This window comes from Patagioenas fasciata, chromosome 6, assembly GCF_037038585.1.
Source record: "Patagioenas fasciata isolate bPatFas1 chromosome 6, bPatFas1.hap1, whole genome shotgun sequence".
In the NCBI taxonomy this organism is placed as follows: Eukaryota; Metazoa; Chordata; class Aves; order Columbiformes; family Columbidae; genus Patagioenas; species Patagioenas fasciata.
Window position 1 is genome coordinate 16,806,823 of NC_092525.1, and position 62,521 is coordinate 16,869,343.

The 62,521-nt window shown below is 44.7% G+C and overlaps 2 protein-coding genes across 2 annotated transcripts; both read left to right on the forward strand.

Annotated features, from left to right (window-relative positions):
- Nucleotides 1-15,038: 15,038 nt before the first annotated feature.
- Nucleotides 15,039-26,003, forward strand: ZRANB2 (zinc finger RANBP2-type containing 2). Its single transcript, XM_065841914.2, has 10 exons — nt 15,039-15,171; nt 15,493-15,545; nt 15,647-15,755; nt 16,615-16,697; nt 17,945-18,021; nt 18,556-18,693; nt 19,520-19,692; nt 21,820-21,906; nt 23,563-23,727; nt 24,272-26,003. Exons 1-10 carry the CDS (start codon nt 15,116-15,118, stop codon nt 24,333-24,335), a joined length of 1,005 nt encoding a protein of 334 aa, XP_065697986.1. The 5' UTR covers nt 15,039-15,115; the 3' UTR covers nt 24,336-26,003.
- A 1,753-nt stretch (nt 26,004-27,756) lies between these two features.
- On the forward strand, nt 27,757-35,410 carry PTGER3 (prostaglandin E receptor 3). The gene is made up of 2 exons (XM_065842343.2): nt 27,757-28,810; nt 32,614-35,410. The coding sequence occupies exons 1-2, from the start codon at nt 27,992-27,994 to the stop codon at nt 32,899-32,901; spliced, it is 1,107 nt and encodes a 368-aa protein (XP_065698415.1). The 5' UTR covers nt 27,757-27,991; the 3' UTR covers nt 32,902-35,410.
- Nucleotides 35,411-62,521: the final 27,111 nt, after the last annotated feature.

The following is a 62,521-nucleotide window of genomic DNA, read 5'->3' on the forward strand; positions in this document are numbered from 1 at the left end:
GAAATATCAGAGGTCACCGAGAAAACGCAGAGAAATAGATGTGCTTTTAAATCAAGGCTTTGACTGTGATCTCATTTGAAAGAGTCATTAATTATTAGTATGTATTAGTACACATAATACCAGTTAATTATGGTGTGGATATCTGTAGAACTTCTGTTATACCCAGACAGTTCCCTTTAAGCACACAGCACTTTGCTATTGCAATCAAATGATCTTTACGGACAATTGTAGATAATACCTTGGTTCATATTTATTATTTTCGCAACAGCTACTGTATCATTTTCTGTATTTTCTCCTTAGTAAGACAAATATTTCTAGCAGTTCTGCTCTAGCCATACGAGAATTATTTCTGAGATCCGCTCCATTTGCATGATGTCTTGCGTCTGACAGCCCGCAATGAATAACAGAAATTTCTTCTGCATAAACACCAGCGAGCCTGCGGCAATTATTGCTGTCGTTATTGATGCACACCAGATCCGCTCCTCAAACATGCCAGAAAATACAAAGCTTTTTGTGGGGGATACGAGGGACATATTTTCATTATTGATGTAAAGCGACTGTAAAACAATAGGAATGTAAGTCAGCCTACAAAAAAGTACCTAAATAATAGGTAGGTTTGTCCATAAATTATGACTGTGCTCTTTGCACACATGACTATACTGACCCACTATCCCCCAGGCTTACCCCATAAAAACCTATGAGGGATAAAATAAGTTTACACAGCAAAATATAAAAAATGTATTAAAAAAAAGGTACACAGCAAAACGGTTGAGCATGTAGTGTATTCCTAGCTGAAATGACTTTACTTAGACTGGAATTATTTTGAAAAAGCTTTTGAAGCTTATCTTTCAACGGCATTGACGTCCTTTGTGTATAAAGTTTACAGAAAACTCTGTGACAATTTGACTTTTAAAGTGCCAGTTATCGTTGTTTGAGATAAGTATATGGGATTTGATCTTAAGAAGCAAATGGGTTGGGGAAATACAACAACTTTTATCAAAGACAGGTCAGGGGCAGGTTTAAACCTCCTCCCAAATGTGGATAGTCACAGTATTTCCCTGTGGTTCCCTGGTCTTTGCCTCATTCCAGCAGATCTACTGTCTGCCTCCGGTCACTTCAGACCTTCCCAGTGAATCTCCACCCCGTTTTGCAATCAGCTTCTGTTAACTTGACGGAGAATGAGGTTTAATCAGCTGTACCACTGCTCTGGGTGTGGCTGATTGACAGATTCACCCTGTTCTTTACTCATTTGACAAATGAAAAGGGGAGAACCGCCACAAGGAGAGAGGGAGGGAGGCAGGGAGGAAGGATGGATGGATGGATAGATTATGGGGTAAATCCATCTTTGCCTCCCAGTGACTTCCACTTGAATACTCTAGCTTTGAACAGGGACTGCTGCATTTCAAAAAGTAGCCAGTTAAATTACCTTTATGAAGTAGCTTTTGATCAAAATAGATTTGTTTATGAAATTTCAGCCATTAAAAGAGAAAAGGAATATCTGGTCAGCGTGAAGGCTTCTGGCAGAAGTCAAGATGTCCATTGATTTCCTTGGTAACCAAATCAGGTCTGTAAAGCATAAATTGATCTAAGTATTGTGATTTTACTGTATAAATGTCAAGATTCCTACAAATGGTAGTAACAAAAGGTAAGAGGAACACTGGGGGGTGATGTGAAAGCATTATGGGAAGCAAATAGAAATACTTGGCCTGGCTTTCCAGTAACCAACACCGATGGAAGCTGCTGAGGTACTTGGAGACGTGGCAGCATTTCCTCTTAAACCAAAGAGCTGCTCTTGAAGGATAAGAAGCTATAGGAGCTGGGGGAAACAGAAATAAAGGACGAATAGACCAAAAGAAAAAGCGTAATTGCTAGCAAGAATTTTGCCATAGGGAATGGAACATGAAGAACTGTACAGGACAAGTTTTTTTCTTCTGAATGTACTCAGATGAAACCTCAAATTACTCAAATATTTACATTTTTATCAATGGCTTTAATCTGTTTTGCCATTTAATTGCACAAAGCCATCTTCCACAACAAGACTATCTGTACATTTTAAAATAAATTGTGGTTTTAAATTAAAAAAAAACAAACCCCCAACATCTTGTAAAAAGCTACAGATGGGGTTTTTATATACAGTTTTTTGCTCACTAGATATTGAATCCTTTGCCCATTAAACGTATCCTCACCACAGATTTGCCGCACCTGCTATTTTACATCTCAGTGTATCCGGTACTGAATATTTATGGTCTGTCCCCAAGGAAGGGGAGGCAGGGCTGGAGGGAACTGTCACAGCACAGCGATGGCACCTCCTGGAGGTGTCACCAGTTCTCACTTTAACCACATCACGCCAGCAGCAACAACTGCATCCCACCCGCACATCATGGGGATAACAGACATAGCAAAGAAATTGTTGCCCCTGAGGGTGGTGAGAGCCTGTCCCAGGTTGCCCAGAAAAGTGGTGGATGAACCATCCCTGGAGACATCCCAGGCCAGGCTGGATGGGGCTCTGAGCAACCTGAGCTGGTGAAGATGTCCCTGCTCATGGCAGGGGTGGCACTGGGGGAGCTGGGACAGTCCCTTCCCACACAAACCATGTTGTGATTCTACACCATACAGCAAGACATACTGCAGGTACTTGTAACCATTTCTCACTCTTTATTCACACCCCAAGTTATCAAAGACACATTGATGTTGCACCAATGAGACACACAAGATCCTCCCATGGAACCACTCAAACACTGGTGTTCATCGCATCTTCCCAGGCTGGAGGACAGCAACGCAAACCCACCACGTCCAGGAGCTTGGACAGTTTCAAGTCTCTTGTTCCCAAGAGACCTGCACCCACACTTCACCTTGTCCCTCCCCGTGGTGAGATTGAGACCTGACCCTGGCTTCCACCATCCCCCTCACTACGAGCCACCGCGTTGTCTCGCTGGAGGAGCAAACTGCAAAAGGACAATATTGGCATTTTCATCGTTGTTTTCCCAAAGACAGCTCCAAGCAGCAAGCAAAGCTGACTCACAGCTGACGCCTGGTGCTGAGCGGTGGCACCAGGGTCCTGCAGTGACACATGTGGCTCCCGTTCACCTGAGGGGCAGCTTGTCATGTTTTCCTCATGCAGAACCAACTGCAAAGATTTGGAAGAACAGCTTGAAAAAGGGAATTGTGGCAGTTGGTCAAAGCTGAGAATGAACTGGTCAGGTGCAGAGGCAGCAGGAGTGGGAATCCTGTACACTGAAATCCTTGAAAAATTCAAAACTTGGTAACTTCTTCCAGTGTCAGTGGACTTACTCATTTTACTCAGGAGACTTTAACCTTAAACAAAGAAAAAAAAAACTATTTTACCTCAGAAATAAATCAGATTTTCCAAGCCATATGGATGTTTTATTTTTGTCTCGAGCATGTTGCCACGCAACTTGGAGAGGCATCATCTCCCTCACAATGATTGCCACGAAACTTCCATCCAATTCACTTCATTGTGTTACTTGATATGAGTTTTGAATGACCTCATATCTATCTGCCTATATTCTATTTACTTCTCTACTTTTAAACAAGCAAAGCACAACATCTTGACCTTTCTTTTATAGTCACTTCTCAGCAGTGTTATTGAAGACAGTGGAGTTAGACTGGTCCTTACGGTGGCTATTAAATCTCAAGAGTACTCTTGATTCTTATTTTATTGGCATTACAGCACCCTGCCACATAAACCAAAGAGACCCACAGCCTCTTTGGGTATAAAAATTGGTTTTCTGAGATATTTGGATCCAATGAGCAAAGAATAAAGGCCCAATAACTAAAAGATACATAGGACAATGTGCACTTCTTAAAAAAAGATAAGCATTGAAACAGATTAGCAGGAGATTTCTTTTCACAACAAACTGCACTCTGAAGAAAGTGTTTAGATCACATGCAGAAATCTGTGGACATTTGTTTGGTCTCTGGGGATCTGGAGTAAGGCTGGAGAACAGTGCTGGAGCAAGAGGGGTGGAAAGTCATTACTAAAATCAAATTAAACACAGCATCCAGGCAAAGACAGACTATTAAAGTTTGCAAGCAAAAAATCTTCGCAGGGAAAAATCTCCTTAAAAGTTAAAAATACAGGAGAACAGGGAAGCTGATTTTCTGGTGAACCCTTTCTGCAGCGGCCTGCATGAATGAACAATTCTGCAGCGACCTGCATGATTTAACAGTTCTCCATACCTTGCATCCCAGTCCCACTGAATGGCTAGGAGACACCGGTGTCCAAACAGAGGCATGGTCTGGAAGATGCAGAGGTATGTGCAATAAGGCCATTAGCCTATATATTGGCCCCAGACACCTTTGTCCACCATGTGGTAAGCACAGATTCCTAGACAGTTTTACACCCATGGTTACCTCAATGTGCATTGTCGAAAATTATCTTATGGGTTTAGAACAAGGTTGTTTCCTGGTGTCTGGAAAACAGTGTTATTCCACAAACCTGCGCTTATTCCCAGCTAATATTCCCTTGCTTAACTCTAAAATAAAAAGATGTAACATTGGTTACTGGATTACAAGCTTTTCCAGATTCCTAATGGGAATAAAAGGAATTTTCTGTTCTCTGTCTTTCAATCAAAAGATATTGAGGTAAAGGCCAAGCTGGGGCACATTGAGCCCATCTGCTCCTGCCCTTATGCTCCTGAACAGGACCTGGACCACATCATCCAGCAGCTGTGAAGAGAAAGAGATCAGCAGCTCCCAATGTGTTAATTGGGGCTTTAAATGGATGGGTTCAAGCACAGTAGGTTTTGTTTCACCGAGGAGTCACTGGAGACCTGCTACAACAATTTCTGGTTTGTGGTCCCATGCAGGATGCTAATTCTGTGGCAGAAAACCAACCTGTGTAAATAGGTACAACCAAAACTTGGGTTTTGCCCCACAGTTTAGGGCAGAAAGCTGGAATTGTAGGTCTGCCAGGGCAGAGAGCAGCTCCACAGCGTCCCAACCAAACCCCCCACCAGTGCTTGAGCAACTGCTGTAATTGGGCAGAACCTTTGAATTTGGGGGGAAGAAAGCTCACAAAAGAAGGTGCAGGACAGAAAAGGAATCTTTGCCTTACAGCAGAGAGATTTACCAAAATTAATAGCATTTTTTTTTTCTCACATATCTGATGTCCTGCCTCTCTTACCGTAGGGGCATGGCATGAGGTGCAGAATAAACTGTTCCACAGTACAAACCAAGGGTGGCTTGGGACATCACTGCCACGACAGTGCTGAACTGATGGCACTGGGGACAAACGTGCACCGAGGGAGTTGAAGGGCCTTCCCATGTCCCAGGCTGAAAGAGGAAAGACCAACAGAGTTGAGCGGCACCACCATGCAAACCAGCCTGACACTGGAAATCCGCACCGCCACAGTTTGTTGGTGCAGCTTTGGGGAGGGATTTGGACCTGGAAGCTTCCACTAGCTATAAGGGAGATCCCCCTTCTCCAGGTGACTTTTGGGGGACATATGAGGTACAAGGCAAGGCAACAAACACTCTGTGCATCAGCTCCTGGCTCTGCCGCTGCTTGTGCTTTGTTACTCATGTTTGTCTGAGGACTTTCCCAATAAACCTGGGAGAGCGTTGCGAGGGTCTCTGCTTCAGCTGCACCTCAGTGTTATAATCAAACACTCCCAAGTTATTAAAAACATGTTGTGAATACACAGAGTGTGTAGTTTGTATGAGCGTTGGTTGGTGAGGATGCTCAGCTGCTTTCTCAGTGGAGTCCCAGGTCATGCTGCTGACACTATTGCTTGTGGCTTTTCCTAGGGAAGAAGCACATGAATGCCACCTCCTGGAGCCTTCACCTTTTCTTCCTTTATTTCAGTATGTTTTTAATGTAAGATAAAAGTCAGACCTAACCGTCTCTCTAAAATGTCTGTATGGAAGCAGCATCACAGAGTGGTTCAGGGCTGGTGGGCAGCCAAGTGAAGCCTGTGTATGAGAGCGGTGCCTCTGCAGAAAGGACACGCGTACAAGAGAATAAATCTCCGGCTTGTCATTTATTATCAATTCTAATGAAAATATAGAGAGGAATTTTTTATTTCTTCCTTCTAAGCATATGTAGAATTTTAACATGAGTGTTTTATTAAAAAGCAGCCTGAGTCATGAATCATTCATAGCAAGTGACTGACTCCCACTCGTTGGCAGAATGACCCGTGGTTTAGCATAGTCCCTGGCAACAAATAAAATGGTTCTTAATGAACCCGGAGAGGTTATTCTGAAGGCACCCAAGATGCAAAATCGGGTGCATTTTTAGGATTAAAATATATATATTTTGTCAGGATCTCACTGTTTTGTTTTGTTTCTTTTTTGAATAATGAATGAAGTTGTTTTAACGTAGTGTTAAAGCTGGGAGTGCTGGGTGAAGAAATGCAATTGAGAACCTGTCACAGGGCTCTCTTCTCTCCTTGACAAGACTTGTCATGTTCCCGTGACACCTGATGTGCAGAGCACCAACTGATAAACAGCTCAAAGATGAAGTTGTCAGTCTCCATTACCTCGCATCAGTGGTTACCCGAGGCCAGGGGTGCCGAGCTGGGGACCCTCAAGTCCTCCAGATACAGAGGGATGGTTTGCAACCCAAACTATTCTGTGATTCTATTATTATGAACATGCAGGGTAAAAACCGGTGAAGAGGGGAGATTAGGGAATACATGGATAGGCTTAGTTTTGGGGGGGAACTGCACATGCCTCTAGAAATTCCTCCCAGATTTTAAGTTGGATACCTCCTGGGACGTAATTTAAATGGAAAAGTTTCCAGCTGTAAATATTTTTTATATCGCTTAGAAGTAAGATGATGGCATTAACCCAGTTTGCCACCTTCATTCCTCGCTGACAGGAGGGGAAATATCCGACCAGCCTGTGCTGCTGGGAATGATTTTCGCAGCGTCCCTCGGGTTTTTCTCATTTCTGGCTGCTCAGGGAGGCTCTGGGAACGGCCGCACTGTAACCATAGCTACACGAAGACTTTGGATGGCACTGAAAATGTCTGTTCTTAACAAAAAAGCACTCTTGCTAACAGAATAAGGACCAAAGCCATTTCTACTTGCATTAAATGGAGCCAGGGACATTGAAGCAGCAGCACTTTGCTAGTTCTGGTTCTTCTGGGGCAACCGGAGTGTCCTGGGCTCTGCTAGGGGGAGATAAAACCTCCTTCTATTTGTAATTGCAACTTAAGGAAAAAGAATGTTTCCTCAAGAGCTTTTTTCTACAATGAAGAGGAGGGGAAGGAAGAATTCTCATTTGTGGCCACTCATTTGTCTGTAAATAGGACACTGGTAGAAATGACTTTGTGTGTCTGATGTTACTGTAATTGAATGTTCCGGAAAAAGAGAGACTGTCTTCACTGAAATGTGCAAATTTGCAGCAGAATTGGCTGTAAAAAGGAGGACATAAAATTGCTTTTGTGTTCCGTCTGGTAAGCAGCAAAGCATGTGAATTCACAAATTCTCTGAACCCTCATGGTTCTCCTTGGACACTCTGAGAATCAGGTCAGACCAATGTGCCTCGAAGACAAGACACAGCAAACCCCAGAGGACCCTCCTGACTATTCAGTTCCTTATCCTTTTTTTATTTTGTTTTGTCAAAACAGAAATTGCAGAAAGAGCAAACTATTTCTTTTCAGTGAGATGCAAAAGTCAACCATGAGCTAGAGGGGCAGGGACAGCGCTCAGAACCTGGAGGAGGGGTCAGCAACCTGATCCTGACTTCAGAATCCCAAACCAGTGCAACTCAGCAGCCAGCAACAAAAACAGAGCTCAAAATAGTCATACTGTAGATAAAAACAGTGTTGTACAAAGACTTGTAGTATGGTTTCTTTTGGAATTCGTGCTTACCCTTTAAATATACTGCTGGCACATCTCCCTCGGCTGGGACACGTGTGAATGGACTGTGTCAGTGGTTCGGAGAGATAGAATGCCAAAGTGAGTGATACCTTTGCCAAATACATTCGATTTACATCTACACAGTAGAAAATAATGCTTAAAATTGACTGGTTATGAAGGGTTAATTATTTCTGTGACCAAGTCACACTTTTGTCTGCTTAGCACCAAGCTTCTAGGGGAAAATGCTGAACTGCAAAACAGGCAACATTGTGGATTTGAACAATCTGTGAAAAGACAAATTAAAGGTTTTGACGAAGCAAAGAAACGTGCGCTCGTAGAACTGGGAACTGCCGAGGTGCTGCTGGTACAGCTGAGGAAAACACCCCGCAAGGGCACCAGCTCAGCCACGCGCTAATTAGTGGTCATACCACGCGGCGTTAAGAAGAGCAGGGGAGGACGAGGACAGGAAAGGTTAATCACATCTTGTTTTGCCTGACAATGGCTCCTTAAATGATGAACCTTGTCCAACCTGGCTTTTAAAAAATATATATTTGATCTTCTTTTTACGTTCCTCACCTTTATTTCTGCTGCACCTGCCCATTAAACGCTTTTGCTCAAACAAATTTGTATTCGATATAAGCTTTTTTGAACCACGGTAATTATAACTGTCACTTGGGGCATTATTTATTCTGCATCTCACCCACATAGTGTTCAAATATAACTTTTGTAAATTATAAATATTGGCTTATTTATGTATATTTTTCTTAAACACATTGCCTACCTATAGGCAGCAGGTTTAGAGAGAATGTCTTCTGCTTTTCCTGCTGGAAGCCTCTGTAATCCCTTCTGTTGCACAGGAGCATCATCCTCCTCAAACCCTGCACATGGGACATCACCCTGTCCCCATCACAACCAGTGCCCCACTCACCGACAGCGCCAGGTTTGGGGACTGGAAATGCCTTTTGTGTGTTCCAGAGGCACCAAGATACCGGAGCTGCCAGTGTCCTCACATAACAACCTGCAGAGATCATGGTGCACCCGTAACATGCCAAAAAAAGGAATAAATGACAAGTTTTGGGTTTTTTTTCTTGTCTGAGAGACTCCTCTGGTTCCAGAGAGGAACCTCCAGTCCTTTCCTGAAACGTGTCAAAGTGGGTCAGAAGAAGAGGAGGGGAACAGAAAGGAAAATGAGAGAAATCCAGCAATCTCAGAGCAGTTTCTTGGGGGGGCCCTGGGGTCCCCCCTCACAAGGGGCTGTTGCTGTCACACCGCACGTCTCCTGTTGCAAACCGAGGGAAGTGCCATAGGACGAATTCCATGCTGGACTTTTAGGGACATTGACTAAAGATTTCCTAATGACTCTATAAATTCGTCGGCAAGCATGCAAAATACGTTCTGTGAAATGTAAAGTTATGGAAGTTGTGAGGACTTTTGCAATTGATCCAAACTCCAGAGCTCATCAGCACCAGCTGGCTCATCAGAGAAGGGAGAGAAGCAGCCTTGACGCCTCCTGCCAAGGAGGACAATTCTGCTCCAGGATCTGCAGAAGTGACTGACAGGAACCCCAAGCATTGTGCTGGTGCAGCCCCTGATAAAGCAAATAACCCCAAATAACCCTCTCCCTGAGCTTACCAAGCTCCAGCTTAACTCATTCAGTCTCCTTCTTCCCTGACTTTACTTAGAAAACCATGACAGATTTTCATTCTTGGATGGCTAGATGCTGTTTTCTAATTTCTATCTAAACATATTTGTGACCAATTCATAACTACTTGATTCTGTCATTAATCCTCCAAGTCAGAGGTTCCTCATCCATCATCATCACTCACCATCTCGTGTATCAACAAGGAATCACCATCGCTGTCCTCAGCCTCACTTGGCCGGGGCACAGCAGCCACTGTTTTTCCAAACTGGCTCAAAACAAAATCTTGCAAAAAATATAGTAATTTTAAATTTAAAGACCATTTACCTTAGTTGTGATTAGAAAAATCTCCAATATCCCTAGACTATGTCAGCTAGGACATCTACTTGTCAGATCTAGCTAGCCACAGAGTGTTTAGCTGTTGCATTAAAAAGCAATTTTTCCAATGTTTTGGAGATACAGGGTCAGTTCTTGGACTGTGTCACTTTTAACTGCACCCTGTCGTGTACCCAGAAACACAGCTTTGCTGGACAGGTTACTTCTAAATAATGAGGAAAACATTACTTTATTTTACATCTGCCTTGGAGGTTAAGTTTAAAAATCTAAACCAGGTCTCCTGTGACTGTAAAAGCAAATCCTAACCTGCATTGCAAATATCAACTAAATTGTGGACAAATACATGTTTGGATTTTCCTGTCAAAAGAGTGAAGTATATCATGAGCCCTTATTTATTTCTGAGAAGGAGCACTAGAACTAAAACAACTGTCTGACAGGTAAAATTTCCTGGAGAAAATAACACATATATCTCATGACTCTGATTGCAGGAAAGGCTGTTGTCAGCAGCGCCGAGCGCTCAGGGAGAGAACAGATTGTTATTGTTTTGGAGGAAAAATGTAATGATGAAATACGATGCATTTTCATCGTCCCTGCACATTTGACTGTTGAAACTCCACGTTATCTCTAAATTACTGCTGGTGGATGTGAAGGGCCATGAGCAAAGCACATGAGGAAGGTGTCAAGGCAACGGAAAAACTTTCCTCTCCCTTGAAAGCTGAGGTGGTTTCACACACTCTTTAACCAAAGGATTTCCCACTACTGGCTTATCAATGCCATGGAAAAATAGTTAATATGTGGCAGAACAGCAAATAACAGACCAAGTTCCAAAAAATCTACAAGGTTTATGTGAAAACAAAACTTGCACATGTCATGTGAAAGCTCCTTTCACTGCATCCAGCGTCTCCAAGCTGGAGGGGAACATCCAGGTATCGACCTTCAGGTGAGAAAAGCCTGTGACCAGGGCTGGGGACACGCGGATGCACAGGCCAAGGAGATGCGGTCCAGACTGAATCAACAAGAAAATGAAAAGTCACCTGAAAGACCTGTTAAGTATTCCGAATTACCTTGGTATTTAGAGAATTGAGCTGAAATGATTAAAAAATAAACTCAACTAAGACCACGTGCAAGGTATCAGAATTTGAAGGGGGAAATCAAATATGAAAGTCTTAAATAGTGAACAAGCGGAACAGTACGCAAAAAAACAGTGACCTCTGGTGACTCATAAACTGAGTATGTATTCATGATGTGATGATCCTAGGGAAAAAATTAATTATCATTCTAATATGCACAAATAGGACCATTGCACACTAAATTATTCAATGACAAGCAATGTCCAACATCCTGTAAAGGTCACACGTTGAAGTAAATCTTTCCTCCGAAAGCATGGCAGCCTGAGCGATGTGTCCGGACTCATCAGGTCTTGAAAAACTCGACTGCCAAACATCTGTCACATGGGGAAATGGACACAGACTTTGGAAAAGGAACTCTGCACATGCCATGGCACATCCTAGAACTGCTGCCCAGTACAGCAGCCCTGGCGTTTCAGAGTAAATCACGAACCGGTGAGTGTCTTGAATGGTTTACAGCATTTCCACGTTTTAACACAGGCACCGCATTTTCACTGTTTCTTGTTTAAACAAGTATCTGTCAAGTTGTGTCGCGCTTTGAAAAACAGTCAAACACTGTTTCTCAGTCTAATTTAGTGTGTGTTCAATTGCATCAACACAAATAGGTTTTCATAATAGTTAGATTTCACCTGATGGAAGCACACTGCACTCTTAACTCACAGATCTGAAGCTATTATTATTATTATCATTATTATATCTTGGAAAGGATCAACAATGTATGAAGTGCTTTAAAGTGATGCTTAAAAACCTCGGTGCCTCAAGTCGTTTAATCAAGATCATGCCACATGGGTGTCACACTAGCAGGGAGGTGAGAACCCAAGCGAAGGAGGAGGAAGCAGAGACAACCTCCATTTAATTACCTGACCTGTATCTGCTGCCCTTCGTCCCGCTTCGTTTTTCCCCAGGAAAACTGATTTGCAGGGCTTGTTGGTAGGAATTCGCTGTCTAGAGACAGGCCAATTAAATCGTTTTTTGTGAATTTTTTTCATCCTCAACTGTTCAGTTTCATTATGTTGAAATGATGGGTGATGTATTTCTCATTTACTTGGTTATCATAAATTCCTTACCCACATTTGAAGCCAAAATGTATTGTGATAGAAATGGGAATCCAATAATATTGTTCATAAGCTACTGTGAAATGGGGAGTAGATACTTAAACAAAGCTTTGTGTAAGAAACACAGGAAAGAAGATCAGGATGTTAAAAACTTTTAAGCATAACTATTAAATAAAGGGAATATCCTATAGAGTCACTGAGCTGAACAGCAGATTGTGTCTGGTCACAGTGTACCTCCAGACTGTAGAAGATCTTGTCCACTTGGGCTTTGCTTTTATTCACAAATGAAAGGATAAACTTTTTTTTTCCCGGCCCCCGGTTGGCTTTTCAGCTTTTAATATGTCCATTTTTGAAGTAAATTGAACAAAGGGGACTTGCAGCAGCAATCGCTCTGCCCAGACAGGGAAAGGTCGTGTTTTCAAAACACGGTTCATCACCTCAAACTTCTGGGTGCAGCTGCTGCCCTGAGACTCCACCAGGACATTTCCTTCAGCAGGAAACAAGCACCACTTAAATATTCTTCTCATTATATTTTTACATTTTAGTAACTTTTAAAATATTTAAGCCTGAAATTATTAACAGGTGAACTGCAGTTTTGCCTCTATTTTTAAAGCAGCACGTATTCTCTTCCATTTTGTAACGTAAAAAGTAAGTTTGGCATGTCTTCATTTCCCTGAAGTGAAAACCAGGGATTATAAACAAATCTTGGTCCTTGAAGTCATCAATAAGTGTTGTTTTTTGTCTTTTTTTCTGGGCTGGACAGCAGGAGGATTTTATTGTTCAAGACAAAGAGAGGTATCCTCTGAGCTCATTTTCAGTTTTGTTCTGTTGAAGTTGACCCTTGTATCTGGACAGAAGCCACGTGGAGATCATGAAATCTGCACAGGCTCTGCCCCTTCTTTGGTGTTTCTGCAGCCACCAACAGGAGAGAGACTCGAATTCTGGAAGCATGCTCAAGAATTCACAATTATTCCAGTAAGAACCTGGGATTTCAGGGCAATGCTTCTCCTAAACACACTGAAGTTCAACCAAGTTCTTACAAAAGTCAACAGATATCGATTTTCTTCTAACATATGAGCTTTGAACAATATTTTCTAATAAGCAGAAGGCTATTACAGATGCAGAAAACCTTCCAGCATGAATTAATTTATTCTTTAGGTCTGGATGTTTTTTGTCTCTCTGATAATACACTTCAGGACTGATAGCCCTATTAATTATGAAAGGGTTTTCCCTGACACCACACAAGAATGAGTGAACCTCCAGGGGCCAAGTTCTGGTTTTGGTTACAGTGGCACATGTTGTGCAGGAAAAGGCAGGTGACCGCAGACAAGTCCTGCTTGGGGGAGGTCTGAACACTGAGATATACGACATGATCCTGATGTACCTTGTTCCATACCATGTGCAACTTAAAATCATCTTGCGTTCGATTTCCAGTGCAAATCGTGCACACTGACAGTGATGGTTCGTTGTTTTTTTTCTAATAGAGTTATCAATAGGTTGATATTTTAAATGTCCCCCCTGAATTCCATTTAAAAAGCAGGCTTTTAATCTGCTCCAACAACAGTGCCTGGAGAAATGTATGTTCCTGAAGTGCCACCTGCTGTACTGGATTAAACCTTATTGGTGCCAGGAGCAAATCCTCCTGGGCTGCAACAGGATTCTACAGCTTTTTTCAAGCTCTTTTTTATTTACTTCATTTTAAAGATCAGTGCTGACAAAGTGATGGAAGATTCATTGCCATCTACTACAGCGCTAAGACTCTGATAACTCATTTAAGTTTAGGCTGATTATTTAGTGCCATAAAGGAATGTCGTTTGGAGAAAAAATTGCTAATTGAGGTTTTAAATTTGGCAGCTGTCCACCCATGAGGCAGTGAATGTTCTGACTCTGGGGCAGAGAAATCAGGATTTTTCACCGCCCTTGTTCAGAATTCCAGCACAGCCCTTCACCTGGGACCTCCTCTGGCTGCTGGAAAATGCAGGTTTAGTCCTTTCTGATTATTATGGACATTTCATAACCGTGAATTTCTACACAATCCTCTGCAGCAGATGCCCTAACACATTTTTCCAGTGCACTCACACTGGTTTGTATTTTTTTATAAATAAATAGCCGTAACACTGTCATCTCATGACCTGGAGAGGAGACGTGACAAAAACCAGCCCTGCAACCAGATTCCAGGTGATTTTTCCACAGGATGTGGGAGGGAAGGTGCCTAAAAACTGCCAGGAAAGTAAGGTTTGCTATAAATAAGCAGTGCTGAGGTGTTGCTGGCCAGGCTGGGAGCAGCAGGGCCTGCACATCGCGGCCAGTCCAAGAGAACAAGGCAAAGGGGTCAAACCCACCCACCAACAAACCACCCAGGGGCTTTTAAATCGTAAGAGGGTGTTTGATTTTTAAACAACAGATTTACTTGAACTCTCTAACATTTATACTGAAGCTCTGTCTTTTTTATATTAAAAACCCTCTGCATGTTTTCATGGGGATTTTGTTCGGGCATCATCACAGAGAAGCCAGCCTGAGCTTTGAGCGCGCTATGAAAATGAGGCCTTTTTTTTTTTTTTTTTTTTTATTATATATCAGCAGTTGATGGGTTTCTCTGTCTGTTTTGCTCATGAAGGTGTACAGATACGGATTCACACATGGATTTCCCCGAGGAGCCTGGGAAGTTCTGTCTCCAGGGGCTTCTGGGTGACAGAGCCACACAGCAACAGTTGGAAGAAAATGAACATGAACAAATGAGCTCGTACACGAGGGACTTTCACCCCGCCAAGGCTGGAGGACAGAGGGTCTCCCCAACAGCCAGAAAGGTTCCCCATCAGACACAAGGGCTCCCCCACAGGCTCAGGGGCTCCCCGGCAGCCCCTCTCCTCAGGTCCCAGCCCGCCCACGATCGCCCCCGCAAGCCGCATTGCGCATGCGCATCCCGCCGGCCCGCTAGGGGGCGCGCCTTCCTTCGCCTCCTCTTCCCACTGCTGAGCTGAGGCGTCCGAGCCGCTGCCTGACCAAAATCCACCCCCGGCGGCTGCCCCCCTCGCTGCAGCAGCAGGGCGCAGGCGGGGCCTGGGCAGCCTGACCGGCGCAGGACCCCGGTCCTCTTGCGCGGCGGCGGCGCTGGGCTCGGCGGAGTCCAAGATGTCGACCAAGAATTTCCGCGTGAGCGACGGGGACTGGATCTGTCCCGACAAGAAGTGAGTGGGGCCGACGGGGCGGCCGAGCTGCGGGGCGGGACCGGTCCGGGGCAGCGCCAGGCAACGGGGATCCGCGGCTCCCCCCTCGCTGGGCCCGGCCGGGCGGGTCCCGCTAGCGGGCTGGGCCGGGGGAGCTGCCCTGGAGGTTCCGCAGCTCCGGGCTCCTCAGTCCGTCCCGGAGTCGGACACGGCCTGAGAAACGTCGTGTTTTAATCGGGTGCAAATTCAGTTTTAAGTATAAAGGCGTTTTTATTAAGTCTCGTGTGTGGGCATTTTCCAGCGTTCAGTTACCCACCGCCCTCCTTCTCTTTTTATTTTTAGGTGTGGGAATGTTAACTTTGCTAGAAGAACCAGCTGTAACAGATGCGGAAGAGGTGAGTGTCTGAGATTAAATGTCTTTTTCTCCTCTATTTCTATGGGGTTTTTTTAACAAGATGGTTAACTGCTTGGTTTTTGTTTCTGTTTACTTTTCCAGAGAAAACGACGGAAGCCAAAATGATGAAAGCGGGAGGGACTGAAATAGGAAAGACGCTTGCTGAGAAGAGCCGGGGCCTCTTCAGCGCGAACGACTGGCAGTGTAAAACGTACGGGCTGCTGAGAACCGCAGAGCATCCTCTCGGAGCCGCACAGCATGTCTGCAGTGGGATACTCAGTGTTCTCAGTGTAGATTTAGTTGTACTGGTGAGAGAGGAGTGATGAAAACTCACAGCTGTTCTACTGATGCTGTTTCGCTGTGAGGATTTTTTCCATTTTAGTTTGCTGGATGGCAGTTACTAAATTAACATGGCTGGAGAAAGATTTTGGAAAATCAAGACTAAAGAGATAAAAGTTTGTTTTTCTTTGATGAGCTGAGACACTTTTCAAGTTCAGAAGAAATGGGTAAATGGAAGTAACGACTTCATTGCTGGATGATACTTTACTGTTAACATTCACTAAATGTTTAGTAGCAAAAGTTTAGCACATAGTTAAATTCTTAGATGTTTCTCCAGGCCATCAGTGGAGAATACTGAAATCTAAATTAGGAAAAGATTAAATAATAAAATCCTTTGATTTTTTTGAAAGGTGCTTTTCAGATTTTCTCGAGTGCTTTAAAGAATTCAGGTTTTTGATGATTGAGTAAGATGACTGACTAGGGAAACCTGGATTTTTAATTTTTTTTTCCGCAAACTTGGCTGTGTTTTGGTTCGCTCTGTTCTGCAGCAGGAGAGGGGCCAGTGTCCAAGGAGTCCCTTCAATTCAGAGTTGTGGTGTCTTTCCAAGCTCAGAGCGTCACACGACTGTTGGCCCTGGGGTTAATTGTGTTGTGCTGGTGGCTGCAGATCACCACCACAACTGGCAAATACATTTTATGATTTCTTTTTAGAAGTGTTGCCTCAACATTTAAAGTTTTTGGTGTGTAATAAATTGTTTCTTATTTCTGTTTTGTTATTTTTGCCTTTGAAGATGTGGTAATGTGAACTGGGCCAGAAGATCAGAATGTAACATGTGTAATACCCCAAAGTACGCTAAACTGGAGGAGAGGACAGGTGAGATGTAAATGGTTTTAAAATACTCAAATTACTATAAGAGAAGCTCTTTTTTATAAGTTGATCTAATGTAATTAAAGGGATTGTTTTCCAGCAGAACTAGCAGAGTTGATGGATCTTTCATGTGCAGATAAATGCGTAGGTGCTTGAGCATGATGACTTTTAGCAGCGTGTAAAGTGTGCGATGGTTTCGTTGGGAAAGCCAGCGAACATTCAGCTTAAACTGCCTTGATATTTGGTTTCGATACTAAGACGTTTGGGAGGAGTAACACAATGTTTCATTAAATTTGAAGAGGTCGTGTGTGCGTAGTGCCTGTCCGCAGAGGACTCAGCAGCCACACAAATGGTGCGTGGAGCCTGTGTACTTAGGCTCTGATCTCTTAATGAGGCTGGAGGTTTGGTCAAACTGTGACGCATTTTAATCTCCTGCATTAACAATGAACCCAGCGGTAACCAGGACAGCGATATCATCCTTACAGCGCGGCCAGAGCATCTGTACTGTTACCGCTGCAAACCGGGTCAGGCAGAGAAATTAACGCACAGAGTGTAACTTTAATGCAGATATATAAAAGCAGAGTGGGAAAGAGCACAGAGCTTATTATTTGAAAGGAAAAACAATATTTTTAATATTGCTATTTAGTACTGTAAGAATATTAAAGAATAATACCTAATTCTATTCCATATAATTAATTTCTTAAACTATTATTTTTTCAAGTTCTGGTGTACTTCAGAGTAGCTTTGCAGTTGTGTGCAGGGCACCCAGCGTGTTGCACGCATTTGCAGTAAATTACGAAGTTACTTGAAATTAAAGCAAGCCATTTGAGTTTGCCACTTGGGATAAAAAGGAATAGAAAAAATCTTAAGGCAAATTTTGACTGTTGTACAATTCTGTGCAACTGCAGGATGCTTTTATTGCTCCCTGATAACAGATGTACAGCTGTGTGTGTTGCTCAGCACAGCTAAAATCCTCATTTTGATATTTTTCATTCTTTTAAACACCATTGCTTCTGTGTTGTTTATGTGTCTTAATCCATTTTCTCCATTAGGTTTCTGAGGAACTATATTTAATTAACGTGTGTGGGGACAACTTTTATTCCTCTTGAAATCATGTTGTATTCTTATGGCTTATGTTCATAAATCCACGGAAACTTCCAGCACCTCTGTGAAAGTTTATTCTAAACTTTGTGCTTACTGTACCTGAATTGGGTGCAGCTCAAGCAATTGTCTTGTTTTACCACTTTTTAAAGGATATGGAGGAGGATTTAACGAACGAGAGAACGTTGAATATATAGAACGGGAAGAGTCAGACGGGGAGTATGATGAGGTAAGACCAGGCCCAGGTTTTACTCTGGAGACACGTGCTGTGCGATGCATTTAGGGGACACACGTTTGTGCTGGTCAGAAACACGTTGTGGTGTGTCTCTCTGTTAAATGCTCAAGCATAAAATTTTGGAACTGAAAGTGAATGCGCCTGTTGTGTCTTTTGGGGGCTAGAACTAAGAATGAGTTCAAATTAAACTGCTACAGGCTGAGTTTGTTAAACTTCTGAGGGAGCTGCCTTCAGGGATACGCGTATTCTTTTCAGCCAGATGTTCAACACTGTTACATAAAGATAAACCTGTAGACACAAACATGAAATACTGGTTTGTTCAGATTTCCATGAATTTTTTTGAAACCAATTGTATCTCAGCCAAGCTTCTGTGTTGCTAATTGATGTTTCGTGGCGCTTCCCTTTCCCTTAGAGCAAAATCTTATTTGAAACTGATGTGCACTTATTTTCTTATCAAAGTTTTATCAAAATGTACAGTTGGAAATTACTTTTGTTTAAATCATGTACTAATGGAATAAAATTTCTTAGTTTGGACGCAAAAAGAAAAAGTATAGAGGAAAGGCTGTTGGTCCTGCGTCTATCCTGAAGGAAGTGGAAGATAAGGAATCTGAAGGGGAAGATGAGGAGGATGAGGATGAAGATCTCTCCAAATATAAATTGGATGAGGTAGCATGGTTTATTTGTTATTTTTCTAGCGGTTATTTTTTAATCATTACTACAGTACTGTTTACTGGCAGTAGGTAAGGTTTGGTCTGTATTTTTCGCTGCCTTTGGAGCACCATCAAGGAGTAGCTTTCAGAATAACGGTGCCTGCAGCGTCTGTAAAGGGTGGGCACAAGCTCTCTTTGGTTCCAAATACCTCCATTCAAAGATGTCTCACTTTTTGAAACCATCAAGAATTATAAGCTTATCTGAGATAAGGATCAAAAATTCTGAGATCTTTACTTGGAATCTTTTTTGTGTAGTTACCATTTAAAGGTAATGCTCTTGAGTTTTACTCTCCGTCTTTTAAAACCACATCAGATTTATTTTTTTATAAAATTATTGAGACCTCTTTTTCATCTTTCCTGGAATACGTGACCTTCTCTGGGTAGCAGTCCCGCAGAGACATGCGTATGTGCTGATTTTCACACAGCAGTCACCGCATTCTGTGTATGAAACATGGCTGCAGAATTGTGCTCAGGTTTTAGCTTTTGGGTCTCAAAAGTCTTCGAGACACTCATTTAAAGTAATTGGTAAAAATTATTGTTCTCATTAACTTCAGGAAATAACAGAAAATGGGACTTCAGATGAAGTTATTACAGACTTTTTATTAGTTTGCTTTGAACCACAAATTTTTACTCACTCTTCACTCTTAAAATTTGTGGATCTCATTGATGCACTAACAATAATATTTTCAAAGCTTAAAAAATAAAGCACAAAATCAACCATAGAATAAGTACAAAACACTAACTGAAGATAAAGTATTTTTTGTATATCTGTGTGTTTTCAGGATGAGGACGAAGATGATGCTGACCTTTCAAAATATAATCTTGATGCCAGTGAAGAAGAGGACACTAATAAGAAAAAGAAATCCAATAGACGCAGTCGCTCTAAGTCTCGATCTTCCCACTCCCGATCTTCATCGCGCTCATCCTCTCACTCAAGCTCAAGGTCTAGGTCCAGGTAAACGGGTACAGGTCAAGGGTAACGCCAGGCAAAATGTCAGTATCTAACTTCTTTATTTACTTTTTTTTCTTGATTGCCTTACAGTTTTAGTTTAATAATGTTAACAATGTTATGTACAGAATTTCTACAGGTAGTTAATGTTCTGTTCTGCCCTCTGTGAATCCTTGGCAGGAAGGCTTCATATGTCTTGTTGCTTGTTTTAGTGAATTTAAGTTGATATTTCAGTTGAATCCTTCAAATACCTTTTAAAATGTAAGTTAATTTTTATTTTTAGGCTTGTTGGCCAAGAAGTGATTAAAAGAATGAACTGTTTTTAGCAATGTTGAGCAGAGAAGCAGAAGTGGGGGGATTGTTAAAGTAGGAGGAGATGGCATAAAAGGGCTATGATGCTGCAGTCCAGACAGGCTCAGGGAAAGGACAGAGTGGAAAATATCCCAGAAATAGAGAGAAGAAACTTGACCTTAGAGCTTTGTCACTTGCCATCAAACTAAGTACAGTGGCAATGTTGTCAGGATTACAATGAAGGTTTATATTGATCGTGGGGCCACAAAAAAGGTCTACTGGGTAGATGTAAGATCTCACATTATTATTATATTTAGTAATATATGAACAATTCAAGAAATGTTTTGTAATCATATGATGTAAATCATGTTGTAGCTTTTTAGCTGCCGTACAACTAAGACGAGGATGATACTGATAGGTTTGAGACCTCAGATTTGGTACTAGCTCATAGGTTTATACACAAAGTTCATATATGTAAAGTCCAAGTTTCTTCCAATGTTCCAAGCCTTGTCGCTGCACCTCTCTGCTCTCAGCGCTGTGATCGCTGCCCGAATCCTGCAAACCCTTGTACTAACCACACGTCAGCCAACAGCTGTTTTGTCTTTCTCCCCATTGCTATCGTGCTGTTTTTCATGCTGCCTCTTCTCTGGAAAATTAATCTTCCCAACCCCTGTTGGCAGCGTCACCCCTCTGTCAGTTCTGCCTTGAGACGAGGATTTGCTGCCTGGTTCCAGGGAGGACAGTGTGAAATAGGGACTGAGCTGGCCATGGAATAGGGGCTGAGCTGGCCGCTGGTAGCCGTTGCTGTAACGAAGGGAGGGGTGAAGGTGGCTGTGCCGCCTCATGGGAGGATATATTTGAGTGCAGTTCTCAGGTTTAGGGCTGGGAAGGTCAAAGAGGAGAGAAAAACTTCATCCGACCATAGCTTTGTTCACTAATGCACGATTGTTAACAGTGAAGTATGAAGTAGCTTGTCCTAACTGAAATTTGCTGGGGTTCTTTCAACTTTCTGTTGAACTTTTTGCTTCTAGCTACAGATAATTAATGGGTAATATCATGTGCCATTTGTGGATACTTTGTGTTTTTTAAAAAGTTAAATGGATTTTCTAGTTAATGTGTGTTCATACTGCTTTTGTTTTGCACAGTAAAATGAAAAAGACATGGTAACAATATAAACTGGGAGGTTGACAGCATGTATAATATATTTTTCCTGAAAATGCTTTTAGAATTTGTTTGCAATGCCTTCTATCTACAATGGTTACTGGAAGTCTGCTACCATTTTTACATTTCTTGTGGTTTGTGCCTTAAAGAAAATCCATTGACATGAAAAATTTGAAAATAGTTTTGACTAGTTACAAATAGTGTTGGGTATGTCTGAATTTTGTCAAGAATTAATTACTACTTAACTTGAAACTGCTTCCAAAATGCTTGTGAGAACTTACTTGGGGAGAGTTGGAGTTCGCTGGTCTTAATGCTCTTAACTACTCTGCTTTGAAAATAAACTGATGGTTTTCAAGTTAAGGCACAAATTAAAAGATGAGGCATTGATTTCATGAAATACTTAATAGACACGCAGTTGTTTCATTTTGCCAAATAACTGCAATCCTGTTTAACTTCTGTGCTATAGGAAAAGTAATGCAAAGCTGACTTTTATAAATGTTTAATGCATCATCTTACATGTTTACACTTCTGTTTTAAAATGTACTATGGTGATACTGGGGGTAGGAGGACATTGTCACTTGTTTAGTGGTACTGATGCCTTGTTGTCTTTGCTGCTAACAGTGCAGTTATTCTGCTAAATACGAGGCAGACACTGGAAAGAATATCTTCGTGTTGTTTCAGGTCCCACTCAAGAAGTTCTTCCAGTTCCAGATCAAGATCTCGTTCCAGTTCCAGAGAACAGTCTAGATCTCGTGGGTCGAAATCAAGGTGAATGAGGTAGCACTCTCTGCTTGCAGAGAGAAAAAAGAGCAGAAGAACCAACCGCTTGTTGATTCCATTGTAAAATTGTGCCGGTCAAAAAACATTAACTCATTTTTATCTCGGAAGTCAGAATTCCTGGGATCTCTGCACGAGGTAGTTACCACCACAGATGTATTTCTTGACAGTGCGAGGTTGCGGTTGAAGAGTTAAGTCTGATCTAAATTAGATGAGTGGATGCCACAGACCATCTCTTGGAAAGAAGAAGAATTTGAATGCGTGTTTGCTCACTCCAGTCACTTGTGCTGTGTTTGCTGTTTCCGCTTTGGCTACTTGATGTGGAAGAACGTTAGAAAATACGCAATAGTTGTGGGTTTGTGCTTAATGATAACTTATCTACCGTAGCTAACTTCCGCTAGATAGTGCGGCCGCTGTCTTTAGAATGCGGGGGGATGGATAAACACATTGATAGTAAACCCTGTGAGAATCTGACAGGAGTTGGAGCTGGCTGGTGTTTGCCGTATAGCGGTTATGGAGCTGCAGGGGGAAGTGTCACAAAACTGTACCAGTTCCTTGAGGTGTCCTTGCACGGAGGTCCTGTGGCAGGACTTTCCCTTTGCGGTGGAATGAAGAGAATCTTAAACCTGTGTTCAGGAAAAGAAATTGAAGTTGGGAAGACATTTGGTGGCAGAAACGTGCTGTGGGTTGTCCCGTGAGGATCAGCGTGAGATGGAGTCCCTGCTTTTAGGAAGAAAAGAAGGGTGTTTGTGTCCTCAGCAGACGCTGAGCTGGGTTCACGGCTGGTGCCACACGACACACACCGGCGGCCCGCAACATGTGGGCTTGTGAGAAATGGGACCATTGGGGTGGCTGCAGTGAGAGCCCTGACAGCATTTTACCGACAACATACACTGTGGTGGTGGGTCTGTAAATATCTGGCTTGTTGAAAAAAAAAAAAAAAAAAACAAAAACCAAAAACTAGCTGGTAGGTGTTTTTAGACATTTTTGAAATTACAGTTGAGGACTTTCTAGCTCTATTACTTTTCCCACAAGTGTTTGGTTTTTTTAAAATAACCAAAGTGATTTTTGAATCCTTGTAAGTGAAGCTGCTTCTTTTTTTTTTTTAAATGCCAAAGTGACTGTATTCTAAGAGGGTTTTTTTAATATTTTGGTTGTGGAAGGTCTTACTCTCTACCCAGTTTTATTTTGAGATTTGTAAATACATCTTCTGAGGGTTTTTACTATTCTGGTTAGATCAAAATCACTTGACAAATTTCCAGTGTGAAATATCCATTAATGTGAAGCGAAACATTGTTAAATCAGTGTTACACCTGTGGGTTTCAAACCATTATGCTTTGAATTTAATTACCGAGAAAGGTCCTTGCGTAGGTACTTCCCGTCCCCGTCTCCTGTCACTTCCTTGTCAAAATGCGTCATTCTGGAAACACTATTTAGCAAAATTTATTAAGAAAACTACCACAGCAGTGAAAGTCTTTATTGACAAATAACTAAGGAGTAAGTATTAAAGCATCTACAAATTTGTTTGATAAAAGGCTTATGTGAATAGAGTAGTGAGTGTTCATGGAAACTGTCTCTTTTTGTTCTTTCTTTGTTCTTTCTCTATTATACCAGAATTAAATCTGATTTATTTCTTAATCAATAAAGATCCAGCTCCAGGTCCTACAGGGGGTCTTCCACCCCGAGAAAAAGATCTTACTCAAGCTCTCGTTCATCATCTTCTCCCGAGAGAAGCAAGAAGCGAAGTCGTTCTAGATCTTCTTCATCTGGTGATCGCAAAAAAAGACGATCGAGATCACGGTCACCCGAAAGGTTTGGGTTTATGTAGAATAAGAATGGGTGTATTTAAATGTGTGATTTTTTTTTTTTTTTTTTTTTTTTTTTTTGCTGAAGGACTGGGAAATAATTGAATCTGATCAGTTATCCTGATATTAAAAGTAGTTTTCTCACCTCCCCTACTATTCCTACCTATTAAAACCTCTGTAATTGCCAGTTTTTTTTTCCCTCCAATGAAACCTCCTCCCACTAAGAGCGTGTCCATAGAAAGACCCAGCTCACCATTCTTGCAGTGTGTGAAAGTGTTAAGCTGTACCTTACTGATTTATTCTCATTAGTAAAGATTGCATTTAGAAATTGTATTCTGCTTTCAGTATTAAATTTAGTTTTCAGTATTCACATTCATGAGCTTAGTTATTTCTGTATTCTACAGAATATTCTATCTATTTCTATATTCTTAGAAGGCCCCTATCAGAAATACTTGGCTTCCAGCTATTGTAGGATGCAGACTACTCAAAGTGGATGCCAAAATTAATTGCGACTTACTTCTTTGCATGCTTTCTCCGTTTATATCTTACAGACGCCGCAGATCATCATCTGGATCTTCCCATTCTGGTTCCCGTACAAGTTCTAAAAAGAAATAATGCAGTAAAGCTCACATTTAAAAAAAAAAAAAAATTCCAGTCAGTGCATGAGACATTTTTAAGAATTTGGTGTCTTACTTGGTCAGAAGTGCTGAATCTGCTAGTAGAGGTGCATGTCTGTCCTTGCTTTCTGGAAAACTGCAGCTTTGTTCAGTCATGAAACAAAACCTGAGGTAGCATTTTAAGCCATAAACTCCCCAGAGGAACTGTGAAGTGCTTGTATTGGAGTAAGGGGGTTTTTATTGTTTTTAAAGACTCAGTTACTCAACTCCCGGCTCTGACGCGTGTGAGCAGGCACAGGTTGGATCTGTTCTGACACAGCTCTGCTCTTCGTGTGACAATGACAAGTATCTGAGGAATATTGGAAGAACCCATGAGCTTTCTACATCCAGCTCCGGAGCTTGTTTGGTGGAGCTCGTGTGGGACCACAAGAGATGAGCGTAGCTGTAGGCCGGTGCTACCCACTCCACAACCGTAGTGAGTACTTAGGTCTAAGTATTTGTTATTTTTCTGTGTTGAAGTGTAGCTGGACGCCCCTCTCTTTAGCTACGCTCAGTGCACAATAGCTGTGAAATACCCAGGCCATGGTATGGTGCTGCAGAGAGCACATTAGACTTGGTTCTTTGGGCTGTAGAGATGGTTTCCTGCAGTCAGGACAGTGCCCTTTCTGCAGCGGGTTCTGGCTGCGGTATCTCGCATGCAGGGAACCAGGACTCTGCGATCCTTCTAGCAAAAGGATCATTTAGGAGCTGCCCTTGAGATGCAGGAGTGTAGAACTGGCTCCTTGGAATCACGTGAAGCTTCTGCAGGCCGGCTTTAAAATTCATTGGGGGCTGACTTAATATTTTCAAGGTATCTGAATTTTATTTATATTTTAAAATGAAAACTAATAAACTGTGTAGAAAGTTCTGACATCTTAAATGTGTTCTTCCTCAGTCATTTTTTTCCTTAAACATAATTTATGGCTTAAAATGCTTTATTGAATCTATTTTACTAGCAATATCCCATTAAACCTTGGTCTCTCTTGAGCTCTGTTTGGTTAAGAAGGGTTTAAGTATCTTCAGTGCCATCACAAGGTAAGTATGTTAAGGAAAACTCTTCTTTATAAGCAAGCAAACAGCAATATATCTCTTTATTTCAGTAGTAAAACTTCCAAACCCATATTTGACCGCTGCTTTTTTTTAAATGAACTGCACAAAAACAAACAGCAAAATTTGAAAACTACGTTCTGCTTTTTTTTTTTTTTTTTAAGAACTTTCTTTTGGACTGGTCTATAAGCAAAGTGGTTTTGGTGTAGAAATATTTTGATAATCGTTTTGCAGAAAAAAAGTGCTCTGCAGTTTCTTCTTTAGTGCTTTCTTTTTTATCTAATTTCCATGCTAAATGTATGTAGATTGCACAAGAGCAGGTTAGTTTGTAACTGTGCCTCTGACAGCTTCCAAGTCCAACTACTAAATTGTAAAGATCAGATCTAGATGCTATGTTGTTAGCCTTTGGTTTTCTCCTCGTGCTTTGTATTAAAATTGTTGCCGTACTTAACAGGTGAAAGTTTTTAAATTTAGCACACGATAGGCTACAGGCAAAGGAAAATTAAGGTTTCATTGGGCTTAGATAAAATGTAAGGCAAACTGATTCTGTAGACAAGTGTAAATAAAAGCTGTGAGTCAACCCTGCGGTGAGTGCTTTCTCTTGAACAGAAGCAAATCTTTCTTTACAACCTGGGTGATGTTGTTGTTTTCTGTTACTGCATTACCTGCACTTACCTGCCCACACATATCACACATTCTCAGATTGTTTCAGGTCTTTTAGCACTGAAACTATTTGTGGACTAAGGTAGTAGCCTGTTTAAAATGAGCTTTTACAAATCTTCAGGGTATTTTCTGCTGTCTGTGTTCCATGTTGTCCTTTCAGAAAGTTTTCAGAGAAAGCAGTATGTTTAAATCAGTTTGATTTCCACATTTTCAAATGCAAAGGCACAGCGCCTATGGTAGCGTTTGCTGGTTATAAATGATATAAAAGTTCTCTTTTTAGTTACTGCATCAGCAGGTAAATTAGAACCAAACATGGTCCACATCTGATAAGACACAAAGCTGGGTTAATCTCAGGCACTAAAAAGGTGTGTGTTGGATGGTGACATTATCGCCAGATGCCCTAACAGTCAATTTTTCCTCTTCCACTATAAAATATTTCCCTTGGCCTCAGTGTAGCCTTTGGGATCTGATAAATTGCTGCCTGTAGAACTAACAGGTATTTCTGGGCAGATTTACCAAAGATCAGTAATGCTTGCCATGGCAAAGGAGGAAGTTTTGATGAGTTTGAGTTAGGGATAATGTGCTGAGATAAATTAAATACATTTGTGAAAGCAATGGTGGTTTTGTGTAAGCATTCTGCTGCAGTAACTGAAAACTAGGAAGTGATTCTAAATACAAACAAGTAATTTTAGGTAAATTTGGCAGCAGAGTAAAAATGTTTCATTTTTCTTCAGATAGTCAATTAGTAATAAAAAGCATTAAAATGTGTGTATTGGTACATCTTAGAACACGATGGCTTTGTGTCCATGCCAGGGAACAACCAACCAGAGTCAAATGCATTGAATAGTCAATGTTGGGTCTCACCAACTGCCAAACTCAAGTGTAGTTACAATGAGCTAATGCAGTCAGTAGTTACACCCACTAATGTGCAACATTTTCATCCCTTTGGGTGCATTAGGCATTTGCTGCGCCTCATTCTGTTGGGATTTTTGGGGGGATAATGTGTTACAACCTGGGCTTGCATTGCTGATGAGCAGACTGATCTTAAATCGTGGCATTTTAAATGCAATAACAGCATCATCAGCCCACCTTTGGGGAGTGATTGAACGTAAAGAACATTTTTCAAGAGCAATGAAAAATACTCATATTGAAGACACTTGGAACATTTGTCAGTTCAGTGTAGCGCTGTGAGACAAATGTTGAAACACAAAGAGCAAGGTGGGCAGGATAACTCCAAACAGTAATGATGCACTTTTCATCCAGGTGTCGAGAAAAACCTCTGAACAGTAAATGTTGGGGAGTGGGAGCTGAACGCTGGATGGGGCGGGAGCTGAAGTTCTCTGTAACCTCATTTTAACTGGTGACCGTGACAATTTCACGTCGTGTTCGGCTAGAAAGGACTTGGCGCTGGAGTCCTTGTCAAGCCAGGGATCAGCTGAGCCCCGTCCCAGAGCTGCACGGACAGGGCCAGTGGCGGGGTGGGCAGCCCCGCGGGGGACAGGGGACAGGGCCAGTCCCGGTGCCGCCCGGGGGCAGCAGAGCCCGAGGACTGGCTGGGGCCGGCGGGGACACCCCAGTCCGGAGCCCAAGGGAGCCACCCACGCGGCGGGGCACGGCCTGGGGCCCCGGACCGCTCCTGTGCCCCCAGCCACGTCCTGCGCCCCCGCAGCGCTCCCAAGCCCGAGGGAGGTGCCGGACCGTGCCGGTTGTGATGGAGCGTTCCAGGCTGTGCGGTGCCGCCTCTCTCCCCCGTGCGGGAGGAACCGCCTCCCCCGCCCGCCCCTACCCCATAACGGCTCCTCCCGCGGCGCACCGGCCGGCAGCGCTTCCCGGCCCCGCCGCTCCTCGTCCCGCCGCCGAGCCCGGGCACGGAGCGGCTCCTCGGCGCTCCGGCAACCCGGCGGGATGAGCCGAGGCCCGCAGGACGGCCCTAACGGCAGCGAGCCCAGCGCCATGCCGGACAACGGGACGGAGCGGGCGGTGTGCTGCGGGGCTGTCACCGTGGCGTTCCCGCTCACCTTCATGATCATCGGCCTGGTGGGCAACATGCTGGCCCTGGTGCTGGTCGTCCGCTGCTACCGGGCCAAGGAGAACCAGCAGAAGCAATCCTTCCTGCTGTGCATCTTCTCCCTAGCGCTCACCGACCTGCTGGGGCAGCTGCTTATCAGCCCCATCGTCATCACCGTCTACCTGGCCAACCGCTCCTGGGACACCATCGACCCCACGCACAACCTCTGCATCTTCTTCGGCTTCAGTATGACAGTCTTCGGGCTCAGCCCACTCTTCATCGCCAGCGTCATGGCCGTGGAGAGGACTCTAGCCATCCTCACCCCTCACTGGTACGCCAGCCACATCAACGTGTGGGTGACCACCATGGTGATGCTCGGCGTCTGCCTGTTCATCTGCTTCTTTGGGCTCCTGCCTGTCATCGGCCTGGGAGAGTACACGGTGCAGTGGCCCGGGACCTGGTGCTTTGTCAGCACCAGCAACAGCCAGCTCACCAGGAACCTCGTCTTCACCTCCATTTTTGCCATCCTGGGGCTCCTCTCGCTCATGGTGACCGTGGTGTGCAACCTGGTCACCATGAAGGCCATGGTGTCTCGCTGCCGGAACAAAGTAACCATGTCGCACTCCAGCAAGCAGTGGGGACGGATCACCGCAGAGACGCTGATCCAGCTCTTGGGGATCTCGTGTATCCTCTTGATTTGCTGGGCACCACTGCTGGTAGGTCACTAATCCCCCACCATGGGTTAACCCCCAGCCCCCTCCCTCGGAACAGGGTGGTGGCACTGGTGGTCCAGGTTCTGCAGGGACAGTGTGGCCATGCATGGGCTCTGCAGAAAGCAGGGACAGGGACAGAGCCCGTGGGTGCCAGGTGTGGGGAGCTGGTAGGAGGACATCGTGACTCCCACCCTGCACACCCCATCATCAGCACCCCGAGGGTCTGAGGGTGATAGGACAATGGAACAAGAACTGACTTGGTCCTCGTTTGAAGGAACCTATGAGGAAGTTTATCAAGAGCTTATGGCGATGGAGCTTTGTGCTCTTGGGAAACAGCCACTGACGATTTTTTATTTGTTCCCACCTTAAACTCATTTCAGTGCTTTATGAGAAAAAGTACTGCTTGTGCCTATGCCTTCTGGTCTTCAGCAAGTCGCTCACTGTATCTTATTTACGGCAGCATTCTGGGCTTGTTTCTGGTTTTTTAGAGGACCCTGGCATTTGTTTCCTCTATTTTGTTGTTCCTCACATGCCCTTTCTTGAGTAAACCCCTCCTCATGGTTCAGGAGTGGAGGAGGCTGAATTCACATCTCTGTCTGCACACTCGGGAGTCTGGTACCCTGTCTGAAAAGGGCAGCTTATTCTGTTCCCAGAGGATAGTATGATTTTTTGAAAGTTTGTGCTTGCCAGAAAGGGCTGAAGGTGGCTGTGGGTGTTGGAAGTTATGTGAGAGGTACCTAATGACCGGAGAAGGATTTGTCTTCCTTCTTGCACACAGAGAACTTGAGCTCTCTTGATGGGGCTGTGACATGAGCAATGGCCAACACAGCTGATGGGTGTGAGGTAAAAAGAGAAAACAAATTAATTTAGTAACATTATCCTTGAAATGCCATAAAATCTCCAAAATAAGCCTTCCCCGAAGTAAGAGGCTGTGAATTAACTTTCTAGAGAACATTAACAGCTTGCGACAAAAATGAAATATGAAACCACGTTGAAAATTCAGTGAGAATTTGCAAGCGAAGAATAATGTTCTGTCCCCCCAAGCCCCAAGGAACGTTGGGTATGATAAGTTAAACCAAGGTGGCTGCCCTGTCCCATTTCTGCCGTCCCACTGACGAGCGCAACGAAGTGCCGAGGGGAGACATCAGGGTTTCTTTATTTTACTGAAGTTAACTGTTGCATGCTTGTCTGTAGTTAAAGAGCTCAAAAAACGGGAAGGCATTCATTAATGAAGGATGCACGTTTGTCTCTCAGCCCATGTTTTTGTAGCTGTTCTGTTGGGATGTGGGTTCTGCCCTGAGATGCTCCCTGGAGCAGGACCACGGAGCCATCACACCCAGGGGTTTAACCAGCCTTGGAGAATAGAGAGAAAACCCCTGAGATGAGGGATACTGTCTGTCTTCCTTCAGCCCTCGTGTGCTCAGAATAACCCGTGAGGACGCAGGGACCCCTCTGGCTGCTTTGCTTCCCGTGACGTTTTTGCAGATTTAGCAATGGGGAGTCAAACTGTTACGGCTGCCCACACTGTGCTGAACAGGTCTGTGGGAAGGGTTAATGGGATGAGTTGATGGGCAGTGCTAATGGGATGAATTAACAAAGCTAAGCGCAGAGCAGAGGCTGTGCTAACATGGCTGGCACCTCCAAAAACACTTGTGGGGCTGGTGGAGGAGTGTGGGGCGGTGGGACGTGAGCAGAGCCGCCGGCCAGGAGCCGGACGCGTGAGGAGATGCTGGTCTGGACCCTTCGCACATGTTTCGTGATGGTGTGTGGGGCTGGTCCCTGCTGGGCATCCCGACTGGAATCCAGGACGAATTTGCTGACAGTGCGGCAGCGACACGTGAGGGCAGATAATTTGTGCTGTGGGGTTCTGCAAAACTCCTCTGGCTAATCAGCATGTTCTCTGGTCTTTATATGCTGGAAATCAAGCAGCTTCTTTGATTTCCTTCAGGCACGGAAGGATTTTTATACATAACACTTTAATGTTTTCTGTACAACTACGAAGTACGAATTAGGAAAAGTACAAACTGGAAAATTATATTTGGGAAAATTTTTGTCTTTTTTATTTTTTTCCCCCTATGTACAATGGAAGTTCACTGTGGGCTCTTTGCAGTACAGCCCACACCCAAGAAATAACCCCAGAAAGTCCCTGTGAACTACAGGCCAACCTCAGCCATATACTACAAAGATATTGCACAAAATGCAGCTTGTCTTTGGTTGTAAGTCTGCAAACCAGGGTAGTGGAGGTCTGATGGTAGTGGAAAATTACATTCAGTGATAACAGTAACATTTAATTTACTCTAATTTAATAAATACAATTTTTGACTATATTAACATATGCATTTTGAGTCAAAATTTTTATTGGCATAAATTGTATTGTTCCACCTGATGTTGTTCCTCCAGCTTTTGCAGTCCTTCTTTTAATTAATTTAGAAGACCGCTACAGGCCATGATAAACAACGTTTAAGGACATCAAACAATTAAAATTTCCAGTAGACCAATTGCTGGTCCGATAAATATTCCAGTAAAGGAATATTATGTAATAAAACCAAAAATAAGCAGCAGTTGTCTGCTTGGAAACTGTATTTTATTAGCCTGATATTTTTGTAGCTCCATGGGTTCACTTACAAAAGGAACAAGACAAGGTCTGGAAAACAAGGCTCATTGCAGAGTTCCTAAAGGAAGAGCCAGAGGAGCCCCTCTGGTTTGTCCCAGTATTCAGATTCTTTTCTCCCAGGTTGGCTCCAAGGGCTCACTAACAAAAGAACAAGAGAAGGCAGCATAGAGAGAGCTGTGGTGGTGACAGTGACAGTGACTGTGACAGTGTCCCAACAGGCGGCAGTGGCAGGGGAAGTGGTGGGGCTGTGGTTGAGTAGCTCCTTAATGCAGTCAGGATCCATATCTCTCTGTACTTTTAAAAGCTCTGTCCACGGTTACTTATTTTCAGTTTTATTTAAATTAAAGGTAGTAGATTAAATCCTCAACTGCTTCTGTTTAAAGAAACACAAACAATTCTGCATTGCTGTCCAAGCTGCCCTGCCTTCCGGACTCATCTTGGTCTTTCCAAGGTCAACACATGGTGACGGATCTGGCATCCAGAATATCTGTTGGAATGGAAAAATCCTCCCCCATAGCCTCTGCTCCTGGCCACTCTTGCTCTGAGTGTCCCCATTTTGGGGGACAGCAGCAGCTCAGATGTGACATTTCTGGGTGACGCTGTGCTCTGAGGACAGCATTCTGTGGGAAAACCTGGGCTGGTGTTGCTGCTGGTGGGTTTGTCCTGGTGCTTTCCAAAGGCTGAAGTGAAGACGTTGGGCAGGGCCGCGAATGACTGACGGCGAGTCTCGGGCTTTTCCCTGCATTTTCTGTTTATTTAGTGTGTGATACCACTGACCTTTGCAAAGTTAGATGTGCAGCAGAGCCATCATGCACAGGTGTCCATCTCCTCCACATGCACAGGAGACACATCAAAATCATAGAATCACAGACCAGTTTGTGTTGAAGGGACCCTCGCAGCTCCCCCAGTGCCACCCCTGCCATGAGCAGGGACATCTTCACCAGCTCAGGTTGCTCAGAGCCCTGTCCAGCCTGGCCTGGGATGTCTCCAGGGATGGTTCATCCACCACCTCTCTGGCCAACCTGGGACAGGCTCTCACCACTCTCAGGGCTGATGATTTCTTCCTCATGTCCAGTCCGAATCTCCCTCCTTTAGTTTAAAATCATCACCGCTTGTGCTATGTGACTACCCCTTGTGACACACAGACACAGTCTCATAACAAATATCACTTTTTCCTCCCAACTCTCTGTAGATAATGATGTTGAAGATGATCTTCACCAACACGTCATTGGAGCACTGCAAGGGCTTCCCCCTGGACACACAGAACCCAGACCTGCAGGAGATCTGCAGTGTCTTCCTGACAGCTGTGCGCTTGGCCTCGCTAAACCAGCTCCTGGACCCCTGGGTTTACCTGCTCTTCAGGAATTTCCTCCTCGAGAAGTTCTGCCAGTTGGCCAGCGCCATCTCCAAGTGCTCCACCAACCAGTGGAAGGAGAGGTCCATCGCCCTGGCCGAGGAGAGCCGGCAGACCGAGGCCTGAGGGAACACCCAGCCTGTTGTGTGGAAACTACTTTAGTCAACAAGCAGCTTTAAATTTTACTGTGAACTGGGCTAGTTGTAACATGTTTGTGTCTGCATATAGCTGACAATGGTGGCTTTATAGTGCCAAATAATTGTTTGTCCAATGTGCCCACAGTTCTTAAACACAGAAGGAATTAAGTTTGTTGCTGTGTTCTGTTGTTATTGCCATTTGTAACTGAGCTGCAGAACATGACATTTTGTGTGCCTAAAATAGGGTTTGGAGAGAATTTTCTTGCGTTAAGGTAGAAAAATGAGTTTCCTACAAGGGGACACTTGGGACAGATTTAACAGATTAAATTACTGATGAGATCCACTCCTATATATATTTTAATACTAAGATGATCTACTTCAGAGAGTCCTTCTTCCTCCTTTTTTCTGGAGGGACAAGGTGAAAAGGGGGAAAAATACAAGAATGAAGGGAAGACGAAACTAGGAGGCTTTATTTGGATTTCAGTGCCTTAAAGCTGAAAAGGTTGTGTTGTATCAATGACGGTACATCTGTCTCTTCAGAGAACAGAAGGTGGCACGAGTCTCGTGACACATGGGCTTGTCCTGCTAAATACTCATTGTGCGTGATGCTAAAATCAGCTCATCTGCCAGGGGGATGGAGCAGTGGGACAAACAGCACGGCTGAGAAATCTAATACTTCTTTTTTTTAAAATAACAGCCTGTGAAATAGCCAGGCATTCCAAGAACTGCTGTTTGTGAAGCAGACTATAAAACTACTTTGAGCAGATGGAGAGAGCGATAAACAGGTTGTAAAAGACAGTAGATGTGCTCCTTCCTGTAGATTAATGGCAAAGGTTTACAAAGCCAAAACCACTGTTTTCATACCAGTTGTTTTATTTGTAAATGCATATGTCCAGGAATAAAATGAACATCACACGATTTCTAAATCATGTGGATGCCACTTGAAACTTCTTCATTACTAAAAAGTCCTATAAAGTGGCCAAAATAGCACCCCCAAAAAGACAAATTTGAGAAATACTGCAGCTTTGGGAGTTTGTAAAATAAAACAGACTGGAAGAGGTGGGTGGGAGTGTGTGCATTAGTCAGGTCTTCCCCACAAATAACCTTCAGGTTTTATTAGAAAACTGAAGTTTGAATCTGTTTGTGTCGCATCTGAAGTTTATTTTTCAAAAGGCTACATTTTTTCCTTGATTTCTTAGCCCTTTTGTAGATGATAGCCGCCAGTGTCTCCTGTGTCACAGCTTCTTATGCGAAATTAGATGCAAATACAATATATCATGTATTTGTACACCGTATGCTATGTGCCATGTAGTGTTGAATTCAGGGGCCTTAAAGGCAAATGCATCTGCTAGGAATTTATTGCACAGAACCTTTATTTTTACTTCTTTTATTTATAAAAGTACTCAAAAGAGAAACTGGCCACTTGTCTTGTTCTGCTGCATTGTCTATTTGCTTATCTTCCTATCAGTCAAACAAAAATAATTAATCTGATGGCAGAAGCCACAGTTTACATATATCTGATTTTATCTGGGCAGCATCTGAGTGCAGCCTAAAAGCGAATGTCTGTCTTTAATTCAGGAGCCGGCCTAAAACCACAGAGACACATTGTGTAGGGGCTGCTCTTCTTGTATCAGTGCTCAGCAGCTTCTTCAACTTAATGAAATTAATTCCCTTTTAGTTAGAAGCTGACCGCATCCTGCACTCACTTACTCATCAGCACTTTGGGAAACACAGTGAAGTAAAAATTTCACTCATTCTCTTTGAAAAAGTGCCTTGCAGGATGCATATTTTTATTTTTAAAAAGTTATTTTGGAATATAAGAAGCCTGTTCTTCTGCTCAGAGGATTGGTATTGTTCCATTTATGTACATCGGCTTTTTAAAACAAATAAACAAAGCCAGTCACTTGTAAAATATGTCGGGATGACCTGAACCATTGGACTAAATCGTTTTTTCTTGCACACAATCAACCAAATACGTGGTAAAGAGAGAAGGGCTCAATCTGAGATTGCTGTGGGAAGGGATCCTTGTTTGGTTCTGGAGGATCTGAACATGGGTTTGTTCTTAAGGGTCAGGGAGGTTTCACTTCAAATAATTGTGTTACGCCATGCCTTTTCTTAGCAAAATAGGAAACTTTTATATTTGGAAAAAGGCAGTTCTCTCCGTCTTTGGCTGTGGTAATATGAAGAAGCTACTTTAAATATCAGAAAATGGGAAAGAACATCTAATTTTGGAGCACGGTATTTGCCAGCTGTTGCTGCCCCTGCAGGAACACACTTTGAAAAACTAATTCAAAGGGTTTAGTGTCTGTCAAAGCTTTTGTTTCCCATGTACTTGTCTGAGCGGTGAATTTTTGTTGCGTTTCTTTAAAGATGCCTTTTATGTGATGTATTTAAATTCCACTACAATCGTGTTTCTAGTACTGGTTTTAATATGTTGTACTCCTGTCAAAGACATTGTGGGAACTGTTGTGTATGAAAAAAATGATTTTGAGATCATCTTTTTTGCCTTAAAACCAGCTTGTTTGTGTCCCAAACCTGTGTGTGCTGTATCAGTCGATATACAGCTCAGCACAATAACCGGTCCCCGTTTCCTCACCACCTCGGATGCAGCGTCATGGTGATTCGCACCCCCTGCTCCTGCAGTCCCTCCTAACGCCCAAAGCCGTGTTTAGTGACAGCCATGCCGACAAACAGTGACGTGAGTTTTGCGAAAGCAAACCCGGCTCCCGGCGGGTCTGCAGGGATCAGATTTTATCTGCGCGGTTCCAGGTGCGGCAGCTCCCACACACTGGGCTCACACCTCCCGAGTGCTGTGTGGGGACGGCAGAGGGGACCAGGGCTCTGTGTTCAGGGGTTTTTTAAACATTTTGTGATTTTAACACAAAGCAGATTTATACAGAAGAGCAGCGACTCCTCTAATGTGCCGGAAGCATCGTTAGGACGAGCAAACCCAAAGCACCACAACAGGATTCGTTGTGCTCCTCTGATAAGTCAGTGACATGTCACCACGAATCTCTCTCAAGTTAAATCAAATGACTTTCAAAAGAAAAACTGCAAACAACTGTGTGCAGTTTCCCATTATTTCAGCTGCCCTGCCTGTTCCCTCACTGCTGATGGATTTACAGGGCTTGTCATGTGGGGGTTCCACTTCTTGATGTGACTGGCACCCCGGAGAAATGGACACAGGCTGATGGAAGCCTTGGAATCCCTGCTCTACAGCTAATAACAGCAAAAGCACCTTTATTTAAATTTTCTCAACCCAGCACGTCACTGCAGAACTGGAAGTACATTCGTTTAATTGTTATCAGTGTGCAAACATGAGCAGCTGGCAACCAACAGTGAAACACTGAAATCTTCCACCTCTGGGGACCAGAAGGGACCAGGAACAACTTCAAATCCAGTCTCTTTGTGGTGTCACCCACTGATCCTCAGTGCAGTCCTCCTGCAGTGTCACCCATCACTTGTGTCATACATCGCTCCACAGTGTGGTCCCTTTGCGGTGTCACCCATCATCCACACTCACAAACAGGCTTAACGTCATTGACGGATGATCTGGTGCTGATCGGTATCGCTCGGAGCATGTGGATTTGGAAGCCAACAGGTCGCACAGCTGCAGCTTCACCCAAGATGTTTATTTGCAAAACAAGCACGTAAAAGGAGGCCCAACTCATGCACGTGAAGTAATTGTGAAAAATGGCTGTGTTTGCTCCACAGTGGGAGGACAAGGGAGCTGAGCAGTGCTGGGTGGTGGAGCGTGACACGCGCCCCAAAAGGGCACAGCAAAAAGCAGCTGACAAAGAGGAGCCGTCAGGTACCCAAACTGCCCAACATGCTGAAGTACATCTAAAGCACAACCTCAGATACCTGGGATACCCCCCGCTAATTGACAGATTTTCTAAATAAAAATATAAGCTTTAGACAGCAAGAGCAGCCAATCCCAGATTATCTTTTTTTCATTCACTTGCTGTTTGCAGTTCATGTTAAATAATTTAGACTAAAGACTCCACAGCCTGCTGGTCCAAGTCTGAACACCTGTAAAGGCAGCAGCAATCGAGCGCAAGACCTCTCCTGTCACGACCACTTTATTTAACTGGTTTTTTGCTTAGTTACAACTTCTTCCATCTGGTTTATCAGTTCAGCAGCTCAGATACCATAAAAAGTGGTGGATTTGGGTCAGGTCGATGGCAGAGCTGCCAGGGATCTCATCTGGGGATGGACCCCAGTGCCATCCCACAGGGAGCCCACAGTTCTCAGTTTTGAGCTTGAAATGTGTTTTAAGCAGAACAGCCTTGCTGTGACTCTGTTTTCAGGGCAAGTACCATGCGTGATGGCAGGAACACCTCACCACCCAGCCCCAGCCCCCATGGAGCAGCTAATTTTAAATTTCCTTTTCTCAGCTAATTTGATCTCTGTTTAAAAAAAAACAACCAAACAAAACAAAACAAACAAACAAAAACCCCCAAAACACGCCCAAACAAAAAATCCAAACACACACACAGAAACTGTGTTTAAAAAAAGCAAAGTGCAAGAGAGCATTAAAGGCTGTGAAACAAAAGAGCTGGAACCACAAAAAGCAAATCTATTTTATCTTGAACAGTGGCAGGAAGAACAACAGCCAACAGGTCTGGCTGCCCAGAGACAGCAGAAAGCTCCCTGAAAGTGCGCTCTGCAAGGGTAAAGTGTTTATTTTCAAGATGCTCAAGTCTGTGCCCAGGGTTGCAGGAACCTGGCAGGATGTAATGTGTGTTTTAGGGGCTCAAATCCTGCTCGGGGCCTTGGGTGAGTTCTCAGCCAGAGGAAGGGTCAGCCCTGAGTGCAGCCCCCCACCAGCTCAGCCCGTCCCAACTTCACCTCTGCTGGTTTTCCGGGTGTTTCCTCCACCCATGGGGTCACATGAATTTTGTTGGGGCACATCCCGGCTCCCATGACTCAGACACTCCCTCCTTTCTGTTTAACAGATCACCCAATACAATTTAAAAAATTAAATGCAAAGTCTGTAGTTTTCATGATGTGGAAATTAGTATTTTAAGAATATTGTTTTGACAAATTATAAACCCAGTGACAAAGGCAGAAGATAAGTTTTCAGATGAAGGAGTGATACTGAGTGATACCAGAGGCATCAACAAAGCAGCCTTCAGGATGAGCTGATTCCCGTTGGGACTGGGAGCACCTGACTGCCTGCGGGTAGGATGCCTTATATTCAATAAAGTATTTTAGATCACACCAGTGCAGTGAAAGACCAGGACTGAATTACATACGACAGCTGTACACCCCAGGCCACTTTCTGTGAAGGACTGTGACCATCCCCTGGCTTCCCAGTCCCCACATCCCAGTGCCCAGGACATTCCCCAGCTCCCTCCAGCACCGCTGGGCTTTCCTGAGTGGGGATCTGACTGTGACTGATGGAAAATACATGAAATAGCCAATTATTTCATATATGTGTCCATGACCATCTATGCATTCACTAACATGCTATTACACTTGCTTCTGTCCAGTGCCACCTGCAAACCAAAGCAGCTTCCCTGGGGCATCTTCTTCCATTCTCAAGTATTCAATGAAGAAGTTGCCTGGACCCTGCAGGAGTTTCTGGTGGCCAAGCAGGATTTCCATCTCAAGGATGAACCTCTCAGCTTCCACGGATTGTGCGAGGGGGAAAGGATGGAAAATCTGCAAAAGGAAAAAAAGAGCCACTCCCCAGCTGCCTGCCAGCACCCAGGAATCATCAAAGACTTTCAAATAAGCAACAGCCCACACTTGGCTCATGCAGCGACAGCCTGCAATCCACGGGCTCCTCGTGGCCAGCAGGCTTGGGGCTGGTGGAGCTTTTCCAAAAAGAACTGTTGGCAAGAGCGGTGGAACCGGAAAGGTATTTACAGGCTGTGTCCTGCAGATCGCCACCGATTTATGGGGACTCGAGTCACTGTGTGGCTCGTGGAATTGATGTTCCTGCCATTCCTCCTGTGAAATGGCTGGCTGCATGCCAGCTCCGCTCTGCGCGTAACTGCTCTGCAGCCATTTCACTCGAGAACAACAGGTTATAAATTAAACGGCAGCTACTTTTATGGTTTCGGAGGTTTTTGTTGGCGGAAGCGTGGGTGAACACCTCCACGCTCCATTTTCCTCGGTGTTTCCATCCCTCCTGGGAAGCGCAAGACATATTTTCCATTTCTGTCAGAATTTAACTGTTTGTGGGGTTTGTGAAAGCCCAGGCAGGGTGAGGAGGAAGAGATGCAGCTGCCCCAGCTCTGCCCACCCCAGGCCTGTGTCCTGCCTGCTGCAATCCCACATTTCCCAGTATTTTATGAGATAACACAGAGCATCAGCATCTCACCTCTGGCACATCTGAGCAGCCACAGAGTCCCAGTGCACAGGAGCCGCAGCAGTAGTGAGGTGTTATAGAAATGCCAACTCTTGCTTTTCCATCTCAGACTGTGATATGTGAAAAATTGAACCTCAGGATCCATCATTGTGGTGGAAGGACAAATCTTCCACTTTACGGCTTTTACAGATAAAAATGATCCCCAGCCCCAGTGCAGACTGTGCTGCACATTAACATTTAAGGGAACAGCACTGGAAAATTGAGAACAGGCAAAGAAAAATACCTGAAATGTACACTTAGAAAATAAAGCAACAGCAATAAAATAAGTTCCATTTAAATCCAAGCAGCTGGCAGTTCACAGGCAAGGCAGCATGCTCTGAAGCTGTACCTGAGCAGCACTTTGGATGCTGATTTGCGGTGCCCTCCATAGATCCCAGCAGTTTCTGGCTGGCCACAGCCAGTGGCAGCGCTCTGGCCGGCTCCATCAGGCCCTGGCTTCCCTCTCTGAACGTTTCAGATTTTTCAGAAATGAAGTCAAAAGGAGAATTAGTTCTGAGTTCAGCCAAGCTTGTCCCCACAAGCCCTGATGCCAATGCTGACCGGGGATGCGCAGAAATTCAGCCCTCACTTTGGCCCACTGCAGAACACAAAAGAACCGCTTTGAATATAAAGTATGCTAAATATATTCAAATGCATTTTATTAAAGACAATGTATTTATATTCTGGGCAGCTTTGTTTTGATAATAAATTGTAGCAAAGGATAGAAGCCCCAGCTCTTATGACTTTTTGTAAACATACTGATTTAACAAGTCTTGTCCACCCTTCAACATAGGGGCTGTTTGCATAGAGGGGAGCCACAGTTCTTACGTGCATCCATTAGGAAAGATAAATTCTGCATTTATAAAGGCTCTTGGGCTTGTAGATGAAAAGAAGTATATGCCCCATTTTATTAATAGAGTGACTTTAAAGTGTGAAGACATAATTCCCAACTGTTTGCGGTTTATATGACCAGTTGGAGCTGGTTGGGTTTTTGCCTGATGTATTTGCAATTCACTGGCTCAGGACATGAACAGGCTTTAAAGCAGAGACAAAAACACACCAGGAAGCCCTTTGCCCACATTTGGGCAAGGTTTGGTCCCATCCTGCCTGGTTGTATCTGTAGCCACCATGAGCACCCCAGGATATCAGAGGCATTAATTGATGCTTCAGACCCCCCTGGACCACATCTCCCCCCCATCCCTTCCCCGCACAGACAGACAACATGCCAGGATCTTTCCTTTAGGGGAGAGCTGGCTCCTCTAATTCAAGTGGAAGGGAGCTTAAATCTTTAAATGCTGGTACTTAAAATATTTAAAACTAAAGGAATCTTTGAAATATTATCATTTTTTGTGGTACACAGGTGTCACAAGGGCAAGGCAATACCAGCTCTTTGTAGGGCAAATTTTCGCACTGAGAACAATTGGCCACTGGAATAATCTCCCCAGGGAAGTGGTGGATTCCCCAATATTGGACAGTTTTCAGATTCAGCTGGACTGAGCACTGGGCCAGCTTGTCTAGACCGGGCTTGTGCCAAGAAAGGTTGGACCAGATGATCCTTGTGGTCCCTTCCAACCCGGTATTCTGTGATTCTATGATCTCATTTAGCAGAATAAAAAGCACCAAGGTTCAGTGGCTCAAGACTGAAACCAGAGTGTTTCATGATGCAGATTCAGTGCTGTGCACTTAAAATAGTGACTGTGCCCTCAGAATAAAACCCCAAGAGGTGACAGAGTCTGTCCACATCCTGGAGCTGTCAAAGCGTGACTCTTGCAATGACTATGTCAGGACAGGTAAAGCCTCTGCAGATACATTCACCAGGTCCTCGCACTAAACCACCTCACTGCCCCTCTTGGTCCTCATTTTTCTGTTAAATCTGTGCTATCACTTTTCATCTAATGAAGAGGGGAAGAGTAAGTAACTTACAGGCATCAGTTGTGTTGAAACAGCCTGGAAATAAACGATTTAGCATCAGGATAATCAGGTTTCTCCCCCTCCTGTCCCTTTCATGCTGCTCTCCGGATTTTTTGAAGGCCCTTGAAGGGCAGATGAGCCGAGGCTCCAGAATCTGCACACCCTGTTGTCCCCAGCTGGAGCATCTCCCCGCCAGCCGTCCCCACAGTCAGCATGTCCTGAGCCAGGACATCAGCAGAAAACCTCGTTACTGCCACTGCAACAAACTCCAGCTGGAGCCTTTTAATGGTTTGTCCAAACCATAATAATGATTAAATGGTCCCGGCCTGATTGAAGGACGTCCTTTTGACGGGGCTGGCACCGGGAGCAGTCCATGCCCAGAGCCGTGATATCGCAGCCCGGCAGATTAAACCTCCACCTACATTTACATTGTGAAGGGGAAGAACTTGTTGTCCCTTTTGTCCTCTGCCAAGGCTGCCGTGTCCTCCCTGGAGGTGACAACGCAGGACATGTACTCATTGACGTTACATTTGCAGTGGAGCTGCTGGCGGTGCCCAGCCCGGGAATGGATGGGGAGTAAAGGTTTCCCCCAAAACCACACAAATCCCAGCTTTGCAGGGCTCCCACTGGACATGGGCTCTTCCCTGAACCTCCTGAGGTAGGGACCAGCCTGTGGTTTATCAAACCAAAAGTGGGTTCAGCCTCTACAAAGCCCAGCAGCAATGAATAGCATCATCACAGAGCATCTTCTTCCCTAGTGGGGGTATGGAGGCATCTTCACGACAGCAGCCTCCAAAGACAACTGAGGGTACAGACCCACTTAACGCCACATTTAAAATCAGGTTGGAGAAATTTTTCTTTATATATAATTTAAAAAAACCCAACCAAACAAACATAAAGATCAACCCAAACCTGAATTATTTCAGATGATCTTACCACATATGTATCCCTTACAGTCCTACAGTCTCACAGCTCAGCCACAGACCAAAATCCTGGAGAAGTACATCTTGGTTGGTGGAAATGCTTTGCAACCAGACAGGGAGGTCTGCAGGAGACATAAACCATCTCAACTGCATCAGAAGTCGATAAACCTCTGCCAGCCCGCAGTATAACTGGATTTCACTTGGTGGCAACTTTCATTTCCAGTTTTAAAATGGCTATTCCCAAGCCTCATAAGCTGATCAGAAATTGAATAAACGTAACATCGTGGTCACCTTTCGGAAGTTTAATAAACTGAGTTTTATTGATTTTTTTTCTTATTAAGTGCATGCCCTGTTCTCCAGTATCTCTTGCTGCTGCTGTATAATTAAAACATGTTTTTGATACATGATGCATATCAATATATTCTAACCGAAGAGCTTCTGACGGAGCATTTCCCATCATCTCCCCAGTATGACTCAAAAGGCCGAGGATGGCGATATGTCACATTTTGCTGCCCACAATGGAGTGTAAATCCACAGGAGTGAAGACTAAGCCATGAGATGACTCTTGACCAAGGTAAACTGAGGCAGGTGCTCCTGCAGAAGCGTCCATCCATCTGTCCCGCTCTGCTCTGCACCACTGATTGACGGCTGCACCCAAACCCACCAGCACTGGGACTCTCCTCCCGGACTGGTGCCTTCACAACTGCTGTTGCGGTTGTCCCCAGCCAACACAAATAAAACTCCCATTTGCTGATTCCATGGTTATCTTTCAAATAGTATCTAATAACATGCTCACCCAGAAATTACTTTGGAAAATCTGCCAGAATTAAGTTATGGATGAGTCATTTCAGTCAAAGCAAAGAAAAAGATACAATCAGGGCTGCAAAGGCAGCATGCAACTGAAATGTTCATCTCTGAATTACCACAAGTAGCTTACAGAAGACATCACCAAATTTGCTGATCACATGGATGCATACCTTTGAGAGAGTAAAAACACCCTCAGGTTTTTCAGAACTTTGATCTGATCTGACCTGATAACCTGCAGCCAGCAGAGCCTCAGCACAGTTGACTCGAGCAAGATGTCCCAGCATGAGGAGGAGCTGCTGATGGGTGCAAGCAGAGGGACTGTTTGTGTTGTGACAACATGAATGCAAATGTGCGACATATACAAATACTGCTAGTCAGTCCAAGCCATCCACGTGCCCTCATCCATGCTCAGAATATGGCTTGACTTTTTTTTTTTTTTTGTAATATAAATTAATTCCACTGTGGGGTTTGAAAACCAGTACTTTGATGCATTATTTGCTAATGAAGTAATAACTCCTCTTGTTCATCACAGTCATGGTTTAACCCCAGCTGGCAGCTCAGCCCCACACAGCCACTTCTTCACTACCCCTTGTGGGGGATGGAGGAGAGAATTGGAAGGGTAAAAGTGAGAAAACTCGTGGGTTGAGGTAAAAATAGTTTAATAAATAAAGCAAAAGCCACGCACACAAGCAAAGCAAAGCAAGGGATTCATTCCCCACTTCCAAGGGGTGAGTGTTGAGCCATCTCCAGGACAGCTGGGCTCCATCACACATAACGGTGACTTGGGAAGACAAACACCGTCACTCCAAATGTCCCCCCCTTCCTCCTTCTTCACCTAAAGTATGTACTAAACATAATGTCATACGGCATAGAATATCCCCCAGCCTACCTGAGTTGGCTGTCCCTTTGTGTCCCCTCCAGCTCCTTGTGCACCTGTAGCTCCTCCTGGAAAGTCCTTGACTTGGTATAAACATGGCTTGGCAACAACTGAAACACCAGCGCACTGTCAATATTCTTATCTCACCAAATCCAAAACAGAGCGCTGTACCAGATAGTGGTAAGAAAATTAACTCTGTTCCTGCCAAAACCAGAACAAGCACTAAAGATCTCTTCATTATTATTTTGGCAATTGTCTTTCACTAGAAAGTCATGTTTGGGTGACCGCTGGGGTGCAGCTCATCATTTTAAATCACTTGGTGTTACTGTCCTAAAGCTTGCTTTTCCATGGTACATGTTCCAGTCCTCATGCTGATGGGGATGAGCTGAATGTCCCTCCTGATGGGCAGCTCTGACATGGACACCCCTGTGGGGAAGACACTGCACAGACACTGCACCTGCTGCAAATGCCAGCCCAGGGTCTGCGGTTGGTGTTCTATGACTCAGAAATAAAGACTTTGGCTTCCAAGCCTGGGTTTAATTGCTCCAAGAAGCATTCTGAGTGTTAGTGGCCTCAGCGTCTGTGCTGTGCACGGCAGGAGACAGTGGCTCCAGCTTCCAAGAGAGCAACAGCAGCAGCACTGCCTGGAGCCTGAGCTTGGAACATGGAGACAGATCTTAATGGGGCTGGTTATAAGCTGCCAAGTGCCCAGGAGCACTTATCCCAGGATAAACAAACAATATTCAAATACCAGGGATCATATGCCCAGGCTGCTCCCCCCACTCCCTGCTGGTCCCTGGGCTCTGTCCCTTCTGCATCTCGAGTGCACCCTGAGCCATGTCCCCAAGTGTCCTCAGTGACAGACCTGGCTGCTGGTGCCCCAGTCCCGGTTCTTTAGCCCGGGCTGAGCACAAGGAGCAGCTGCAGCCCGTTAACAGAAACGAGTTACCACCAGCCATCAAAAATAGCGAACAGCCCCACCAAGCAGGCTGGGATCGGATCTCCCTGACCCTGCCTCACTCCCCAGCTCCAGGCTCGGATGAGGTTCAGGAAAGCCACACACAGCAGTGCATTGCATGGGCTCAACCGGTGCATCGCACAAGTGTGATCAGTGCATTGCTGGAGCTGGGCTGGTGCATTGCACAAGTAGCCAAAGGCCATCAGTATCCTCAGCTCCACACTTGGCTGTCACCAAAATGCCCTATTAAAGGCAGTCTTAAGGTCAAAAAGACACTCTAGAGCCTGCACTTGCCCGTGGTCTGCACTTTACGTATTCAGCCGTGGCAATCAGAGGTGACCAGGCTGTGGTGGGCAGCAGGACAAGCCTTGGGTACCCCATCCAGCCCCTTCATCCTCTCCATCCCCATCCTTCCCCATCAAACCCCTCCATCCCCATCCATCCCCTTATCCCCATACATCCCATCCAACCCCATCTACCCCCTCCAAGCTCACAACACACCCACCCACCCACCCACCCACCACGTCCCCAACAGAGCTGCTCTGCACCTGGAGACTTTTCCAGCAGCTTCATAAACAGAGCAAGCGCCAGTCTGAGCCTGGCAGGGTTTGGTTTTAATCACCTGCTCCCACCCACAGCATCATTTTGGCACTGCATTTATCAGACAGCTGAGATCAGTTTATACACATTCATCTGGGGAAAAACAAAACCAGAAAGGCACTGGGTGCCAAGTGTCAAATGAGCTATTTGTCTCCTTCCCCATGCCTCACTTTAAAAACACAATTACAAAACCACCGCAGCAGGTTTTGGCCCTGCTCCCTTTTCCCCCTATACGTATTGACACAGCAGAGTTGTCTAAGGTACTGGAAATGCATTATTATGACTGCTATGTCAATAAATCAGTTTGATTACAGTAACAATGTTAGAGTTAATCATTCAGCTGATATTTTACTGGACTATGCAGTCATTGCCCGTTATTGACCAGTTTTATTTGATTGCTGGGTCTCAGGTACATCTTCGTTTTACACTAAGTATCTCAGGACAAATTACAGGGTCACGCTGCACCCTCCCTGCTTTTAGTGCTCTGGCGCCTTTGCCTCTGCTAAATCAGAAAGTTTACACTTTTGGAATAAAATAATGTTGCTACTAAATGCAGACCTATTTTTAAAGCAGACGCATACATTTTCAAGTGAAGGCTGCTGTGAAACAACAGGGTGAGCAGCATCTCACCTTCCTGGTCAGTAGTAAATGACTCTTCATAAAGCCTTTAGTGGTTCAGCTGTGACATTCAAGAGGAACTACAAACCACGCGCTTTGGTTAACCTGGCATTTTGAAACGCTCCAGAGAGCAAGGCAAAAGCAAGGTGAGCTGCTTCGTTTATTTCAGAATGTGTCTGTTAACCCTTACGGCATCACTTAATTCCCACATCACACCCCCGGCCACTCCACATAGAAATAAACCCACAGATCCCTGTTTCGGGCTCTGCTGTGGCACCAGCAGGCGAGGGCATGAGATCAGATCTGGGTGACAAGATCAGAAGTGGGTGACAAGATTGGATCTGTGTGACAACGTCAGACCTGGGTGATGAGGTCAGATCTGTGTGCACAGACTGGAAGAAGTTGCACGTGGGCACAGAAACCTGCGCAGCAATGGGGGAAATGCCAGTTAATAATTGACAGAATACGTAACAGTGCCATTGCCCTGCAGGGGGTGGAAGGTCTCATTTTGGGAGGGTTCTGTGTCTTCACCTCCCCACTGGGCACTGAGCTGGCTTTGCTCCATGCACCCTTGGGGTGCAGCATCTGCCCAGGCTCACCCCTCCACAGGGGTCCCTTTTGCCATGGGAGCATTTCAAATGGAGCTTTCCTTGATGAGAAGGGTACCGACCCACCTGAGCCTGAGTTATCCCTACTTTATGCCATCTTGCTTTCTAATTCTGAAATTAAATCATTGACATGATGCACGCTAACTGAACCTGAGCTCCAAAATTAAAAGCTGTTTGTGCAAGTGGCTGCACTGTGGGTGCTCCGTCTGACACACTGCAGCGAAGGGCTGGGGGGATAAATAAGGAAAGTAGGATAAATAAATAAGGAAAGGCAGCACCAGTCCCACCCTCTAGCCCCCAAGCAGAGGCTGCCCTGGGTGCTCTGCAGATATACAGCTGTAAATCCATACAGCCATTAGGATTTCACAGAATCACAGAATGTAGGATTTCCTAAGAAAACTCTCTGGTTCATAAAACCGAAAAGCAAACAGACCATTTCCTCATGTACCTCCTGGAGCAGGAGACCAGCTGCATCACTTGTTTGCTGCAGTCCTGAACCCACAGAAACTGTGGGTTTTATTGCAGCTCTGCAGTTTGCAAAGCACAGCCAGGGTCACAATGACACATGGCAAACCCCGGGGTCTGCAGGTGAGCAACTGCTGCTGCTCCTGCTGGGGTCTGCTGGGACCGGGCAGAGCCGTCCTCCCAGAAACAGCGCCTGGGATCAAAGAAATAAGGAGGATTTTTTTTGTAATTTAGTGGATGTAAATGTGTTTGAATGAGCCTGGAGAAGTGCAGGACAGATGAAATCATAACGCTCTGTGAGCTGTCGTTGTACGGTGGGCACGGTTCCGATGAAGCACACACTTCTGCACTATTTATAAAAAAACAGTGAGCCAAATCCCCCCCATTTCTATACAGAACGTTACCAAATCATTTGAATTAGCATATTAAACAAAATGAAGGTGTTATCTTCACCTTACCATCTGACTTCAACTGCATTTACGATGTCTTTTCCTCATCCCTCAATTCTCAACCCAGTGTCCTTTGGAGAGGAGGATGTAGGCAAGCCCAGGGTGAGCAGAATGGGCAACAAATTCATAAGCAGACCTCAGATTTAAGTAATTTTAAAGTTTCAAGCATGCTAAATTAAAAAGCACTCTTGTTGAAGAAGGGAACAACACTCAGTCACCTATTATAGCGCTGTTGGGCAGCCCAGCAGCATTTTGCAGCCCCGGAGGTGTGAGTGGAGGAGCCCAGAGTATCCCCGGCACCTGGCGGGACAGCAGCTGCTCCATCACATGTGGCTCCACCACAGCCCAGCAGCTTGGCTCCAAAAACCACGGCAGGAGCTGCACCGCCTTGGGAAAACCGACTGCTCTTTACTGGCAAAATAAACATTTAGAAATACAGCAGCATCCTGTTGTCTTTTCCTTTCCTTAAATAACTGGGGCAAGCAATAGCCTAGAAAATAAAGGCTGTTAAGCCAAATAAAAGGGGTTTTGTGCAAGTGTGACCTTGAGATTTCGTGTGGCCAGCAGCAGCCGAGGGGCAAAACCCGCCCAGGCTCCCTGTTAGACATTTCCCACCCCAGTTCCTGGTACCGCATCTCTGGAGACCAGCCCTGGCTTCGCACCAGGCTCGCCCTTTCCCGGACGGGGAGCTCGCCAGGGCCGTGGCCGCCATTGGGAAAGTGTGGTGAGAGGGCAAGAGCCGGCGCGCCAAGGGCTGGCGTGCCAGCAGCCGGCGTGCCACGGCTCGCAGCGAGGAGTCACCACGGTCCCCAGCCATGGGAGCACCCCCACTTGCCCTTGTTGCTGTCACTGTCACCCAGCAGCCAGCAAAACCCCTCGGGAGTTTTATTCACAAACCACTTTGTTTTCACCATGTAAAAATACCCAAGTGTGGACCAGATTTTAACTAGTGCCAAACATTGCCTTTCCAACAGTTTTCTCTCATTTTCTTACCCGGCAGCCACAAGCATCCAGCAAAATCAGATCAAGCACCACCAGATCCCGCCTGCAGCCATCCAGGATGTGCTTCAAGTGCCCCAGGTTTGGCTTTGACAGCAAACTCATTGTGCTCGTATTCACTGCCAAAAGCTTTCAAGGCTTATTCATATTTTGCTGGCGGTATAGCTGATACAGGTGACACATGGGAGAAGATTCCAGCATGTCAGCAAGGCTGGACACAGCACAGCTGGAATAATGACAGCTGTGGATTTTTCATTGACGTTTGCTGGACGCTGGCAAAGCTTGGTTTTAATTTTAGTTGTTGGTCAGCAATCCCTTTTCTTTAGGACACAATGTGACTTTGGCAAAGCTCCTCAAAGGCATCTTTGCTGCAATACTGAAGATGTTTCACAACATAGCCTGGCAGCTCTGCAAAATCCTGGTTGTGTAATTAAAAGGGTGATCATTAGTTATCAATACCACCCTGCACAGGTCCTGCTGGAGGTAAGCGCAGTGATTTGCTCCTCCAGGTACCTCTTGCACATGAGCTGGGGAGCAGGAGGGGGCCTGAGAGCAACAATTTATTCCTTTTTTGGGAAGCTTTGAACAACAGATTTTTTAATCTCCCAAAATATCTCTGCTGCTCATCAGTCAGTAACAAATCCTCCCCTTCAAAGGCAGAGGAGGACCCAGCCTGTGGAGGCTGAGTCAGCTGAGAATTTATTTGAACATTGCTTGCTATTTATGTTGTTTTTTTGAATTAAGTGTTCTAATATTAGTTAATGCCCAAGTACATTTCATTTCCTCCAGTTCATCAATGCGCAAGCAATGAGGATTCCCAAGGCAGAACAGGCCAGCCAATGCCTGGTCGTAAAACACCATTCTCTGACCACCACCTGGTCACACTGAAAATATGTGTGAATGTTTTTTTCCTCAATCTCATCTTGCTTTTTTCCTTTCCCTTTGTCATGCATTGTGAATGTTGCTCTGACTTTTTTCCCTTGAGTGTCTATTAAGAACTGTCTGAGTTCGTTACCTGTTTTGTTGCCCTGGGTACTGTGAAAAGAAAGCTGCCGGGACACCTGTAATGTCACCTGGTCCTAGAGTGGGACATTTGTCCCTTCCACAATGTGCCATGGACTCAAATTCACCTAGGAAACAAAATAACTCGAGGGTCTGAATTTCAGGGAAATGGGAGTACCTGGAAAGAGCATTCTCTGGCTGCGGCTCAGAGGCACTAGATCAAGAGGAGCTGGCTCCTCGTGTCAGGATGTCTCGAGAGGCTGCAGCGTTCAGCTGAGGGTGGATTTCAACAGAGGAAGGATGAACACATCCTAAAAAAGGAGGGGAAAAAAAATTAAAAAAAAACCAGAAAATCTACTTATTTCACAGGTGTGTTCAATTCCCAAACCTACCTCAACTATTAACTTTTGTTTTACATCCACCCAGCCCATTGGAGAAGGAGGAATGCTGAGCCTCGGTGAGACATTTTCCAGGGACCTGGAGGGGACAAACCAGCAATTTCATGGCACATTACAGACAAGGCTTCTGCTGTGGCCGCTCCAGCAATTACTTTCCCCCTCTGCCTGCACATAACTGAGGTGCAGCACTATCATCTCTGTCATCTATTTTAACACATATGTATAATTTACTTTGGTTTCCATGTCCCTCGTTAGAGTGTCACACAGATTTTTTGTGGTATTATTCCATGGTTAATAATTTATCTCTGTCTATTGTTTTTCTGATCTTTCTTCACCTGTTTTCCAAGTAACTTAAAGCATTTTAGGGGGAAATTCAGGCATTGCTAAACTCCCTGCTGCTGCCTGCAATAACTGCTCTGCACGACAAGGAGCTTTCGCTTTGAAGGGAAGAAGTGGATGGGGGCTTGGAGGTTTTTTGGAAGAATAGACGTTATTTTGAACATGGGAAGTTTTCAAGATAGTCTCTGTTCAAGGGTACTATTAGTGCTTTTTGCAAGAAAAAAAACGTTAAAAGAGTAAGTGTTTATTTTTGTTAATGTCAAGTTGCGTATACTTCTGCTACACCCTATTTCACTGATACATGAGTAAATGTACACATATATGGGTACAAGTAAAGTCTAAATGTCAAACAGAACAAGAATGGGTCAATTAGCAGATTTGTTCCGTTTCTTCTAAAAACAATAAGGATTTCTGACGTATTCTCCGTATGCACACCTCATTGGAGTGTATGCAGGAGTTTGGAGAGATGTATTGCACCTTCAGACACTCACAGTGGTTGAATTCCCCCTGGCACTGTAGAACATCATCCCAAAGGGTCAGGACAAGGCTCACGTCTTCCTGTGCTCGCTCACCATGGATTTTGCTAAGAAACCACCAAGTGCAGGAACAGCAGCGGCTTTGGCACAGCATGGCCCTGGGTTCCTGAAACCAGGCCTGGCCACAATTAGCTCATCTGGCAGCCCTTCTGTTAGAAAATGTGTGCACTAACATCACCCCATCATCTTCCTCGCCCTCACAATGTGACGCTGCAGTTGTTAGGCAGTGTCAGGCAGAGCAGTGACTGGATCCAGACACCTCATCAAATAATTTAGCTTGTTTTCATCCCCTGTGAGTGATGCTACTGGTGTAAGCACAAAGTGCCTGCAGACAGCAGCAGCATTTCTAGCACTGTGGCCAACAGCCAGCATCCCTCAACCAGCGTCTTGGCCACCAGCACCGCACTCATATAGTTGCTTGGGGACAAAAGGCACATCCTCTGTTACCATCATTCTGGGCTTGAGGTTTGCTCCTTTAAAAAAAAAAAAAAAAGGCAAAATAAAAATTCGAACTATGAAGATATAAATAGGAGGGTTAGTCTGGCCAACTAGCCCCTAGAAATGTGAATTATACGAGTCACTGTGTAATACACTGAAAGCAGAATCATAGAATTACAGAATCTTTTAGGTTGGAAAAGACCTTTGAGATCACCAAGTCCAACTGCTAACCTCACACTGCCAAGTCCTCCTCTGAACCATGTCCCCAAGCGCCACGTCTACACATGTTTTAAACCCCTCCAAAAATGACTCCATCACTTCCCCAGGTAAGCATAAAGCAGATTGCAGGGAAAGACAAGAATATGAGAAAAACATTTCCCCCATCCACAAAATGTGTGTGCCGTTAGAACTAAGAAGGATGTGAAATAAAAGGGAAAAAAAACCCAAATGTGTAGAGGTGTGTGAGAACTCTTGAATCCCACAGCTGCTTCAGGCCTGATTCTCTGAGATGCCAAGTGCTTGGCAAAGATAACGTTCAGGTAAGCCAGAGGTTACTCTGCATTCTTATCAGAACATTCAACGTCTTGTACTCTTAGGCTATCAGCATCCTGGGGTATGGCACTGGCGTGAGCAGTACCCTGGTTTGGGAGCAGGGTGATGAAAAATGGTTTGATATTGCTCCCCCTCATAACTGGAATGAGGTGCTGTGTCTTAAGCAAGTAACACAAAATTAAGAGAGATTACTTTTAAGAGGAACACTTATATTCCTGAAACATGTTGACTGGGGCAGACCGAGTCCCCCCAGCTCCAGCCTGCAGCCCATGAAATGTCTTATTTCAGCAGAATTTCCCTTTGTGCCCAGCATACAGATCCACAGCAATGGGCAGTGAAGATGGGTGACAGAGCTGTCCTGGAGAGACAGAGCATGAGTTTTGGAGAGGAGATGGTTACCGATACTGAAACTGAACAGGAGCGGTCACTGCCCAGGCACAATGTGAGGAAGGTGATCTTTGGTGGTGGATGCTCTTCAGTGGTGCACTTCACTGTAAGCAGCAGCGATGCTCACCAAAGTAATCCTCACCAAAGCAATGCTCATCCCATCTGAATGCTTTCTGGGGCCAGAATTCCTATGGGAAGCAGCCCAGATGTCACCATGGATGCTCCAGGGAGAATTTCTGAAGACACAGCTAACACAATGTTTAGTTATTTCCATGTGCTAAAGACATACGTAAAAAATACTGAGAATTTATAATGCTAAGGAACAGCTTGACTTTTGCTGCTAACATGATCCTCCAAGGCAGCAGAGACGAAAGAGTCCAGAAACAAGCAGGAGGATGATTAATGGGATGGAGGAGTCCCGTGGCAGAGAGGGTGGAGAAATGTTTCCTTGGGATCGCCCTTTCTTTTTAAAAAACACAAACACACCAGGACTTTGTGCGTCATTGAGGAACCTCACCCCACAGGGATTGTCCAGACGGAGCCCTGAGCTTTGGTACCCATCAGCGGTGGTTTCAGTAACAGCCTCCTGAGGGTGGTTCCTGTTGAACAGGAAACATTCCTGCTAAATCAGCCGGACAAAAGAGGAGAGAGGTCGTTCTGCCACCAAGCTGTGACTGACATACAGAAACCTGGGCCAAGGGATGATATTTAGCGCATTGGGGAGGGACTGCAGCAGCACCAACAGCCACTCTGGCTGGTCACATTTCCTTCTAATATCCACTGCAATTAACTGAGCTTAACACCATTTTGTTATTTTTTAAAAAATTTACTTTTTGAGAAATAGTACCATATTTTTCCCCTGAGAGCTCAGACTGCTTCAGCCATGTATTATTGCTGCAGAACCTGACTGTAAAACTTCAAATGCATATCCTGAGGTTGATGAGTTACCCCAGTGCACATGGGAGAATACGGAATCCAAATGCTGCCACTGCTAAATATGGGGTAACCGCAGGTGCTTTGTATCTGCATTCAGAATTTGAAATATTAAGGATCCTAAAACCTACTGTCAAGAGTTGGCATGTGAATACATCAGCCCAAAATCAGCTCCTGCAGCTTTCACAGATATGGAAATACAAACAGATTTAACACAATTGTAAGTCCCTGTTACAATTACGCTGCGTATTTGGGTTTTATGGTTTTATTTCTCTCCTTGCACAAGAGCACTTAAACCTAAAGTGAGAGCTCAAGCAGAAACTAGTTACCCACACATCTATGTAGTTATGAACTTGTTTACACACATGAGTATTGGTTATTTAGCAGTTAGCCAGTTGCTATGACACCAAACATCACCGATCTATGAGCAAATAAGTGCTTACTGCCCTAGTTCATACATACCCATTACAGTAGAGCAGCTCAAAATTTTCCATTTGGACAATCTCATCCAGTTTGTCCCCCATCTTCTTCCTATATGACATTCTTTGCTTTCTATTGAAAATGTACCTTTTTAAGCTAGTTTTTCCTGTTTCACTCAATCCCCAAACGCAGTCCTTTTGCAAATGTATCACCATTTCATGGTCTGCACCTCCAGCAGCCGTGAGTCACCGGTGCACCCGAATCTCCTGCACTGGCCTCGCGAGATGCTGAGTCAGCATTTCATGAGAGGTACCTCCAAACTTGGAATGTGAGTGCTGGTCCCAGAGGGAATTCAGGAGGGGGGCAGGGGAGTGGGGGCAGGGGAGTGGGGGCAGAGAGAGGAGCTGAAGCTGTGATGCAGCTGAAAGCTTTTAGCAATTTTCAAAAAGAGTAAATTAGCCAGAAATCAAGATAATGGTGCTTGGGTTAAAACACCGCCACAGCAACCTGAACCTAAGCTGTTACACCCTCAGATTTAAATTTTGTGGCAGCCTATGCCACCAATTTAAACTAATAAAACAACAAAAGAGACTGAAAGTATTAATAAGGGTGTGAGTACTGGTGCTCCATCCAGCCAGACACCAGCTCTCTTGGGATGCTGGGCTGTGCAGGGTCACGATGCTGGAAAGTCCCCAAAACAAGGGCATGGAGCATTGTGACGCTTTTTTAAGCCAAAAAGAGAAAAGTCACACACACACGCTATTCTTCAGAGATGTTAAAAACTAAAGCTGTGTGCAAGGACGAAGCTGGCTGGAGGAGCTGGTTCAGGAGTGTCACAAGTTTGTGGGCAGAGAGGTCCGGAGAAAGGAAAACAGATAAAAGACCCTCTAGAGTAAATTGGGAGCACCAGACAGGCCTGAGAACCTCAGTAGAGACACGGGAACTGCGGGAAGAGCAGGGCAGGAGGTGAATTTGGGAGCTGAACCCCCAACTCACTGATCAGCACACGCACCTGGCGCTTCAGACGTGTCCAAGATGTTGAGCTCAGGATCCATCGGTGCCAAGACACCAAGAACCGCATCTGGTGGAGGTCAGGGCAACTCACATCTTCCAGCCAGCCATCTGTAGGTCTGTGTTTTCCCCAGCTCCCCGTCACAGCCAAATTGTGATGAGCCTTACTCGAGTCTGGATCACACAGAGGATGGTTGGAAACTCAATGAACATGTAAATAAATAGATAGAGAAATAAATAAATCCCTACCAACTGATGCAGCTACGTGGCCATTTCCAGATTAATTTACTTTGTTTTCCTTTCCACCCCACCTCATGACACTGCAACCATCTCACAGATTTGACTCCATCACTGTGTTCTAACTGCAATTACAATCCTCATGGGTTGGAAAAGGGCAATTTTTAAGTTTAAGACTGTCTTTCAATGTCACTCAGCCACACAAAAAATGTTAAATTGGAAGATATCTGTCCTTCCCCAATATAAGATACTGGAAAACCACCAGGTGAATAATCCCAGCAATATCGGACTTAGTGTCTCACAGAAGTGCAGACCCTGCATCTTTTAGCCTCAGACCTCTAAGAAATGGTCTGACTTAACCTCAGTAACTTGAGCTATCCTTTAGAGTTTATTTTCTCCAGGCTGGAAGGTTGTTGCTTCTAATTTTACAAGATGCAGGATGGAGGAAGGGAAGTGAAGGGTCCGTTGACATGGGAATAGTTTTAAAGATAATCCAGAGCTGTGTTCTGGTGAGATTCAACTTATTTTTTAAGCACCAGTAGATTGATTTTGTTGTTATAAATCAACAACAAAGTGTTTCGGCAAGATCTGCGTACAGTACTGGTGGCGGAAAGCAGTGAAGAAAGTTGTTTAAAATTAAAAAGAAAAAAAAAATCTAGTTTTTTTCACACTGGTAGCAAGCCAGGTTATGTTCTCCTAAATATCCTGCCAAGATATACAATATATCACAGTCTCAGCTTCCAGAAATGGGGAGGACCCAGCTGCCTGCAATCCCACTGTGGCCTGAGCACGTCGTGGGCTGAGCGCTGGGTCTCAGACCCCAAAACCTGCTGGGTCTCCCCTGCATTTCATGCATACCTGTTTTTCGAATTTGCCTTTTTCAGCCAATATTTAATTATACGTATTTGTCAGCATTGGGTCAGCATTACCAAGATACATTTGATGTTTAATGTGAATCAATATGATTTGACAAAGTATTCAATTTTGAGAAAACAGATGACCTTCTCACAGGCAGGTGTAAATGGGCACAAGACACACATATGTAACTATTTTCTCCACATCTGATTTCTTGCATAACCATATATCTATAAATTTGTATTTCCAGGCAAGTTTTACTGCCTATTAAAGACCCCGTTTGTGTCCTGTTAGGGAACACAAACTCCCCTCTTCACATGTACCAACATCCCAGATTCTCCACAGCTGATGTGAGCGTCAGCACCCAGTGAGGAGGTCATCTGAGACCTGGGACCACCACAGAGATTAATAACCTTATTTTACAATGGTAAGAAAAAACACCTACCCAGTTTGGAGAAGAAATTTCCATGTACACAGGTTTTCCAGATTAAAAATAAATAAATAAATAAATAAATTGTTAATATATGTCACTTATCTCTGTGGTTGTATTTCATAGGGGAAAATCTTCAAAACAACTTTGACTTTTATTAAAGGACAAACATTGTCAACATTTTTTTTTAAATGAATCAGCTGTTCCATCTCCAGTCTGGGTCTGTACCCTCAAAAGGGAATCTATAAATACCTGCAGAACACAACTTTGGGAACCAAGAACTAAGGAGTGATTTGAAACAATTGTTTTATATACTCGGGGTGCCCCAAACTGGAGGCAGCATTCCGGATGAATCCGAGAACTACCAAGAAGGAGAGTGATCTCCTCCCTCCGTCCTGGCTGTGTTAACACACACCGGGATGCTGCTGGCCCTCGTTTCCCAGCCCCCTTCCATCAAATTAAACATTTATAATGTGTTTTTATCTGACATGAAGCCATTCTCATCCCTTTGCCTGCTGCAACATAAGATGCTGCGCTGGCAGCTGATATACTTTGGAATCTGGTTGGTAGGAATTAACGCCTTGCAGGAGAGCAGAGCTCTCCCAGGCATTTCTAAGCCAGGTTTCTGTGTCTAGTGCTAAGCCAGGACTACAAACCGTGCTGAGCAGCAGGCTCAGCTCTGTCTCAGTTCCTGCACCACCAAAGCCTGCAACATGTCCAAGAGGGAACAGCACAACCCCTCTGCAACATCAGCTGCAAATGTTAAACAGAGTGTGAACTCTGAAGCTGAAACCTGGGTCCCGAAATACAGACCAGATCCCAGCGCTCTGTGCTAATCCTGTTTGCTCCAGCAGCTCGGCTTTGGAGAAAACATGCTCCGTGATGGTTGGGAGCCTGGAGCCGGGCTGCAGTGCCGAGCTGTGACATCAGAAAGTGTTTGAACACTTCCTTTCACATTAGCTTCTCTTCTTTGTTTTATATTCAGAAATCAATCTTTCAAAACCTGTCAAGTCTGTATTAGCTCTTCCTCTAGAAGAACCTGACAGATGCTGATGTGCACCCACAGTTAATCCAAGCGGGCTCCTTCCCTCCAGCCCTTTCTCGGAACGTCTCTCAGCACACCCAAAAACCCACTGGATGGCAGGAAAGTGCATAGACAGGAATAAAAAACTACTAATTTATTTTTTTTTTTAACAGCATATTAACTAAAACCATAGTGAGATAACCTCTCTCTTATTTGATGCCAAATCCGGTATGAAGTTACAGCTTTGCTGTTGTGGTACATCTGACCAACATGCTCCATTCCACATCCTTCCTCACCCGGTTGTTAAGGCTGAATTATTTTTCTGTCAGCCCTTCAGAGAGGACCAGAAACAGAAGTTCTCATCATAAAGCTAACATGCGTGACTCGGGCTTTCTTGTCATCTTTTATTCTCCCCTTCCTCAAACATAGTTTTTCTGGGTTTAGTTGCATGTCAGATGTACTTTTCACCAGTAAATAAAGGAGAAGGTGGTGGAAATGCGTTTCAGGACAAGGCTATTCTCTCCTCATTTGTAAATAACAATCAGTTTCTATATCTTTGTTGTATTAACATATATATATTTGTTATATGCATTTATCTATTGCTACCAGCAAATTTATTGCCTTGGGTACCCCTATAATACCCACAGCAAGTAGGTTTATTGCAGCTCTACAATATCTTTTGTAAAGTCCAAATTCTATTTTACGCCATGAACAACAACAGGCACATTTCACTGCAAATGAGGAGCGTTGGTACTGTAGTCTGTGCAAAAATATTCTGGAGTCACACCAGATCCCTGCCAGGTTTAGGAGAACAACAAATTTCACCCAGATAACAGTGTAAGAAGGAAAATGTCCTTTTGCACCAGCCAGAACAAAGCAGTAAACCTGCCAGCCTGAAAGGAAGCAAACGGCAGTTGCAAGCGATAATAATTCAGTTGTGCGGCTGCCAGCCACGGCCTCACCCCACTCCGTACATTTTAACATGCAGGAGAACCTGATCCTGCCCCAGCCAGCGGCAAAGCCCCCATGGCTGGAGCTCCACCAGGACCACGGTGAGATGGACCTGCCCGGGAGCAGATCCCAGAGCCCTGACACTGTGACCCTCCCCCTGGCATGGGGGCACAAGGGACACAGAGTGCTTTGGGTTGGAAGGGACCTTTAAAGATCGTCCAGTCCATCCCCCAAGACTGCAAGGGGCTCCCACCATCCACATGCTCCACACCTTGGGACTTCCACAGAAACTGAAAGTGGGGATTTTAAATTCCAGCCTGTTCAGCCTTTGTTTGTAACCCCTGAGCCTCCCTGTGACCCTCCTGTGCTTCGGTATCATATGTGTACTGGGACGGGAAGAGGGGGAACCACCTTATACTCTTCATTTACTACCCTTGTTGCTGGTTTACTTTTAGACCAGTGCTTAACAGCGTGGGGACTCTTGTGAGCACTCCACTTTCTGAGCCAGCAGTGCAATACCAATTTCCCTTGGACAGATCTACCTTGAACTGAGACGGGAAATTCATTCCTAAAATGTTTTCACTCCCTTTTTACCAAAATTATCCACCAAGCTGGTTTATCTTTCCCTACCCACAACTGGGCATCACTGGGGACCCACAGGCTCTCCTGGCAACCCCTACTCTCTCACCTGCATGTCACCCATCTTGCAGCTGTCCCCAAACCATTCCCAGGCACCCTGGGGTGCCCTGGGGAGCTGCAGCACCTCCAGCCTGCCCGGCACCCCTGCTCCTCGGAATTCCCCCAAACAGCCCTTCCCAGGGGCCGGCAGACCCCTTTGTCACACGCACTGATGAGAGCTGGCTTTGTGTTGGCAGTGTGCCTCGCTTTTCCCAAACACAGCCTGCAAAGGCCAAATTCCCTCAGCTCAGTCCCCCAAGGTTTGGCAGAGCTGCCTGTGCCAAGCTCAGGGCGGGCACATGGAGCACCCAAGGGTGACACTGTGCCACAACACCCCGGTCACACCAGAAACCATGGAGCAAGGGACCCCAACAATGTGCCACGTGAAGTCAGCAGAGCCCTGCTCAGAGCAAAAAGGGACCCAAAGCCCAGGTTTTTACTGGAAAATAGCTCTCTGGCTCCACGTTCACTGTGTCTGCAAACTCAAGGGATGATCTGACAACCAGAGCATTTGTCCCTCATCTGAGGATTGACGGGAGTTATAACGACTGTGGGACAGTCCAAACCCAGCTCCCATCTGCAGCCAAGCCTGGAAAAACATATCTGCCTTCTGACCCATGAGCCAGAGCTAAAACATATGTTATTAAATTACATCTTCAGTGACTAAGTCCAGAGGCCCAACACTAAATTTTTTGTTTTAAAGACCAGAGAAGAAGACAAATTGCCGTGCCTTGGTGGTTTTTTTTGTGAGGTAGGGAGCCGAGTGAGTAAAACAACTGACCGATCATGAAACGTACCGGGCACTCACAGCCGGCGGCTGCATAGGAGGCTGGGGCATCCCTGCACACTCAGAGGGCAGCAAGGACCACCCCAGTACTCCAGCATCCCAAGACTTCACCACCACAGTACCCCAGCATCCCACTCCCCAGCATCCCGGTACCCCATCACCCCACTCCCCAGCATCCCAGTGCCCCAGCATCCCACTCCCCAGCACCACCAAAACCCATCACCGTGACAGAGCTTTATTTATGGTCTGTGCTCCTCCTCAAAGAGAAATGGGATTACCTTTAATGAGTCTGCTGGAGGATGACAAGCCAAGTCAAATGAAGCTAATCCAATTTGTTAAACAAATCCAGCTGAAGCTGTGCCAATATTTGTCCAATATTGATTAAAAAAGAAGTTTTAAAGTGAAAAGTGCATTTATGCATGCATTTGTTTTATGGAGATGTTTTAATCAGAACATAGCAGCAGGTCCCCAGGCTGGCTGTGATGTCCCCATCCTTAGGGATGCTCAGTTCCTCCTGACAGCCCCACTCCAGCGACCCTGAGGGGGTCAGGCTGGAGCCAGGGGCTCCGAAGACACCTGCCCACCCCAACCCTACTGTAGGTCTTGTTTGGACATGTTTTCTTTTGTGTCCAAAACATCGGCACTGGCCAGGCTGTCGGTGTGTACACCATCCTCTGGGAGAGAAATTAGAGACATGAAACAGCTCTTTAAACACAGATAATCTGATGAGTGATAGCCCCTTGGAGGAGTATAAAATACTAGTAATTCGCAGCAGGGAAAATTATTTCCTGTTAAAGGGAGGTGCAGTGGGGAATGTAACACAGCCAGGGAAAAACACAACATAAAATACAGCCTGAGCCATAACAACCCACAGCACATCCCCCACCTCCAGAACTGCTCAGCACCTTTTTTCCATCCCATCCCCAGACTCTGCTCGGGGTGCCCCTCGCAGGCAGTGTGGGGGTGTTGGGTCACTGCAGCATCGGGGGGGATGCGCAGATCCCCAGATCTCAGCAGGACTGATGATGCATGTGAGGGCAACACTTGGGCTGCTCCGCATGATAAAGAAATTACATGGTTACAGCCAGATCTGGAAGATCCCAAGCAGAATACCTGGAAACCTAATCCTCTAATCTTTTCAACTCAACTCAGGCGTATTACAAAGGCATGTTTTAAATAATTGCTTTGCTTTAGCAGACATGGGAGCAGGGAATTCTTCAGCACTTCACACTAGTTTTGGTGGACATGCCATACCAAATTTAACTTCGTCATCTTAGCTGGAATACATGAGGACAGGCAGACAGGCAATAAACATACATCATTGCTCAACAAAAGAAGATAAATGTCTCTAGTAATATATAGGCAGACTTTAATAAAAGTTAGCATCCACTCCATCTGAAATGAACAGTTATTATTTTGTGCATGTCAAGAATGCCTCTCTCTTCATTCCACCTATGTTATCCTTCTTCTCCCACCCTTGTTTTCATAATTTCTAATGATCATCTGAACACAGGGGTTTGTCTTAGAATTGAGAAGAATTTCCAACATAGCAACAAGGTGTAGGATAAACATGCAGCTCTGCAGAGATTAAGTGTGGAGGACTGTCTAGACAGCCAAATTCCTATGGATTTCATTTATCGGCCAAGATCTGTTCTGTTTCCAAAGAAGGTCTGGTTTGAAACTAAAGGAGGGAGATTCAGGCTGGACATGACGAAGAAATTGTTGCCCCTGAGGGTGGTGAGAGCCTGGCCCAGGTTGGCCAGAGAGGTGGTGGATGAACCATCCCTGGAGACATCCCAGGCCAGGCTGGACGGGGCTCTGAGCAACCTGAGCTGGTGAAGATGTCCCTGCTCATGGCAGGGGTGGCACTGGAGCAGCTGGGAAGGCCCCTCCAACCCAAACCCTTCTGTTGGTCCAGCATAGCAGCATTCCAGAGTGTGTTTCTGTTCTAGCGTGTAAAGCTTTCCCTCTCTCCCTCTTTCTTTCTTCTTTCTTTCTTTCTTTCTTTCTTTCTTTCTTTCTTTCTTTCTTTCTTTCTTTCTTTCTTTCTTTCTTTCTTTCTTTCTTTCCTTCTTTCCTTCTTTCTTTCTTTCCTTCTTTCTTTCTTTCCTTCTTTCTTTCCTTCTTTCTTTCTTTCCTTCTTTCTTCCTTCCTTCCTTCCTTCCTTCCTTCCTTCCTTCCTTCCTTCCTTCCTTCCTTCCTTCCTTCCTTCCTTCCTTTCCTTCTTTCTTTCTTTCTTTCTTTCTTTCTTTCTTTCTTTCTTTCTTTCTTTCTTTCTTTCTTTCTTTCTTTCTTTCTTTCTTTCTTTCTTTCTTTCTTTCTTTCTTTCTTTCTTTCTTTCTTTCTTTCTTTCTTCATTTTATCTGCAGTCTTACGTCCATCACATATTTACCAAGTTTTGACACACTTGCACAAAGTCAACTCAGCCTTCTGTAAAGCTGAGCAGTAATACAGTGTTCATAATTTCATTATATTTATTTAAACTTTTCAGTTATGGAATCCTGGGGGCAGGGTTATATTAAACCCTCCAGCTCAGGGCATCAGCCTGGCCACAGGGGAGCTGGCACTGTGTCTGACATTCCCAGAAACCTCCAAAGATGCTTCCATGAAAGCTTAACACCCTGAGCTAGTGCACACAGGGTTTTCCAGCTGCAAAGCACATCTGGAACACCAAAACCCCACAACTCACCCATTGCACCCCCAGCTCACAGGCAGCCTTGTCACTAGCTGAGCTGGTACCCATGGGGATCAGGTCCTGGCATCACCAACTCTGTGCCAAATTCAGCAGTGGAAACCTCAGAAAAGTGGCAGCAAAATAAGGATTTGACTCCAAATCTAGTCTATTACGAATTATTGCTAGTCTTCAGTACAAGGGATCAATCAACAAGTCCATAAAGGATTAGTAATAAATTAACTAGTATGCTATTCACCTGTACGACAAGGATGTTTACAGAGATAGAGGTGATTTACTGGGCCATGACAGTGTCTCACCTTTTTAATGATCAGCTACTTAAAAACTCTTTATGCTCTGCTTATAAAAGCAGCAAAACCGGTAATA

Excerpts from the sequence above, each read along its gene's own strand:
- ZRANB2 (XM_065841914.2), top strand. The coding sequence starts at position 15,116 with ATGTCGACCAAGAATTTCCGCGTGAGCGACGGGGACTGGATCTGTCCC. Across the intron at positions 15,172-15,492 it reads TGGATCTGTCCCGACAAGAA|GTGTGGGAATGTTAACTTTG; the intron begins GTGAGTGGGGCC and ends TTTTATTTTTAG. Across the intron at positions 18,694-19,519 it reads CCAAATATAAATTGGATGAG|GATGAGGACGAAGATGATGC; the intron begins GTAGCATGGTTT and ends GTGTGTTTTCAG.
- PTGER3 (XM_065842343.2), top strand. The coding sequence starts at position 27,992 with ATGAGCCGAGGCCCGCAGGACGGCCCTAACGGCAGCGAGCCCAGCGCC. Across the intron at positions 28,811-32,613 it reads TTTGCTGGGCACCACTGCTG|ATAATGATGTTGAAGATGAT; the intron begins GTAGGTCACTAA and ends AACTCTCTGTAG.